This window comes from Zingiber officinale, chromosome 3A, assembly GCF_018446385.1.
Source record: "Zingiber officinale cultivar Zhangliang chromosome 3A, Zo_v1.1, whole genome shotgun sequence".
Taxonomy (NCBI): domain Eukaryota; kingdom Viridiplantae; phylum Streptophyta; class Magnoliopsida; order Zingiberales; family Zingiberaceae; genus Zingiber; species Zingiber officinale.
In genome coordinates, this window is record NC_055990.1 from 132,779,262 (window position 1) to 132,851,350 (window position 72,089).

The window sequence follows — 72,089 nt, forward strand, 5'->3', positions numbered from 1 at the left end:
TAACTTTTGGTCGAACTCTAAATTTAGAATAATATTGATTCCTCAAACAATACTATTTTAAATTAACCAACACCTCATAACACCGTGAATTTTGTATGCCACGTTAGTGTGGACGTATACAAATTCAACATTTGTAAAATGAGGGTTTTAACCCATTAATTTTATTATCTTGTCAACCTAACTTTATGACAAAATAATAGTTGGTATCATTTGGTCACACATATAATAGCAGTGACTTCGATGGGGAGGATACTATTAGATGTGTCAAGTGTATACCATTACTTGACACTAAGTCCATTAATAAGATTATGCCCCTTCCGTTGGGGAAGATCACACGCTCTTAATTAATTTCCTATAGTCATCCAAAAATGGAAGTTTGTTCTAGTGATCCACAAACAAGCTCATCCGTTATGGAGGAAGGCACTCAGAGCCAACGCGCAAGCTTGTTTGCATCACTTGCAAACCAGTAATGGAGACCATGGGATTTATTTAAAAATCCCTCTCTCACTTAGTTATTTATAAATGAGGAATTTTAACTATGCTAGCCTACTAAACTTGTAAACTAACATGCACACACAGCACAATATAAAAGCAATAAATACAAAATTTAATTTTCAACTATTATGGCTTTTATCTCTAATTGTCCTCCGTGTGTTGTCATCCCAAGTTGCTGCCATATTTGGCCACCGCCACCGGGTCTAGCTGTCGCATCCATCTTGCTCCTAGTTCCGCTGCGCCTCTGGTCATTAGAAGGTTCCACGCTTTGCAAGATTCGATCCGCAACATTAATAGAATTTTACATTTTTTATCCTATATTCCATAAAAGGAATGTACATGTATCTAGATCAAAAAATAAAATCCTAATAAAAACTAAATACAGCTCCTGCTGTATTTTAATACAATCATGCACACACATTAAATGCCCTTGACATGTCCAAGGGTCCAATCACACACATAATAACTAAAAGCCATAATAGTTGGATCCTGCATCCACAAAGTTAGCACATCCTACTATTATCCTGCCTAAATTATGTATGACATGTGCATAATTAAACTAAATACCAAATACACAGAGGCAAAACCTCGCCCGATACCAATTGTTGGTTGCTACTCGGAAGCCTATAGGTTCCACTGTACAAAAATTTTGTACAAAGGTTCGAACCTTTTCCTAGCTACCATGTGTTCTTTTAAATTAAATTTGGATCTCTTGTGGAACTTAACACGCTTGATCCAAAACTTAATCTATTTGTTCTTTAGGTTTTGACTTGGATCTCTTGCGGAACTTAACACGTTCGACCCAAGTCTCCTTAAGTTATTAATTCCATTAAATATTAATTTGATTTCCAGTATCGACGTGGCGAGGCACATGGCCTTCTTGGATGGGAGCAACCACCACCGACTAGACAAAACCTTTAATAGAAAGCTAATATTTAATTTCCTAAAATAACTTTAGGTTAACCAAAGAGAACAATCAAATCACAAGGAAAAGAAAGAAACAAAAGAACACAACTTCGAAAAAACATATTCGAAATACTAGAACGTAAGCCTCTTGTATTTGGTATTATTTCCATAAATAACTAGCATGATGCGGAAATAGAAATTACTAGTTATACCTTGTAGAAAAACCTCTTGATCTTCTACCGTATTCCTCTTCTAACCTCGGACGTTGTGTGGACAACGATCTTCCAAGATGAGAAACCACCAACCACCTTCTTCTCCTCCAAGCAAGGTTCGGCCACAAAAGAAAAGCTTCACCAAGGAGAAAAACCAAAATACTAACCAAGCTCCAAGAGATGCTAGCTTTCTCTCCTTCTTCTTCTTCTTCTCCGAGTAGTATCCGGCCACCACAAGAGCTCCAATAGAAGGGTAGGGTTCAGCCACCACAAGAGGAAGAGATGGAGAGGTTGGCCGGCCACACCAAGGAACAAAAGAGGGAGAGGAATAATAGATGTTGTGTCTTGTGAAGGCACCCTCACCCCTTCTTTTATATTCCTTGGCCCAGGTAAATTAGGAAATTTAATTACAATAAATTTTCCTTAATTTCCTTGACATGATTTAATTGAGAGAAATAAAATAAAATTTCCCCAATTAATTTCAAGTGGCCGGCCACATCATTGGAATACAAAAGAGGACAAGTTTTAATCAACAATTAAAACTTCCTAATTTGTTTCCGGAAATTTTAAAAAATAAAATTTCTCTTTAAAATCTCTTCATGGTTAATAAAAGGAAATATCTATAATTTTAATTTTATTAACATGTGAATAATTTTAAAGATAAAATAAAACATCTCTTCCAATCTACAAATAAGGAAAGAGATATAATCTCTTTCTTTAATCTTTGTAGATCTTTTACAAGAGAGATATTTTAATTTTAATTCTCTTTAAAATATATCTTCCACATAATAATAAAAATTAAAATTAAATTTCTTTTTTAATTTTATTTGGCCGGCCCTACTAGCTTGGGTTCAAGCTAGGGCCGCCACCCAAATATACCTAGGCCGGCCCTAGCTTGATTCCCAAGCTAGCTTGGCCGGCCCCCTATTGGTGGGTATAGAAGGTGGGTATAGGTGGGTATAGTACTCTATAAATAAGAGGCTACGATAGGGACCGAGAGGAGGAATTGATTTTGGTCTCCCGATAAAATTAAGCATCCCGTGTTCGCCCCGAACACACAACTTAATTTTATCAACGATAATTCATTCCACTAGAGAACTATCATTGAACTACCGCACCAATCCCAAATTACATTTTTGGGCTCCTTCTTATTATGAGTGTGTTAGTCTCCCTGTGTTTAAGATATCGAATGTCCACTAATTAAGTGAGTTACTGACAACTCATTTAATTAATGTCTAAGTCCAAGAGTAGTACCACTCAACTTTATCGTCATGTCGGACTAAGTCCACCTGCAGGGTTTAACATGACAATCCTTATGAGCTCCTCTTGGGGACATTATCAACCTAGATCACTAGGACACAGTTTCCTTCTATAATCAACAACACACACTATAAGTGATATCATTTCCCAACTTATCGGGCTTATTGATTCATCGAACTAAATCTCACCCATTGATAAATTAAAGAAATAAATATCAAATATATGTGCTTGTTATTATATTAGGATTAAGAGCACACACTTCCATAATAACTGAGGTCTTTGTTCCTTTATAAAGTCAGTATAAAAGGAACGACCTCGAATGGTCCTACTCAATACACTCTGAGTGTACTAGTGTAATTATATAGTCAAGATAAACTAATACCTAATTACACTACGACCTTCAAATGGTTTGTTCCTTTCCATTCTGGTCGTGAGCTACTGTTTATAATTTATAAGGTACTGATAACATCATCTTCTGTATGTGACACCACATACTATGTTATCTACAATATAAATTAAATGAACAACTACAAACAAATGTAGATAATTAGACCAAATGTGATTCTTTATTCATAATGAATGTTTACAAAGCTTAGGCTTTCAGTATACACTCCAACACTACGGTCCAATGGGTGGGCTCCCACAGTCGCCTATAGGTTCAGACAACCTAGCTCTAGGTTCAGATAACCTAGAAATAGCAAGATAAGAAAAATTCAATTATAACCAGTATTTTATTTTCAACAGTGGCACTGTACTGGACTAGATGTCCATTGGGTTGGGCTCCCATAGTCGTCCCTAGGTTTAGATAACCTAGTAACCCAACTAGATTTGGGATTTGCTACCTCGGGTCTAGTTAGGGATGCGCGCACAGTAAGTACAGTTGACGGACCCATCAGCAGCATGATTAGTATTTTGATCTATTATTATAAATAGTTTTTCAAAATTTCACAATTAGTTATGTGAACATGATTTAAATTCAGTATTAGCTTAGTTCAGTTCAGCTCAGTGTTATATCAGTTTAGTTTCTTTCCATTGATACATGTGATAGTTTCATGCTTAGCTCTTGATGTTCCATGACTAGTTTTGATGCCATGTTTTAGTGTACATGACTAATAACTTCAGTATTTATATTCAGCATGTCAGCATGTATTTCAAATAGCATGTTTTAAAAGCATGATTCCATCGTATGCATGTTTTATAAGGTAGATGGTTTCTTACTAAGCGGAAACTTACAGATACTTCTTTTCCTTATACTGCAGATAAGGGTAAAGGAAAGATGGACTAGCGGAGGCTGGAGGACAATGCGATGAAGATGTGTGTGGAATAAGGAACTTGGAATAAAGATGCTTGGAAACTAGCGAACTTGAAGCTTAGCATTTCTAATTTTAGTTACTTCTCTACCTTTTAGACTGTTTGAGTAGTTTGAATTGTGTAGTATACATTCAGTTTGATATTAGATAGCACTCCAAGAGTAATGTCATGCCTAGTAGTTTTATCTCATGCTTATAGAGTTGATGTATGTGATTTAGGCACGAATCAGTGCTGAAATCAAAGCTCAGCTGCGAAATCAGAAACCCCCAATCGATCAGCCGATCGATTGGAGGCTTCCCAATCGATCGGTTGATCGATTGGGTAGCTGTTATACGCAAACAGAAGGTCTCAGGATCGATTAGCCGATCGATTGTTTCAGTTCAATCGAACAGCCGATCGATCGGGTCTGATTCCAGTGAACAGAACCTTGCTGAATCGATCCACCGATCGATTGGTAAGTCTGGATCGATCAGCCGATCGATCCAGAAATTCCTTCGTGCACAGTAGCGTGCTGAATCGATCACTGGATTGATCAACAAGTCTGGATCGATCAACTGATCGATCCAAACAAAGTTTTCATATACAGTAGCCACCTGAATCGATCAGTGGATCGATCAGGCCATTCCAATCGATCCACTGATCGATTGGGAGGCCTGATATCAGCTACAAATCCCTATTTAGATTCCTTGACCATAGGGGATGTAATAGATGACATGTATATTTTAGATTACACCCCTTAGCATATGTCTGATAATAAAATTCTGAATTTAGTAGCAGTTAACAAAGATTTAAATTGGTACAGCTTTCCGCACCTAGACTTAGTGATGGTCATGGATATAGCTTAGCACAGCATAATGTGACGGTCTGACCTCGCAGCCTAGTCAGTAGGAGGCGGGTCGTTACAGAGTGGTATCAGAGCAAAAGTTCCATACTTCCTACACACACATCAGCATTGAACATGCAGCTTCCAAGTAAGGAAACGTCTCTCACTTTATTATGTTCTTTCTTTCATGTTTATAGATACTGTAGCATGTTAATTGATGATAGTACCTAACATGATAGTAGTAGTAGTTATATAAACATTATTGCCTTAGTCATGTATGTCCTCTATCTCTTTAGAAAATGCTACGAGAACGCCCAGCTAGAAAGACACCAGCTACTGAGCCCCAGCATGAGGCAGGCAGCTCAGTGCCTCCCCCAGACCTTACCGCAGTAGTGGCTCAGTTACAGAAGCAGCTAGCTGAACAATAGCAGGAGATAGCCACCTTAAGAGCTAGTCAGCAGAACACTCCCACCGTCACTCCGGAACCTAACCTGGCAACCCCAGCAGTAATAGCGGTTCCACCAGTCCCACCTACAACACCAGTAGCCCCAGCAGCAGGGGCAAGGAGGGAAGCTTATCTGATCCAGTGGCAGAAAATTAAGCCAGAGAATTTCTCAGGCACCAGTGAACCATGGGATGCTCAAGCCTGGTTCAAAACACTGGAAAGTACGATGGAGCTTCTGGACTGGCCAGAGCATGAGAAAGTGAAATGCGCCTCTTTCTGCCTGTCAGGGGACGCACGTATGTGGTGGGAGAGGATTAAAGCGAAGCGCCCAGTGAACCAGATGACATGGGCTAACTTCGAGAGAGAATTCTTTGAAGAGTTCTTTCACATGCGGGTTACAAACCGCCACTACGACGAGTTCACTGAATTTCGCCAGGGCAACCTTTCAGTGGAGGAAGCCGTGAAGAAATTCAACAGATTGGCTCGTCTATGCCCTGAGTTAGTCAGCACTGAAAAAGAACGAGTCCGATTGATGCTCAAGATGCTAAGACCGGAAATAGCAATGAACGTGACCAACGGCGTCCACAGGTCGCAAACCATTGAAGAACTAGTGAGCAGTGCTTTGACCACCGAGCACTACCAGAACAATATCAAACAGCAGAAGCAAGTCCTCTCAGAGTCCAAAGGTCAGGGAGGATCAGGTACTCAGAAACACCAGGGCCACAGCTCCCATTGCTCTATTTGGAAAGGGAACTCCAGCAACAAGCGCAAACCAGGGAGTTACCCAAAAGGGGGGCCGGCTAGTAAACAGCCCAGCTATCCCAAGTGTTCCACTTGTGGAAAATTTCACCCAGGAGTTTGTCGCAAGGGCACTCGAGGATGTTTCGAATGTGGTCAGGAAGGGCATATGGCTAAACAATGCTCAAACAAGACCAGTTTTCCGCCACCACAGTCGATTCAGTACGAAGTCAAGCCAGCACAGTTGCACCAGATGCAGGCGGCTTTGGATGGTCCACATATTAGCCAGGGCAGATTAGAAGCCCCCTCAGCCACGACGAATGCGAGGATCTACTCACTCACCAGAGAGGACGTAGCGAATGCCTCGACAGTTGTTACAGGTCAGATTAGTATTTTACAGCAAAGTGCAACTGTCTTATTCGATACTGGGGCAACCCATTCTTATATATCCAGGGCATTCACCGAAAAGTTAGCAGTACCCCTAGAGGTACTCAGTAGCCAATTTTTGACGATGCTACCTTCAGGAGAAATTATGGCATCCACGCACTGGCTCAGAGCGGTGCCAGTCATTATAGTAGACAGAGAACTCTTTTGTGATCTGATAGTGCTAGATATGGTTGACTACGATATCATCATGGGAATGGACTTCCTGATCAAGTACGGTGCTTCCATAGAGTGTCGTAAACAGAAAGTTATATTCCAACCTGAAGCAGGAGTACAATTTGAGTACAGCGGAGAATCAAAGAGAAGAGCTAAGAAATTTCTCTCATCTCTGAAAGCACAGAAATTGCTAGATTCAGGATGTACGAGATTTTTAGCGCATGTAGTCAATACCAGTCAGAACAAGGACCCACAGCTAGAAGGGGTCTGAGTTGTATGTGACTACCCAGCAGTCTTCCCTGAAGAGTTACCAGGCCTAGCACCAGACAGGGAGATTGAATTCGAGATAGAACTCATTCCCGATACAAATCCTATCTCCAAAGCGCCTTACCGCATGGCTCCAACAGAACTGAAGGAACTTCATGAGTAACTACAGGAGCTGCTTGACAAGGGCTTCATACGTCCTAGTCACTCACCATGGGGAGCGCCTGTATTGTTCGTGAAGAAGAAAGACGGGAGCATGCGCTTGTGTATAGATTACAGAGCACTAAACCAAGTCACGATTAAGAACAGGTATCCTCTTCCCAGAATAGATGACCTGTTTGATCAGCTAAAGGGGACAGCAGTGTTCTCTAAGATAAATCTCAGATCGGGATATCACCAGGTTAAAGTCAAAGAAGGTGATATACCCAAGACGGCTTTCAGGACCAGATACGGACACTATGAGTTCGTAGTCATGCCCTTTGGCGTGACAAATGCTCCAGCTACTTTCATGTACCTCATGAACAGGGTATTCAGAGAATACTTAGATAAGTTTGTTATCGTATTCATCGATGACATTCTTATCTATTCAGGAACTCAGGAAGAACACGCAGAACACCTGAGAATAGTATTGCAGACCCTTCAGCAGAACCAGCTGTACGCCAAGTTCACGAAATGTGAATTTTGGTTAGATCAGGTGTCCTTCCTGGGTCACATCATCTCAAAAGATGGTATCATGGTAGACCCCCATAAGATAGAAGCTGTGAGTAATTGGAAAAGACCCAAGAACGCCAGTGAAATTAGAAGCTTTCTGGGATTAGCAGGTTATTACAGAAAATTTGTAGAGGACTTCTCCAGAATAGCCTCCCCACTGACAGCTCTCACCAGGAAGAACATAAAATTTCAGTGGACAGAGTACTGTGAGAACAGCTTCAGTGAGCTAAAGAGGAGATTGACCAGTGCTCCCATTTTGACTCTACCAAAAAACACAGACAGCTTTGATATTTATAGTGACGCCTCTAAATTGGGACTAGGAGCAGTACTGATGCAAGATGGTAAGGTGATCGCCTATGCCTCCAGACAACTCAAGGACTATGAGAGGAACTATCCTACTCATGATCTTGAGCTTGCAGCAGTCGTGTTTGCTCTCAAAATTTGGAGACATTACTTGTATGGAGCTCAGTGTAGAGTGTATACAGATCATCAGAGTTTGAAGTACTTCTTCACTCAGAAGGATCTGAATATGCGACAGCGCATGTGGCTCGAACTGGTCAAGGACTACGATATAGATATCCTCTACCACCCAGGAAAAGCTAATAAGGTAGCAGACGCACTTAGCAGAAAGTCCAGTGCTACCTTACTATCCCTAGTAGCCATGTCACCGCCCCTACAAAAGGAGATCACAGATTTCAGTCTCGAACTTATAGTGGGGCAGCTCTCTACTATGACATTAGCATCTACCCTGCTTGGTGACATCCAGACAGCTCAGGAACAGGATCCTGAAATTCAGAAAATTAAGCAAGGGATAGCAGAACCAGAAAGTGGAGAGTTCAGAATAGCTGATAGTGGGGCAGTATATTTCGGTGACAGACTTTGTTTTCCAGATCAGGAGGAACTACGGAGAGAGATCCTAGACGAGGCACACAGGACTCCTTATGCAATGCATCCTGGTTCTACCGAAATGTATCAAGACTTAAGAAAATGTTTTTGGTGGCCTGGGATGAAAAGAGACATCGCTAGATATGTTAGCACCTGTCTGACCTGCCAGAGGATCAAGGCAGAACACCAAAGACCAGGAGGAGTTCTGCAGCCTATTCAGATCCCAGAATGGAAGTGGGAGGATATTTTCATGGACTTCATAGTGGGACTACCCAGAACCACGAATGGTTTTGACACCATCTGGGTAATAGTAGATAGATTAACTAAATCAGCCCACTTCTTAGCTATCAGGATATCCTATTCCATGGAGCAGCTAGCTCAGTTGTATCTCAAGGAGATCGTTAGACTACATGGAGTCCCACGAACCATTATTTCAGACAGAGGCAGTAGGTTCACGTCACACTTCTGGGAGTGTGTACAGTCAGCATTGGGCACTAAGTTAAAATTTAGCACAACTTTCCATCCTCAGACAGATGGTCAGACGGAGCGAGTAAATTAGGTACTCGAAGATATGCTCCGAGCTTGTGCCCTAGACTTCAAGGGAAGTTGGTGCAAATATCTGAGTTTAGCAGAATTTGCATACAACAACAGCTATCAGGTCACTATCGGTATGGCACCTTATGAGACTCTCTACAGGCGGAGGTGTAGATCTCCAATCTGTTGGTATGAGAGTGGTGAGCAGAAGGAACTAGAACTTCAGACAGATCTAGTAGCAGATACCACAGCAGCTATACAGCAGATCCGCCAGAGGATAGAGACAGCTCAGAGCCGCCAGAAAAGCTATGCTGATACACGGCGCAGACCTTTAGAGTTTTTAGTTGGGGATACAGTATTCCTCATAATAGCTCCCATGAAGGGAGTAATGCGTTTTGGGAAGAAGGGTAAATTGAGTCCCAGATATGTGGGACCATACATTATCACCAGAAGAGTTGGCAAGGTAGCATATGAGCTAGAGCTACCCCAAGAGATGTCAGCTATCCATAATGTATTTCATGTCTCTATGCTGAAGAAGCATATCCTAGATGCCACCCAGGTGATTGAGCCTCAGTCGGTACAAGTCCGCGAAGACCTCAACTATGACAGTCGGCCTATTCAGATAATAGACCGAGCAGTTAGGAAATTGTGGAACAAGGAAGTACCATTAGTAAAAGTTATTTGGCACAGTCACACAGCAGAAGAGGCAACTTGGGAGACAGAAGCCAGTATAAGACAGAAGTACCCAAAGTTGTTCTAAGTTCGAGGATGAACTTTTTATAAGGTATGGGGGATTGTAACGCCCAAAAAATTCTCAAAAGTATATTAGAAATCTTCTATGATTTTTCTGGAATTTTAGAATATTTTTACAGAATTTTTAGAGTAGCGGAAGTAGCAAAAATAAATAGAACCGTAAAATAGCTTAAGCGGGAATCGAACCCGGGACCTATCGGGTCCGGTAACCTTTAGATAGCTTTAGTAACCAAGTGAACCCAGCAAGGCCGTGCTGAAAGGAAAGGGGAACAATTATATTTATATTTGAGTTGGGCCGGATTACCCACTTAATATAAATAGGGAATTTAAGTGAGGAATTGTTATTTTTCTTAAACTAGAAAGCTTTTCCCTCAAACCTCACCCGCCGACCCTCTCTCTTTCTCCCTCATCTCTCGGCGCCAACCTCAAGGAGACCTAGGGTTCCATCTTGAGGAGCATAGGAGTACCTCCCGGCGATATCAAGGATACGAGGGCGCTCCTCTCCGCGAGAAGAACGCATAGACGCAAGGAGATCGCCGAAGGGATCTTCTCCACCAGAAAACTAGCGACTAGAATTGTAAGATATCTAGCGCAGGAGGTAAGAAACCCCTCACCTGCAGTATAAGTAGCTCTTTCGAGGTTTTTACGCATTAGTTTAGTCGTATGCAGAATTTTGACATGTAGGGTGTGAACTAGTGCACACCATATGTTTGATAAAATGTGTAACTCAGTTAAATGCTACCACGGGCATTTTAATAGCTTAGCTAAATGCAATAGAAGCATTTATTCAGTACATGCAGTTTTATTACAGCTTATATGGGACTACGGTTCAATGGGTGGGCTCCCACAGTCGCCTCTAGGTTCAGACAACCTAGCTCTAGGTTTAGATAACCTAGAAATAGCAAGATAAGAAAAATTCAGTTATAACCAGTATTTTATTTTCAGCAGTGGCACTGTACTGAACTAGATGTCCATTGGGTTGGGCTCCCATAGTCATCCCTAGGTTTAGATAACCTAGTAACCCTACTAGATTTGGGATTTGCTACCTCGGGTCTAGTTAGGGATGCGCGCACAGCAAGTACAGTTGTCGGGCCCATCAGCAACATGATTAGTATTTTGATCTATTATTATAAATAGATTTTCAAAATTTCACAATCAGTTATGTGAACATGATTTAAATTCAGTATTAGCTTAGTTCAGTTTAGCTCAATGTTATATCAGTTTAGTTTCTTTCCATTGATACATGTGATAGTTTCATGCTTAGCTCTTGATGTTCCATGACTAGTTTTGATGCCATTATTTAGTGTACATGACTAATAACTTCAGTATTTATATTCAGCATGTCAGCATGTATTTCAAATAGCATGTTTTAAAAGCATGATTCCATCGTATGCTTGTTTTGTGAGGTAGATGGTTTCTTACTAAGCGAAAGCTTACAGATACTTCTTTTCCTTATACTGCAGATAAGGGTAAAGGAAAGATGGACTAGCGGAGGCTGGAGGACAATGTGATGAAGATGTGTGTGGAATAAGGAACTTGGAATAAAGATGCTTGGAAACTAGCGAACTTGAAGCTTAGCATTTCTAATTTTAGTTACTTCTCTACCTTTTAGACTGTTTGAGTAGTATGAATTGTGTAGTATACATTCAGTTTGTTATTAGATAGCACTCCAAGAGTAATGTCATGCCTAGTAGTTTTATCTCATGCTTATAGAGTTGATGTATGTGATTTAGGCACGAATCAGTGCTGAAATCAAAGCTCAGCTGCGAAATCAGAAACCCCCAATCGATCAGCCGATCGATTGGAGGCTTCCCAATCGATCGGTTGATCGATTGGGTAGCTGTTATACGCAAACAGAAGGTCTCAGGATCGATTAGCTGATCGATTGTTTCAGTTCAATCGAACAGTCGATCGATCGGGCCTGATTCCAGTGAACAGAACATTGCTGAATCGATCCTCCGATCGATTGTTAAGTCTGGATCGATCAGCCGATCGATCCAGAAATTCCTTCGTGCACAGTAGCGTGCTGAATCGATCACTGGATCGATCAACAAGTCTGGATCGATCAACTGATCGATCCAAACAAAGTTTTCGTATACAGTAGCCACCTGAATCGATCAGTGGATCGATCAGGCCATTCCAATCGATCCACTGATCGATTGGGAGGCCTGATATCAGCTGTAAATCTCTATTTAAATTCCTTGACCATAGGGGATGTAATAGATGACATGTATATTTTAGATTACACCCCTTAGCATATGTCTGATAATAAAATTCCGAATTTAGTAGCAGTTAACAAAGATTTAAATTGGTACAGCTTTCCGCACCTAGACTTAGTGATGGTCATGGATATAGCTTAGCACAGCATAATGTGACGGTCCGGCCTCGCAGCCTAGTCAGTAGGAGGCGGGTCGTTACAAATTCAGACACAGAGGGTTTACTTGGTTTGCAATCAGAGGATTGCTAATCTAAGGCAAAGATAGCGCACTATCTGATTCTCCTCTGGGCGGAGTAGCCTCTTACAGCATTGACAGTACAAAAGAATAAAAAGCACAGAGAAAATGGATTACAAGTTGGTTAAATAATCTGTGCAGATCAGTGCTATATTTATAACACTGTTCGGGGTGCCCCGAAGGGTTCCGGGCGCCCTGGGGGGATAAAACTTTATCCCCCAACGTTTAGTCAACGTCCACATCATCATGGATGAATTTTGGGTTCCGGGCGCCCGAACCCTCAAAAGCTGCCCAGGGCGCCCGGAATGATTCCGGGCGCCCGGACCACTTAAGTCAACCTTGTTGACTTTTTAGCTCGTCTCGGTCCGGGTCTTCTGTTCTGGCTCCGCTAGCTTGGGTGATCTCAGCCATCCAGAATAGGGCTCACCTGAACCCAGGTTCCGGCCTTCTCCTCGAGCAGCCTTCCTTCCCGGTTTCTCGTCCCTCGAGCACCGCGCACGTTCTTCTCGTCCACCGGTGTACTCTTCCGTAGTCACCTCGTCCCTCGGACGCACCGAGCCCGTCAGCTCTCTCCCCGTGCCGTCCTTCTCGCTAGCCGCGTCTTCCGCTCGACTTCCTGTGTTCCTAAGCTCCTGCACACTTAGACACAAGGGTTAGATAAAATAGGACCTAACTTAACTTGTTTGATCACATCAAAACACCTTGGGGTTCCAACAGTCTATTCTTTTCTGCTGTGCACGACTCTATTTTTAAAAGATAAAGTAAAGTTCTAACGCGCGATATTCACCCTACCCCCCTCTATCGCACGTTTTCGATCTATCATAACCTTCAGCTACAAAAGCTTGACTAGAGATCCTTGCAAATTTTATCCTCTCGACATCAAGTTTAATATGGTATGAGACATCAATGAAAGTCTTGATACTTTCACTATGAGTCAGATTCTATTTCATTATTTCCTAAGAATCAGGAAGGGAAAGGATAACTGTCTAAACCTGTTGTTCATCAGTTAACTCATGGCCAGCAGTCTTAAGTTCTCATATCATATTATCAATTTCCCTTAAATGTTGGGTCATGGTAATATTCGAGCACTTTTTATAGCTGTCAAACTTAATTATCAGCTGACGAAGCTTACTCAGACTTACTCCACTATATTTCTCTCTAAGGGCTACCCAAACTGCATAAGTCAATGGTAATGGCTCATAATCAAACACCAGATCATCCACTATTGAACTAATCAATATTTTCTTAGTAGTGGAGTCCTTCCTTTTCCATGTCTTATAGGTATTAAGGTTACGTCTGTGCTGAGCTGTAGAACTATCAGTCAGCTCTTCCATGAATTGATTTACAACTTCTAGAACTTCTTGTTCCTCAAGAACATATTGTATCTTAAGGTGTCAGATTTTGTAGTTATCCCCATATAATTTCTCTCCCTTATTGAGTTCAGCTATGATATTCTTAGTTGTCATAATCTACATAAATAAACATATTATTTATTATTTCAGTGTAATTTATATGTATGTAATTAATAACTAATTTAGTGTAAATTAGAATTAGTTTACAAAATTAAATGATAATTATATTTCCAGTCATCATTTATATGTACCAATCTAATCAGCATTGATCAATTATATTATACATATTTTATCTAATGAACTAATAATTAAATAAACTAATTATTTTCATATGAACTAATCATATTCATATAAACCAATCATATATATGAACTAATCATAAAATAAGAATTAATTATAAATAAAATGAACTAATCATTAAATATGAACTAATCATAAGCAAGTTACACATAACATAACTATTTTGTTTTTCATAGAATATAGTACTGTTTATATAAAACAACAATTTCCACTACATTATTTTCAGAAAAATTAAATGAGTTAAAATTGTTCACATATAACGATAGTAAACAGACACTACAAGAAAAATCCTCATAGACATCGGTGGAACAACATCGATTTTAAGCAAAAACCGATGTCTTTGAGTATTTTACACCGGTTTTTCCAAAAACCGGTGTCTATAAGCGCAGATTTTCGCTCATAGACATCGATTTTTTAAGCCGATGTCTATGAGCGCCTTTTTTTCGTTAATAGACACCGATTTTAACAGCGGTTTTTAAAACCCGGTGTCTATGATAAAATAAAATAATTTATTTTTCCCACCCATACTTAGCCGAAATTTGCAACACTTCACTCTTCCCTCCAAACCTAAACCTATATCGCGCCGTCCTCCTTGTCGCAGGCCTTCCAACCATCTCTCTCAGCTTCATCTTCCTCTTCCCCTTCTTAGGTTGACGCCTCTTCCTCTCCCGATCAAGATTGACTCACGACGCATCTCCTCCACCTCCTCCCTTTGGGTAAGAAGAGGAACGGCCCTTCTTCGCATTTCGAGAAAGGAGAGGTGACGAGTTGGTCTTGTTTTCTAGGGTTTCAGAGTAGTAGCGGCGGAGGGAGGCAAGATGAAGATGACTAGGGGGAAAGGTGATACTAAGCTAGCACCACACCATAGTACTGTTTATATAAAACAACAGTTTCCACTACATTATTTTCAGAAAAATTAAATGAGTTAAAATTGTTCACATATAACGATAGTAAATAGAACACTAATAACATAGATAAGCTAGCACCACTCCCACTAGAAAATATACTATTGCAATGGGCAATACTATCTCATTCATGTCAGACTTGATGATGGTAAGATCAGCCTCAGAATCATCCTTTAGATCCATATTTAGATCCATTTCTAGATCTTCTACACACTCTTCCAGATCTTTTTCTAATTCTTCATGATCTTCCTCCTCAGATTCTTCGAGGTCCATTCTGGATCCTCCTGAAATTATTCGGGGTCCATCTCTAGATCCTCTGCGAGATCTATTTCTGAATCCTCCTCCAATTCTTCGGGATCCATTTCTTCAGGATCTGGATCCTCTTCTGATTCTTTATGATCCCATGCCAAATGAAGTAGATCCCTGCACATCTTTGAATATGAGATGCGCCCTTTAAAGCAATCCAGCAACTGGTATGCTATATCAAAAAGATGTTCCGATAGCAACACAAGCATAGCCCATCTTCTGTGTTCATCTAGGACTAGATACCCTTTTTGCTCGAGTTTTTAGAATATCTAATCGAGCCGACCAATAAGTCATCTGACTCCGTGATACAGGTCATATTCTAGCTCCTTGATCTCCTCCCAAAGATCATATTGTCGTTCATAGTGACCAATCATCGTGTATATTATTCATGGTATATAGAATTGAACATAATGATTTCAGTACAAAATCGATAAACCAATAACAAAACCGGTCAAATTCAATTCTCACGTATGCATAGAAAAAATATATACCGAATTCATAAGCAAATAAAAAAATAATTTTTCTTTTCTTTAGGGAGTTTTCAGTTGACTAACTCTTGTGTTTAGTCTATTTTCTGATCAAAACTAATATAATTAGACAGAAATATTTTATCTATGTTTGTTATGGTTTATATCTAACCCATTTCCTCAAATCTTACCTATTAGAATGAATCTAGTTTGATTTGATTAGCCCATGTAATCAAATCATCCCAATTAAGTCAATAATAAACTGATCTAGTTAAACAACCAATTGTTTAAACCAGATCTACATATTATCGAATTAAACTGGTCTGATTAAACCAACCAATGTTTGAATCAAATTGGGATCTTCTTATACCAACCCAATCTAATATGGTCTAGTTCAAGAACTAGACCGGTTAGGATTGGACCATTAAGTGGTCATACAAATCCAAACAAATTGAAAAATTAAAACACAAAGTTTAATTTTAAATTAAATTTTTTAAAAAAAACTTTCCATATAAAATTTGAAAATCACTATGCATCATTACTATGCATGTGAAAACCAAATCTTTTGAGATTTTTTTTTTTTTTTGCAAGAGAAAGCTTTTTAAAAAAAATTGACTTAAATCGATTACGCAAATTTGAATCAATTACATTGATTTATTGTGCTTCATCAATTTAATCGATTACATAAATTTTTGAATCGATTAAAATATGTTTTAATCGATTACACAAATTTTTGAATCGATTAAAATCTCTTAATCGATTAGTTTAATTAATTAAACTATTGGTGCAGCGGGGCCGACAAGAGGAGGTGAATTGCTTGCAAAATGAAAGTATACCCTCCTCGGATTTTCAACTCAAAATAAATAGCAACAATTAAAGTAAAGGCAGAATTAAAATAAGAGACAAGAAATTAACTTGATTACAACTAAGATGATTGTTAATCCAAGGCGGTTGAACAGCTCCACTAGAATGTCTCCTTCACTGTAGGCGAAGAAGCCTTTTTACACACTAAACGAGTTCACAAGTTGCTAGTGTTGGATCGTGATGTTTTGATAGAGGGGGGTGAATATCGATTACGAAAAATTCGTTGAAGAGAGTTAGACGCAGCGAAAAATTAAGCAATGCTAACACAGACCGATTTTACTTGGTTCGGAGCCTGTGTCGACTCCTACTCCAAGGCCCGCACTCGTTGAGTGCTTTCGGTGGGCAATCACTAGCAATTCAAAATTTATTACAATCTAAGTACAGAAATTGCTAATGAAAATAAAAGCAATACCGACAAACGAATAACTTCAAAAGAAAATGTGCGTTGTCGAGGCTTCGTTAGCATCGCGGGAGCGCAGAGCAGCAGAGCAAGCAGTAGAAGATCTTCTTGTCAGTTGTTGTTTTGAGCTCCACCCCTGACCCTCCTTTTATATGAGGCTTGGGGCGCCCCGGATCCCTTCCGAGCGCCCTGGTGAGACGTGGCAAGTCCAACCAGCAAGCTCAACATAGCGACGACGTGATAGGATAAAAGTTGCCTACCGGGCGCCCGAATCCCCTCCGGGCGCCCGGACTACCTTTCTCCAGAGATTCCTTCTCCTGCAAGACAAGGTTAGTCCGAGGCAAAATATATAATATGTTTCCTGCAAAACAAAGTGTTAGCACAGTTTATAAGTTTAATATAAAAGGTATAACTTAGATTTCGTCTTTCCGAGACCGGAATCGAGTCACGATCTCGACTTAGATATCCAAAATGGATCTAAGCCGGATCGATGCCTAATGTTCCCTTCCCGGGAACGCGTCCTCACAGTCACTCCCTTCCAGTGACTTACCTTTACTCACCTGCCAAACGTCCGGTCGGCCCTTCGACCCATCTGGACTTCTCGCCAAGCGTCCGGTCAGCCCGTTGACCTAGCTGGACTTCTCGCCAAGCGTCCGGTCAGCCTGTCGACCCGCTTGGACTTCGTGCCAGACATCCGGTCAACCCGTCGACCTGTCTGGACTTCGCCTGCACACTCGGTCAAAGTGTTAGATCACGACAAATCTAACTTAACCTGATTTGTCATTCATCAAAACCTGAGTTAAACCGTTAGTGCTACCCGCACCAACAATCTCCCCTTTTTTGATAGAATGACAACCTGGTTAAGTTAGTGAAAAATATGCGAGTAAAAACTAGCATGATTTTTAGGGTTTTAGTTTTTAATTTGACATTTTGTTTCTCTAACTTAACTATCCCTCCCCCTTTGGCATTCATCAAACATGGACATAAGTCAAACACTCAAAAATACAGAATACAGACAAAGTTGAAATGTAAGAAATGATGTCAAGTTAACTTGGGGGAGTTTAAACTTTTGAAGATTAACTTTAGCTTTTAGAAAATAGCTAAGTTTTGAAAAAGTAGCAAGATAACTTAGTGATGAGTTTATTTTGAGTAATTTTAAAGATAATTTTTGTAAAATTAATTTAATTTTCAGAAATGAATTTGCAAACTCAAAGAGATTTTTCTAATCAGAAATTTGAAAAGCTAATTTTCAAGTATAAGTGTATAAGTTTCAAATTTTAAGATCAAATTTTAAATTTTCAAAATACGTTTAAATTTTGAGATATTTTTCAAACATAAATTTTCAAAATCAAAGTTTCAAAATTAAGTTTAAAAAATCTACTAATTAAGACTTTGTTTGCAAAAGATTCAATTTTTTTAAAAAAAATAAGTTTAATTAAAATAATTTTGAAGTTAACAAATTTAAGTTTAATTTTTGAAATAATTTTTAAGTTTAAAAATTTAAGTTGAAATTTTAAAATAATTTAAAAATTAAGTTTAATTTTGAAGATAATTTTTGAAAATTTAAATTGAATTTACAAAATAATTTTTAAGTTAACAAAAATTAAGTTTTAATTTTTAAAATAAATTTTTAAGTAAAAAAATTTAAGTTTTAATTTTTAAAATAAATTTTTAAGTTAAAAAACATTTAAGTTTTAATTTTAAAATAAATTTTTAAGTTAAAAATAATTTAAGTTTTAATTTTTAAAATAAATTTTTAAGTTAAAGAAGATTTAAGTTTTAATTTAAAATAAATTTTTAAGTTAAAAATAATTTAAGTTTTAATTTTTAAAATAAATTTTTAAGTTAAAAATAATTTAAGTTTTAATTTTTAAAATAGATTTTTAAAAAATAATTTAAGTTTTAGTTTTTAAAATAAATTTTTAAGTTAAAAAAACATTTAAGTTTTAATTTTTAAAATAAATTTGTAAGTTAAAAAAAAATTTAAGTTTTAATTTTTAAAATAAATTTTTAAGTTAAAAAAAATTAAGTTTTAATTTTTAAAATAAATTTTTAAGTTAAAAAAATTTAATTTTAAATTTTTTAAATAAATTTTTAAGTTAAAAAAAAATTTAAGTTTTAATTTTTAAAATAAATTTTTAAGTTAAAAAAATTAAAGTTTTAATTTTAAAATAAATTTTTAAGTTAAAAAAAATTAAGTTTTATTTTTTAAAATAAATTTTTAACTTAAAAAAATTTAAGTTTTAATTTTTAAAATAAATTTTTAAGTTAAAATATATATATATATATATATTATTTTTAAGTTAAAAACAATTTTTAAGTTAAAATAATTTTTAAAATGATTTTTAAGTTAAAAATAATTTTTAAGTTAAAATAATTTTTAAAATGATTTTTAAGTTAAAATAATTTTTAGGTTAAAATAATTTTTAATAAAATAATTTAAGTTAATTTAAAATAATTTTAATTTTAATTTAATTTAGTTTAATTTTAATTTTAACTTAATGTTAATTTAATTTTAATTTTAATTTTAAGTTAAATTAATTTTAATTTTAATTTTAATTTAAATTAATTTAATTTAAATTTATTTTAATTTAATTTAAAGTTCTTAGTCATCTCACCCGATCTATGTTTTCAATCAGGGAATCCTATAATTTTGTGAGATGAATTAGGTTCAATTTTAGGGTTTGTTTTTAAATTGTGTTATATTCAGGTTTAGCTTTGGGTTCAACAAATAGGCGTTCTCTGGATAAACTTCTGAGCTATGGTGAGTCACTTGGACATCATTAAAGTAACCATGCTTTCGAGGTTTTCCAAATAGTCCTATCCACTGGACTTAGTACAAAACCTTGGTCTAACTGGTTAGGATCCATAAAGGGTAGTTTCGGTCAGTTCCACTTAGCCAAATGCACCAGGTCGAAGTCATATCTTCCTAGACATGCATAGACTAAGCTTCCCTAACGTACTATCATCCAAAATTTCACCAGTACCATTTTTCAAGTTAAACTTGAACCCTTTTTAACTAATCCTAATTACCCTGTCGGGTAGGTTGGTTAGGGTTACCCTGCCGGATATGTTAGTTTTGGAGGTGGCAACTATTCTGGAGCCTCCCCCTGAATTAATGTCCATTAATTTAATTTTTAGTTCTCGATTTATGTCTATTTCTTTTATAATTATATTTTACCTGGTGATAGTTTAAGTTTTGTTGAGTTTTAATTATTTTAGATTTTAAATTTTTGGGTTCAGGTTTGTATTCTAGTTTTTTATTTGGATTATTTGACTTTATGTAATATATTTTATCTTTAGGGATATAATATTGGTTAAGTCCTATTTGCGTGGTTAGACACACTTTCGGAACCCAGGATTTATTCGTTGGTTTGTATTGGGTTATTAACTATTTAAAGGTTTTATTTGGGTTCGACTTATATCCAAGTCCGGTTTTATTATAACAAGCTTTTTGATTATTTAGGATTAAGTCTAAATTTTTTGATCTGGTAGTAAATTTTTCTAACATATTTTTTAAATTATTAATTTCTAATTTTAATGATGAATTCTCCTCCTCAAGTGTTATATCTTGAGTTGGTTTATTATTTACAACTTGTTCCTTGAGGATTTGATTTTCCTCGAGGAGCAATCTATTTTCATTTTCTAATTTAACTAACTTATTATTTAAATAAGAAATAATTTTAAAGAACTTTCGGTTTAAGGTTAGGAATACCTCTTCGGAACCTTCGGAAACGAGTACGGACTCATGGTTCGATTCGGGTTCGGACCCGTCTTCCGATTCGTCATCCGACTCTGCTTCGAGGGCCATCAGCGCGAGGTGGCTCTAGTGCTTCTGATCTTCTGCTTCCGATTCTTCCGATGAGGAGTCATCCCACATCGCTTTGAGGGCCTTCTTTTTGGTCGGCTTCGGTTTGTCGATTTTCAATCTTGGGCACTCGTTCTTGTAGTGTCCCTTCTTGTTGCACCCGAAGCACGTCACACTCCTCGATTCGGTTGGAGAATTGATCTTTTGAATGTCCTTCTTGCTGAAACTTCTTTTCTTCTTGGTGAACATCTTCCTTACCAAGTTCACCAGGTGTTCTTCATCTTCAGAGTTCTGGTCAGAATCTTCTTCAGGTTCAGACTTGTTCTTCTTTTCTTTTGAGGAACCTGCAAATAAAGCTACATCTTTCTTGACCCCGGCGTTAGTTTGCTCATGCAGTTCTAATTCACAGAAAAGCTCATCTAGTTTTAATTTTGATAAATTTTTTGAAATCTTGTAGCCATCTACGATAGATGCCCATAAGCTGCTGCGTGGAAAAGCGTTTAAGGCATACCTTATTAAGTCCCGGTTCTCCATTTGGTGTCCTATTGCATGGAGTCAGTTTAGAATATCTTTGATTCTTGCGTGGAGTTGGCTGGTCATTTCTCCTTCCTATATTTTTATGTTAAATATTCTATTTAGAAGCAAGTCTCGTTTTGTTACCTTAGCGTCGTTGGTTCCTTCGTGCAGCTCGATCAATTTGTCCCATAGTTCTTTTGCATTCTGATGTGGTCCGACCCAGTTCAGCTCTTCCCTTGTTAGTCCGCAGTGCAGTGTGTTAATCGCCTTGTTCTCCGTTGATGCCTTCTTCCTCATGTCCGGAGTCCACTGTTCCGAGTCTAGTAGATTTCCGGAGTTGTCGACTGGCGCTCGGTAGGCTTTTGTAACGCTAAACCATTAATCGTAGTCTGTCTTTGGGTACACTTCCATTCTTTCTTGCAGTACGAAAAGTCATCCCCGTTGAATAGGAGAGGACGTACTGTGCTGAAGCCTTCCAATTGAGACGTAATTTCCCTGCACACAAATCAACAAATAAACACGATATCCCAAGACTTGGTCTTGGATTAGTAGTGCGGGAAGAATTAAGAATAATGAAAAAGAGCTAAATTGGTGTTGCACCAATTTAGTTTTAATTACAACGAAAAAATTCCAAAAAGGTACTAATACCAGTTTGGAGATATGCGAAAAGCTGAAAGCCGGAAAAAAATTAAAAGAAATGTTTCACCCCCTGTCTGATTGGTGGTTGCACCAAATCAGAGTGGTACCTGCTTTGATACCACTTGTTGGATCATGATGTTTCGATAGAGGGGGGGTGAATATCGATTACGAAAAATTCGTCGAAGAGAGTTAGACGCAGCGAAAAATTAAGCAATGCTAACACAGACCGATTTTACTTGGTTCAGAGCCTGTATCGACTCCTACTCCAAGGCCCGCACTCGTTGAGTGCTTTCGGTGGGTAATCACTAGCAATTCAAAATTTATTACAATCTAAGTACAGAAATTGCTAATGAAAATAAAAGCAATACCGACAAAGGAATAACTTGAAAAGAAAACGTGCGTTGTCGGGGCTTCGTTAGCGTCGCAAGAGCGCAGAGCAGCAGAGCAAGCAGTAGAAGATTTTCTTGTCAGTTGCTGTTTTGAGCTCCACCCCTCACCCTCCTTTTATATGAGGTTCGGGGCGCCCTGAATCCCTTCCGGGCGCCCTGGTGAGACGTGTCAGATCCAACCAGCGAGCTCCACGTGGCGACGACGTGATAGGATAAAAGTTGCCTCCCGGGCGCTCGGACCTCCAGGCGCCCGGACCACCTTTTTCCAGGGAACCTCTTTCCTGCAAAACAAGGTTAGTCCAAGGCAAATAGATAATGTATATCCTGCAAAATAAAGTGTTAGCACAGTTTATAAGTTTAATATAAAAGGTATAACTTAGATTTCGTCTTTCCCAGACCGGAATCTAGTCACGATCTCGACTTAAATATCCGAAATGGATCTAAGCCGGATCGACGCCTAATGTTCCCTTCCCGGGAACGCGTCCTCACAGTCACTCCCTTCTAGTGACTTACCTTTACTCACCCACCAGACGTCCGATCAGCCCTTCGACCCGTCTGGACTTCTCGCCAAGCGTCCGGTCAACCCGTCGACCCGCTTGGACTTCTCGCCAGCTATCCGGTCAGCCCGTCGACCTAGCTGGACTTCTCGCCAAGCGTCCGGTCAGCCCATCGACCCGTTTGGACTTTGTGTCAGATATCCGGTCAGCCCGTCGACCTGTCTGGACTTCGCCTACACACTCGGTCAGGGTATTAGATCACGACAAACCTAACATAACATGATTTGTCATTCATCAAAACTGAGTTAGACTGTTAGTGCTACCCGCACCAACAGTTAGGAATTGAATGCTTGATTGAATGATCATTTCCTAGCTCCAGGGGTCTTTAAATAGCTCCTGGAAATTCTATCTCGAAGGTCCAAGGCGCCTCTAACAAAGGTCCAAGGTGCCTCTAACCAAGTCAAGCGGATAAAATTCTATCCGCGCTCAAACGGTCGAGTTGATCAGCTTGGAGGCGCCTCAAGCAGTGTTGAAGGCGCCTCCATTGTTGAAGGCGCCTTCAACACTTGTTGGAGGTGCCTCCAAGGTTGAGGACAACGCAGGCGCCTCCATTGCTTCATTGAGGGCGCCTCCAGCTAGCGTTCTAGCTCCTTTACACTTCCTTTTGGCTTTCGATGCTCCGATAGCTTGGGTGATTGCGGCCAACTGAAATAGGGCTCACCCGAACCCAATTCTCAGTCTTTTCCTTGAACAGTCTTTCGTCCTGGCTTTACGTCCCTCGAACGTCGCGCACGTTCTTCTCGCCCACCGGTGTACTCTTCCACAGCTCTCTCGTCCTTCGGACGCACCGAGCCCGTCGACTCCCTTCCCGTGTCGTCCTTCTCGCTAGCTGCGTCTTCCGCTCGACTTCCTGCGCTCCTAAGCTCCTGCACACTTAGACACAGGGATCAAAAACAAACAGGACCTAACTAACTTGATTGATCACATCAAAACAACCACGGAGTCCAACAATCTCCCCCTTTTTGATGTGCATCAACCCAAGTTCAAGTTAGGGAAAAAACAACCAAATAGTAATTTTAAGAAAATTACTAAACTAATATTTTAAGTACAAAAATTGCAATAATAGAATTTGCAACATAAGTTAAAAAAAATTATAATTTTCCTAACTCCCCCTAAACTTAAACTTGTACTTAACTATCTCCCCCTTTGATCACAGCAAAAAGAGTGGGGAACAAAGTACAAAAAATTTCTAAGTTAAAAGTTTTCTAAGTAAGAGAAAAATTCAAGTTTTCTAAGTACAAGATCAGACTAAAATATTTTAAGTTAACAAAAAACAATTTTAAAGTATTTGCTAAGTAAAAACAAATCTTTTTCAGAAAAATTTAGTTAAGATAATTTAAAAAAATTCTAATTGAGAATGTTTCTGAGTCAAAATTTAATGCAAGAAACATTTTTATCGAAAAATATGTTTTTGAAAATTTTTAAAAAAATGTTTAAAAAATTTTCAACGTATTATCTATTTTTAATTTTAATAATTTTATCAGAAAGTTAATTAAACATTTTATTTTCAATATTTTGGCTTCCAAGTCGTTGCGAGGTACTAGGCCTTCTTGGTTATTGGAGCAACAACCACTTCCTTAGTCAAAGCCTCATAAAGAAATTTTAATGTTTAATTTTCTTCTGAAAGCCTTAACTTAAAGAGATTTAATCCAGTAAAGATTTTGGAACCCAGTATAGATTTTTGCAACAGGGTTAGTTAAAAACTTAGGGGGTATATAGCCTTTAGCTATTCTTCTAAGTTGACCCTGATATTTTCTTATATACCAATTTAATTTTCCATAAACCTTAACTTTTGATTTTTGAAAAACATTAGTATTTAAGCATGCATCAGATTTTAACTTTTCAATTTGGAGTTTCAATTTATCATTTTCAGATTTCAAATTATCTAACATTTTATTTAAATTAGCAATTTCTTTTTCTGATTCAGCTAAGTTTTTAGAAAGAGCTTTAATAAATTGAAAAGGTTGTTTAGGGTTTAGAGCACGTACCTTACTTACCTTACTTTGTGATGCTCCCCATTCATTATAGCTTTCCTCTTCTGATGTTCCTCCCCCTTCATCTATGCTCATTTCTGAGCTTGACTCTTCTTCTGGCAGATGGTTGGCGATCAGCGCTAGTCCCGAGAAGGCTTCGACTTCATATTCGGAGGACGTCGAATCCTCCCATGTGGCCTTCAGGATTTTGTGCTTGGAGAAATTTGACTTGTACTTTACCTTCTCCTTGTCTTTTGTCTTTTATTTTATTTTTGGGCAGACATCCTTGATATGCCCTTCTTCGTTGCAATTGTAGCACCGGACCGTTCTTCTGTTGCGCTGATGCTTCCTCGACTGCGATTTAAATTTATTAGTTTTAAGAAATTTATTGAAGTGTCTTACCAGTAGTGCCACTTCGGTTTCGTCGATCGACGCTTCGGAGTCGGGATCGTCCTTTTCTGCTTGTAGGGCAATGTTGAGGTTCAACTTTTCTACTTGTTTAGGCTCTGCAAGTCGAGACTCGTGAAGTTCGAAGGTAGAGAATAAACTTTATAAACTACTTACCTCAAAGTCCTTAGAGATGTAGTAAGCATCTACTAAGGGCGCCCACTCTGGAGTCCTTGGGAAGGCGTTGAGTGCATAACGGATGGAATCTCGGTTTGATATCGATTCGCTGAGATTTGTCAGTTGCATTATCAGCTCCTTGATTCTCGCTTGGAGTTGCGCTACCTTCTCACAGGTGTTCATCCGGAGATTCGTCAACTAAGTTTGGAGGATGTCACGCCTCGCTAGCTTTACTTCTGAGGTGCCTTCATGGAGCTCCAGGAATTTATCTCAGATGTCTTTGGCGGAGTCGTAGCTTCCGATCCGACTTATCTCCAAGGGTGGCAGAACACTGAGCAGGTGAAATTCCGTCTTTCCGTTGGCCACGAAATCGGCCTACTCCTTCTTCGTCCAGTTGCATTCTTATTTGTCTTTTGGCATTGTATATCCATATTTCATTATTAAAAGAATTTCGAATTCGGTCTTAAAAAATACTTCCATTTTGCATTTCCACGTAGCAAAGTCTCCGTCGAACTTCGGAGGATGAATGTTGGCTCCGACCATCATCTTGATCTTTGTGCTTCAGTTGGCGGTTAGTCCTTCTGAGGCGGTCAGGCTCTGATACCACTTGTTGGTGCAGCGGGGCCGGCAAGAGCGGGTGAATTGCCTGCAAAATGAAAGTATACCCTCCTCAGATTTTCAACTCAAAATAAATAACAACAATTAAAGTAAAGGCAGAATTAAAATAAGAGACAAGAAATTAACTTGGTTACAACCAAGACGGTTGTTAATCCAAGGGGGTTGAACAGCTCAACTAGAATGTCTCCTTTACTGTAGGCGGAGAAGCCTTTTTACACACTAAATGAGTTCACAAGTTGCTAGGAATTGAATGCTTGATTGAATGATCATTTCCTTGCTCCAAGGGCCTTTAAATAGCTCTTGGAAATTCTATCTCGAAGGTCCAAGGCACCTCTAACAAAGGTTCAAGGTGCCTCTAACCAACTCAAGCGGATAAAAATCTATCCGCGCTCAAACGGTCGAGTTGACCAGCTTGGAGGTGCCACAAGCAGTGTTGAAGGCGCCTTCAACACTTGTTGAAGGCACCTCCAAGGTTGAGGACAACGCAGGCGCCTCCATTGCTTCATTGAGGGCGCCTCCAGCTAGCGTTCTAGCTCCTTTACACTTCCTTTTGGCTTTCGATGCTCCGATAGCTTGGGTGATTGCGGCCAACCAAAATAGGGCTCACCCGAACCCAATTCCCGACCTTTTCCTCGAGCAGTCTTCCGTCCCGGCTTTACATCCCTTGAACGTTGCGCACGTTCTTCTCTCCCACCGGTGTACTCTTCCACAGCTCTCTTGTCCTTCGGACACACCGAGTCCGTCGGCTCCCTTCCCGTGTCATCCTTCTCGCTAGCTGCGTCTTCCGCTCGACTTCCTGCGCTCCTAAGCTCCTGCACACTTAGACACAGGGATCAAAAATAAACAGGACCTAACTAACTTGGTTGATCACATCAAAATAACCACGGAGTCCAACAATTAAACTTCTTCCACCGTGACAACCTCAGTTCCTCTGTTACGATGAACACAACATCTGGAGTGACTGTTGATCGTCGTTCCTTGAAAGTAGTCGCCGGTGTTCTCCGGTGCCAGTCACGGTGACAAAGAAATGATGATAGAGAAAATGTGACTCAGTCATTTTTTTCTCCTGCACAACTATGTGGTAAATGCTGCCATGTGATCTCCGATCACTAGAGGAATTTCTCCTGTCTTGAGCAATGGCTTTGAGACCATTGTTACTACATATGAAAAGGATTCATACAAAATGAATAACTCACAGTGCTCTGGAGAAGAAACTCGAAGAAGACGCTGGAGATGACTTTGTTCTGCGAAGCTTACTATCGCCAAGAAGATCATCGCTCTGGAACCTTCTCAAAAGTGTCACCAACCAAATCCTCCCCACTGGATGTTCTCTCTTCACCTTGTTTCACTGTCACACACCTTTTTGATTGTTCTTGGACACTAGGTTTATGTAGGAAGCTTGCGTTGATTTATAATCGATGCATTAATATTAATTCATTAAGAGATTAAATGGAGGGAGGTGAACAGATCACCCCTTCACTTCCTAAATATAATGCTTGCGACGTCTAACAAATTTCGTCTAATATTCCCTTTCCATGGAGAACTATTTTATTGATTATATTGGAACCATTTTTTTTCATTTACTTTTCCAACATGTAAAATACCTACTAAGAGAAACCAACCATTGGATGATAAACAATGGTACCAAGTAGCAAAGGAAGAAAAAAAGGATAAAAATTAAAAGGACACTCATCATTTATATGAATACTATATTTCTAATTAAAGTCAAACAAACACCTCATTTAACCAGAACGGTCAAAATACCATATAATGGATGTCATGAAGTCCTCATCATTTGTTTTACTTATTGAAATATTATTTTAACTCGATTATCACTGTTAGAGAGGTAAAATTAAAATGGCATAAAGTCATTATTGTAGAAGCTAGCACGTAACTTCTATATATTGTAAAAGCTACATATTAGCTTCTACACATTCTATCATAATCAAATAATGTTCATTTAAAATGTAATAGGTGTCATGGAGTCTCCTTTATTTATTTTGCTTATTGAAATATTATTTTAACTAGGTTATCAGTATCAGAGAAGCAAAGTCAAAATGATATAAAGTCATTGTTGTAGAAGCTAGCATGTAACTTCTACATGTTGTAGAAGTTATATGTTAATTTCTACACGACCGATCATGATCAAATAATATTCATTTGAATATAGTGGGTATCATGGAGTCCAAATTATCACTCTTAGAGAAGCTAAATCATAATGACAAAAGTTATTGTTGTAGAAGCTAACAATTAAATTCTACACATTATAGAAGTTGCATGCTAATTTTTATATGGTCGATCATGATTAAATAATGTTCATTTGAAATGTAATAGGTGTCATAGTCTTCATCGTTTGTTTTGCTAGTTAAAATATTTTTTAACCAAGTTATCACTCTCAAAAAAGATAATCAAAATAATATAAAGTCATTATTGTAGAAACTAGTTGCTAGTTTCTACCATATCAAGGATGATTAGATAATATTTATTTGAAACTTAGTGGGTGTCATAAAATTTTCATTATTTGATTTACTAGTTGAAATATTATTTTAATCAGATTATCACTATCAAAAATACAAAATCCAAATGATATAAAAGGTTATCATTGTATAAATTTACAACCAATTTTAATTTTTACACATTCTAAAAACTATATACCAACTTCTATACAAGGTTCATAACTTAAATCTGATTCCGAAACACAAATTTTTTGAATTAAATATAAACTAAATTTATTTTGAACCATTCGTGTTAAATGTGACGTCTATTTAATTAAAAAAATAATAAACTAAGTAATAATAAATCTGGAGCAAGAGACCCCCATTTAATTAAGGGGCGTTTGGTTCTCTCCTAGGAATCGGAATGGGAATGGGTATCATAGTATTATGGAATGGGAATGGGTATGAGCTTGGGTATCATTCTTAAAAATGATGTTTGGTTAGTTAAATATTTTCAATCGGAATGAACCTAAATTTCCTTTTTTATCCTTACAGGAAAATAACAGGAAAAATTAGATGGGAGAGAAAGTTGAATGTGAGAGAAACATATGCTGAGAGAAAATGATGAGAGAGAAAGTGTGATGAGAGAGAAAGTGTGTTGCGAAAAAATGAAGAGAGAGAAAGTATGATCAGAGAAAATAAGGAGAGAGTGCATGATAGGAAAGATTGAGAAGAAAAAAAGTATGATGAGAGAGAAAGTGTGAAGAGAGAGAAAGAGTGATGGGAAAAATGAAGAGAGAGAAAGTATTATGAGAGAAAATTAAAGAGTGAGGAGAGAAAAAGTATGATGAGAGAGAAAGTGGGTTGAGAGAGAAAGAGTGATGGGAAAAATGAAGAGAGAGAAAGTATGATGAGAGAGAAAGTGGGTTGAGAGAGAAAGAATGATGGAAAAAATGAAGAGAGAGAAAGTGTGATGAGAGAAAATGCGAGACTGGGAGAGAGAAAATATGATGAGAGAGAAAGTGTGCTTAGAGAAAAAGTGTGATTAGAGAAAATAAAGCGAGAGTGTGTGATGAGAGAGAATAAAGAGAGAGAAAGTGTGATGAGAGAAAATGAGAAGAGAGAGTATGCTGAGAGATTGAGGAGAGAGAAAGTATGATGAAAAAATAAGTAGAAAATGTGTAATGGGAGAGAAAGTGTGATAGAAGAGAATGAAGAGAGAGAAAATAAGGAGAGAGTATATGATGGGAGAGAATATAGAGAGAGAATGAGGAGAGAGAAAGTATCTTGAGAGATAAAATGTGATGATAAACTAAGGAGAGAGGAAATATGATGAGAGAGAGTGTGTGAAATTAAAAAAAATTGAACAAATATACTATGGGTATTTTTGTCTAAAACTTAATTCACAATCTTATTCCATCAAAACCCAAGGGAGGGGGTGGGTTTCATCCATACCCAAATTTTTGGGTTTCATTCCAAAATTTTGATTTCATTCCTATTAACCAAATACAAGGTTTAGGAATGAATTCATTCCCTTATTCCCAAACCCATAAATCAAATGCCACCTAATTATAAATGAGGTATCATCCGACAAAAATAGGAGGTCTTTTTATTTTTGTCGAAAAAAAAAAATTGCTATGAATAGAAGTTGATTTGAGTAATTAGTAAGTTGAGCAACGCCCAATTACAAATCCATGAAGTCTTAATATTCATTAATGAAGTGACAGCCATCTCATTTTTTTTTTTTTTTTTGGCTTTTTACTAATTAGCTTCACTCTAACTGAATTTATAAAAAAAACACAAATAATATTTATCAATTTAAGTATATTCAAAATTTCATTGATTAATAATTAAAATTTTAAAAAAATTACAAATAATTATACTTGTAGCTCTTATTTTTATTATATCATTAAAAATAAGAAATCATGTAAATATTTTTATTTATAATTTTTTCCGAAGAGTTGGGGATCTGATACTTCTCAGCTTAGTTATAACCCTATTAACGATGATCAACATCTACCTCTTGCCAGCGCTCAACAAGGACAAATACTTTGGTCCGTAAATTACAGATTAGAGGATGATTCATTTTTTTAGACCTTTAATTTAGATGAATTCCACTTATCTAAAAATAAAATCTATCCAAATTAAAAAGTCTCATGTAAAAATTTATTCTTTGAATCATAATTTAGGAACCAAAAAATCTCTACTCACGCTCAACTCATCTTCCACCATCGTTCGCGATGCCTGTTCGATCAGTGGAAGATAGAGTTGAACTTTTTAGGAGACGCGAACGGGGGCGCGCCCAAATCCCAATCTGTCGATCCTCCCCATGACTCATCCGATCCAACCATCCACGTGTACTTCGTCCCACCGGATCTTTAAATGAACGATCCTGATGTCATTTCTTATTGAAGAAAAAACGTGGAGACGATTACTAAAATCCACTCAGGATCAGCTACCACGCCGTGGAAAACGTTACTGAATTGGCAGAAACACAAGGCCCCACCTTTTCCTTCAATAGAAATACAGTGTAGGATCGGGTAACGTGACAATACGCAGCGCTATTAAGGAGCCAATATGTATTTATTCTTCTTTTCGGGTATCTTTTTAAATCATTAAATCGAGGAGGATAAATGCGGAGAGAAGGCGTACTTCTCCGCTGAAAGGGAGGAAGGGATCGTTTTCGAAGTTCTCGAAGCTTCGCCATTCCAATCAAGCACAAGACGGGAAGCGATCCAGGTACGGTACGAGCGAAAGGCTCGTTCAAGCCTGCAGCTGCTGTCCTTTGTAACTAGGGTTTTCTGAATTCCGCTTCTCTGATCTTCTTCGCTCCTGCGTCAATCTCTAACGCGCGTCCTTAACTTTCATCGCAATTTGTGTTTGGTTCGAGATGGCTGCCCGCGATGCCGCAACTGGAGACTGTTTTGTTCTAGAATCATTCTTAGGGCTGGCTTTTTTCCATGGAGGATACGGTTGCCGGAACTGGAATGGACGATTTTGTTTTCGAGACGGTGTGGGCGCTTTTCTTGGGCATGATAATTTCTTGTTAAGCTGGGATGTTAAGTTGGAAATTTAACATATTGATTCATCAAAAGCTCTGCTTTCGCTAGAATTGCTGTGAGTTCACGGTGAGAGCTTGATTTAGAACCGTCACAGTTTACTGCATGAGTAATTCACATGGAGTGTAAGGCGAATCGTTGGTTTAGAACCAACTCATAATAATATTCCACCGTAATTAAACACTGACTCGTAATTTTCCTTTACGCATGATCGACATCATGATTGCACAGTTTAGTCGTAACCTTGATTATTTTTTGTTGGACGTTTAGCTCTTCTTCATTCAAATGCAATACGCAATTGACATCTGTTTGCCTAATGGGATTTTCCTCAATGGTTTTGTTGGACTAATTTGAACAATTTTCTTTCGTGACACTCATCTTTTTTGTCTTTTTGACTATGTGGTTTACTACTATATCAATTTTTTTATCCATTATTTTCTCATATCATTTTATTTCTTTTTACTAGATCTATTGCTAATTTATTTTTTATATTCATGACTCTATTCATGTCAGAATCTGACTGGGATACCAGACCTTTTCTTATTTCAAATGAATAATAAAATATGTGTCCGTATAATAGTTTTTTATATAGTATATCATCTGTTTCATGTTAGGTATTTTGTATTATTTGTGTTGTAGTTAGTCACTTATGTTTGACATTTCAGGATAATATTCTTTGAGAATGTAAGGCTTAGCTTCAAGCTTTCTGTTGGGTATATTCAAGACCATCTTTGTTGGAATTTCACTTCAAACTTGCTTAGCTTCAAGTTCCATTGGGAATCTATCTGCAAGATCTGTTTCTTTTGAATGTCACAACAAGCTTCTGCACCTTTCAGTTTAAATAGGGCCAGACTTTGACCATACTTTGGTTATGTTTGTGAAGTTAGAAACTTGAATAAAGCATGAGTTCTTCGGGTCAAAGCTTGTCAGGTAATAGTCACTTACAATGATAATTTTCTGCTATTTTACCTGTGTGCTTCTTTGTTGGTGCTTTCTCAGTGAATCAACTCATAATCTCAAATGGAACATGTATTATTGATCTTCTGTCTTAATTGTTTAATAGGAGATGACTTTTATAATTGGGTTAATAGGTGTCATGCTAGTAGATTATCCTAACTCTGTGGGTACTTAAGAATTAGAAATTTAGCCATTACTGCCTTAAACATATAGGATTCACTATGCTGTGTGCGTGCACGTCTATATGAAGGGATTGTTCTATCAAAAGTAGGAAACTTAAATTATTTGATAAATTTTCTACTTGCTTTTGCTTATAAAAGGAAAATCTTTTTTTTTTTAATTTCTAGGTGATTCATTCTTCTTTTTTTTTTAGGCTTGGTTGTTGTTATATAGTTATATATATTCTCTATCTGAAAGGAGCGCTCTATCAAAAATAGGAATCTTAAAGTGTTTATTAGATTATATATTGCCTTTGTTTGTTAAACAAAACTTCTTTTTTTTTTTTGTGGGTGATTCCCTATAGTTGCAGATGTGAAATATGCTTTGTTTTGCTAGTAGATGTTAGTCTTAGATATATAGTTGATACAAGAAAAGTATTTCAGTACATGTGTACTACATTATGGTGTATCTTTGAGAAGCGAAACTCCCTACAAAGCAATAAGTTACCAGTTGTATAAATCGACAACTGTGATGTTTCACAATTGAATAGTTTTGCACAATAAATTCATTTGGTCAGCACTTTACATATGCGTGCTTTCAGTATATTTTAAGAATCTTACATACGCCTGCTTTCATGTTATTTCGAGAATCTTGCAACAATCACTTCAAGATCTATGAAGTCAGATGTTCCTATTCTTTGAATTTTATTTTTTAATGGACTTCAGCAATGTAAAATATCATAACAGTATATTCCATTCATGTTGAGCAATCTACCATGTTTGTTGACTATTGATTTTTTTTATAAGTTTTGCTGTTTTTGTATTTGCTTTTCCTCCTATTGATGTTTTGATTGACTATTTCAAACACCACAATTAAATTTTATATGTATTTTTTTTATAGTAAATTAGTAATGCACTTCAGACCTTTTTCTGTAGACTGAAACCATTTCATAAAAATTCAAGCACTCTCTGGCCTCTATTTTCAATTTTTGTGATACTAACCATTAGGGCTTTGAGAATAATACTTTTTGGGAAATTTTATAAAATAACTGGGATGGATTTTTGGTAATTTTAGGTATTCTATGTTAGATTCATCCAACATTATACAATGATATATTTTCTACGCATAGTTCCTGTTTCTGTGATTCTGTGTCCATTCGACCAGACACGAAACCTTTACAATGTCATTTGAAATGATAAAATTAATAAGAGCATCTGCAATGCTTGTTATTGCAGATGTTAATAACACCGCAGGGTGTTAATGTACATTGTGGAGGGGTGTTATAACACCCCTCCGCTTGAACGCGTTCAAGCAACATGGGGTGGGCCAGCCCCCACCCCACATTGTTTTTTTTTTTTTTTAATTTATTTATTAAAAATTAAAATTTTAAAATTAATAATTGAATAAAATGGTTAATTTTTAACGGGTATTTTTTAACGGCTAGTTCGAAATTCCATTTATAAATACCCACCAATATGTATCCATATTTTCATTCCAACTCGCTACACTCTCCAATTCTACTTTCTAAATATTCATTCCATCTATTTTTTTTTTAAGTTCTCCAATTCTGAGCTACGTGACACTCAAGTTCATCATCAACTTTGCGCTGACTTAGTTGAGCATATCTGGGGCAATACAACAACAATCCGTGAATAGTATTTCATATGTTATTTTTAACAAATTTTGTTTTTCTAATTTTGTAATTTTAGCTGCTTAGTTGTAATTTCATTTTTCCAACTTTGTAATTTCGTTTTCTCATAAACATCTATTTTATTTAATAAATGTATTAAAAAATTAAAATTTTTTGTGAAAAATAGTAAAATTATTTTTTAAAAGTAAGATTATTATTAAAAAATAATTATATTTTAAATATTTTAAAATATATTTAAATATATTTATTTAATATGATATAATTTGAAGATGATTGAGTGGACTGTGGGATCCATGAATAATGAGTATTAACGTTAAAAGGAATGTGGGTGAAAGAGATATGTTGTTATAACGAGTATGCGGCAGTCAACCCCATGCCTTTTGATAAGAAGGTGGGTGTTATAACATGGATGCATTGTGGATGCTCTAAGCACTAGTATTGAATCTGTCAATCTGATTTCTGCTCAACTGTCAGGTATGCAAACAATTGCAATGCACTCCAATTCTTCTTTTTCTCATCTTATGTCATTTGCCACCGATTGTTGATAAAAAAAACATTTTTAATTGGGGATAAAGTAGTACTGCTGTTGCTAGTAGATCTATGTTACGTCTTCTTTTAGTTTTGAACAATGGTACAAATGATGGTCTATGTAGGTACGCTTAATTGCTACTTTATTCCCATTGCTGTCATCTAGTATTAGAGATATTGTTATTTATGTGTTAGCTCGAACCATTTTTGTATTTCGGCTGCTCAATGGTTGTTTAAAAATATTTAATTGATTTTCAAATTTTTCCAGATAATAGTGAAACTGATGAGCAGCAGGTGCAGGCACAATCTGAAAACCAACATCAGCCTTATGCTACTGCATGCTTCCAATCTGGTGTGGCAACACCCTTGATTGGATACATGATGCCCAGTGGTCAACTTGAAGCAGGGCAAACTATGGTATTCTTGAAATTGCTAACTATATTAAATTTCTTTGATGCATCTTTGACATTATGTCTTCTGAACTTGTCATCTTTTGTTTATCTTTCTCACAGTTTAGTCTTGTCATTTTTGGTTGGATATTGACTACAAATTCAAGATGACAATGGAATAATATAATATTTCCTCCCATACAGTACTATATCTGCTAGTTAAGTGGTCTGCCTATTGGAATGTTCCTAGATAGACGTTGTTGTATTTGGAAGTAAATTTTTTCAGAACTTTTTTTCCATGTCATTTCATTTATGCTTGCCTTAGATGTGCAATCCTTGCTCAAGTTCTGTTAGTGGTGGATTTGATTTCAAAAAAAATAAAAAATAATGATGATGGACTGATATTGGCTAATCGTTGTTAAAATTACTTTTTTGTGGCAGTCTCCAGCAGCTTACCCGTATGTGGATCCCTTCTACGGGGGAATATTTGCAGCCTATGCTGGACAGCAAGTGGTAGAAGTTACCCCATCAAGCATGCATGAATTACCATTAAAATATCAGAGTCCTTTGAGCATTTACAAATTTGTTTTTACTATGGTTCTAACCACTCACCAGCTATTACTTATTTTCTCTCTTAAAATTGGCAATTTCATTTAGATCCAACCACAACTGATTGGGGTGCATCATCCTGGTGTGCCTTTGCAAACTGATGCTGTTGAAGAACCTGTTTATGTCAATGCAAAGCAATATCATGGTATCTTAAGGCGTCGTCATTCTCGAGCAAAAGCAGAATCAGAAAATAAATTAGCTAAAATTCGTAAGGTATGTGTATCTAGATTATAACTAGAAGTGCATTCTAGTTTGGTCTGCTATTATCCTTAGGGATATGGTGCAACGGTAGGATATTTAGGTTGTCATCCAGGTACTTGCGGCTCAATCCCCAGTTATAGTATATTTGTAAGAATTTTTCCTCCCCCTTCAACTAAAGGATGTTGGGCTTTTGAGTTGGCGTGTGCTCTTCCCAATTTACCTTGTGAAAAAATTTCTATGGAGTCGAGCCGGCCACCCTAAGGATAATCAATAAGGCGAATTGAATTTTTTTTTTAGTTTAGTATGCTATCACCCTTTTATTAATGTTGTTTACTTTCTTAAAAGCTAAATAAATAACATATGTCAGCATCAAACATTCTTTAAATTCTTATGCAGGGGAAGTTCACCTCAAGTTTTGCATTTTATAAAACCTTCATAAGTCTTGCATGACAGATTTTTACTTTCATCGCCAGTAAAAAAATTTGTGATATTAGTTTGTGAGCCTAATTGAATCACAGTTGTTAGGCTTGCCCACTGCAACATGTATTTCAACTGCCCGTCCAACAGCAATCCTTTTGCATAACATCGGAAATGAATTCCCAATTCTGCCAGTAGTTTCCCTGTCCATGGTTTATGTCAACATTGATAGAACTTTCAATACCTTGCTGCCTTGGCAAGTGACTTGACATGTAGCTTTTATCTACATTGCATTTTGTAGCAGTAGAGAGGCACACCTTAATCTCTTTCCAAAGTCTTGGCGCTCTCTGTTTTTAACCTACATAGTGGTCAGACCATAATAGGTAGTAATGCGGCGAATTGAAATTCTTGATTTATTTGTAGTATTTAACTCATCTGTCAGCCTTAATGTCTCTCATACTCATTTTGGCTGATTCTGGATATGTAGTTGTTTTTTCTGATCATTCAAGCTCGACCTTGTAATTCTTTTAGTTTGTTTGCACAAATGTATATATATATTATGGCTATGCAATGACTAACTACGTTGCTTGCTAATGTCACGTTTCCTTTAAACCCTAAACAACCAAAACATGTAGCTAATAACACAATTCATTGCTGACTCCCCACAGCCTTACCTTCATGAGTCACGCCACTTGCATGCTTTAAGAAGAACAAGAGGATGTGGAGGTAGATTCCTGAATTCCAAGTCTGAAGCAAACCATCAGAGCGAGTCAGAGGGGAATCAACCAAAGGAACTTGCTTCAGATAACAATCCCCAACAAGATGCTCCTCCAGCTTCTGACCATTTTGATCACATACAAGACCTTGCTAAAGCTGCAGAGTCTGAAAAATAGATATCTGAAAATCCACAAAAGACGTCGTAAAATTCTTGCCTTGAGAGATCTGATGAGCATTCCAAAGAACAATGTTCTTGTCCAGACAGTGCTTGCAAGATCAAACTACAATCTCTTAATCTTTAACAATTGTCACCGTGTTTCTGGGAGATTTCTCTGGGTGTTAGGAATCTCAGTAGGATCTTGTAAAGGCGGTACTTTATCAGTTGTTTTTGTAACTTTTTGTCGAGATGTGTTTCATTAAGGAGTATCAGACAGTAATTTATGGATTTTAACAATTTGTCTCTGAAATTAACAGTGACCTTCTTGTCCAAATCTTTGAAGTTCTGAACAAGTCTGCTTCTTTTGGCCGTATTATATGTAAAAGGATCATGATTATACTAACTGTAGCATTTTTTTGGTTTTGTCATCTCAGGGTCATGAAGATGCTTTTGTTTTGGTTTTCAAATCAATCTTCAGACTTAACTCAAATAATTCATATTTTATAAAGATGTGACATCATGATTATCAACTTTTCAAAAATATTATTTTTTATTGCTTTTAATATACAACTGATTGGAAATCAACTTGAGTATTTGCTCAAGAAGGAAATACTGTCAAGGTGGTTGATATCATTACACTTCCTTTCTCAATGCCTCTGCGTGAAGTTTTAGCAACAACTTTCACACGATCATAACCCTAATTGGTCAGATCCCTTGACCAGTTGAGCTCACTATTTATTATGCAATGAGTGAGATGTTTTGAGACAAGATCTCTAGCTACAGATTTTGCGCCGCCAAAAATAGCTCGTAGGTCTTCCTGATCCTCGAATCTGGTCAAAGTCAAACTGAGGCATTCAACTAAAAAACAGCGGCTATTGATGAGAATTACTATGCCAGCACCTATTTTTAATATTTTATTCATCTTTCTGACTATTTTAATATTTAAGTTATTTAAATCTTTAAAATTAATTTTCTTTAAAATAAATCCTATGATGCATGCAATATTAACATATATAATTGCGCATCTAATTTAATTTAATAATATTTATTTCTTAAATATTTTAACTATTTAATTACCTATAATTATTTCATCACTTAAAGTATTACTGCGTGAATAAGTTTATAAACTTTAAATTATAAACACAATATTAAAATGCACATGCTTTTATATTTGAATATTACCTAATTTTGATTTTTCCTTTTACCAACTAACTTATAATATTCATTAATTAATTATCAAAATAATTCAAATTTCTTAAATTTTAAAACTAATAACATAATTAAAGTCATCCTAATTATTTTTAAAAATCATAATAAATTAATTTTTTAAAAAAAGTACAATAATGTTAATAAACATCATTCATATTTATAGATACAAAATAACTAGATAATTTTAAAATTCTTATATGTTTTCTTTAGACAATCTAAGTATCTAGCCCATCGAATTAATTAATACAGGAGATGACTAATTCCATCTCACAAAAGTATTAGGATACTCTGAGAGCTAGAGGGGGCATGATTAAGGCTATAAATAAATTAAGTCGAGTCGAACTTTAGGGTGTTCAAACTTGTTTGATAGGTAACTAAGCTGAGCCAAGTTTAAAATGGACCAAGCTTTTGAAATGAGTGTTCAAGCTTAGCTTGGTTTATTTTTATGAGCTTGAGCTTGTTTGAAACTTGGTTTGAGCTTGGTTCGTTTAGATGTTATCAAGCTCTCAATTCAAGCTTGTTTGATTGTTTGAAAATTTTAGTTGTTTGATTGGTTATTGAGTTTGATAATTTAAATTTATTTATTTTATTTTATTGTTTATTTAGCATATTGAAAAGAGTTTTATTAATGAATATGATTCGTAAATATTATTCATGAATATTGTTCACGAACGTTGTTCATGAACGTTAACGAGCTGAACACATATGTGTTCAATCTTGTTTGTTTAGCTTAACGAGTTGGTCAAGCTTGTTTGTTTAAGTAATCTTATGTATATTGAACGAACATAAACAAGCTCTTACCAAGCCGAACACCAAGCTTATTCACGAACACTTGGTTCATTTACAGCCCTAGGCATGATTAGCTTCAATCGCTTCGTTGATAATTTGTTATAGCGAAAAATTCAAATTAAGCGTTAACACTAGGACTTATTTAGTATCTACCTCCTTGAGGTGACTAATCCAAGGATTCATATAGTACACACACTCTACTATGAAAAAATACTCCTTTTCAGAAACAATCTGGAGGTGGAGAAATCAGGTACAAGCTCACAATAAGAAATATAACAAGAAAATGAATACACAATACAATAAACACCTTGTTTGATCTCTTATAACTTATAGATGTCTCTTGATCATTGAAAAGTATAGCAACACTCGTCTTGCAAGGGCTCGAGAACTGGCGGAGAGTGTGTGAAAGAGTCGTTCCTTCAAACCTTCACGAAAACCCTTTTCTAGGGTTCACTCAATGCCTCTAATCAATTAGGCTTTTCCATAATTGATTGTCATGCCATCTGACCATCTAATAATCTGCATAATAGCTCTTTTTTATATCCATAATCGATTGATGAGTCATCCTAATTGATTCAGAAAGCCTTAATCGATTCGTAAACTCTCTATTCTCTCGTAAAAGGCCTTAATCGATTATCTCAATCAATTAGCATGGTCTTAATCGATTGTCTCAATCAATTCCCTCTCTCACGACAAAAACACTACCTAATTGATTGACCTAATCGATTAGCAGTGGCTGAATCGATTGGGTCAATCGATTTGACCATTGTTATCATGATTTCTCTTCACAAAGCTACCAATCAATTGAGCTTCCTTATCAATTGATTTAACACTTCTAATCGATTGCCGGAATCGATTACCTAATCGATTCAGGCACCTTCTGTGCTCTCATAAATTAAACTCTAATTGATTAGCTTAGAACCAATCGATTGCCCAATCTATTGTCCAACCCTAACTTGCTTAATCCAAGTCTAGGGTTCTCTTTCCCAACATTCGATCAACCATAACCTGTTAAAACTTCCCCACCAAGTATCCGGTCAACCTTTGAAACACATGGAATTTCCTTTGCCAATGTATGATACTCCTTTACCCACTTGGACTTTCTGTTGCCTAACCCTCGAGTTAGGACTTACCTTGCCAATGCATAGTCTTCCTTGACATACTTGGACTTTCAATTGTCGAACCCTACAGTTAAAACTTGCTTTTCCAAAATATGATCCTCCCTAACCCACTTGGACTTTTCTTTACCTAACTGCAGTTAGGTCTTTGCTTTTCAATCAAGTATCTAGTTCTCCATGACCTACTTGACTCACGTCTCACATATTGTCCCACATATTATCCAAATATCAAAACTTAAGCTCGAACTCACTCAAACTTAGTCAAACTGGTCAATCTTGACTCTAGGATGATTGCACCAACAATCTTCCCCTTTTTATATTTAACAATATGTTTAAGTTAGGCTTGTTGGGCGTTGCATCAGTTGCAACATTAGGAAGATGAAGTGGTGTCCATTCACCTTCATCTTCCTCCAATAAATGCCATCAAACCATTGGTCTGTAACTGATGCTTGCTTCTTATATAATGAAGCGTCCAAGAGCAATCCAGTTGAGAGGCGATGGTGATCAGTGTTTGATCGATCTAGGTGATCGCAAGCAAAGAGAAGAACATTTGAGAAGTAGAGGTTTTGGTTCGTGAACCTTGAGAAGAGCTTTTTGATTCAGTTTCGTCGATTCAATTTAGTGATCACTCTTCTAACAGCAAGTGGTTATCGGTAACCAAGTTCGTCTCAGGAAATCACTGTGAGTTGTTACCTCTTTTATCTTGTGTTTGTTTCATGCAATTAGGAACAACAATGGTATCAGAGCGTTAGTTCTAAGTGCATGAAACCCCGCTGAAAGTTTTCTCTATTTTGCCTGCGATTTTGTTAACAAAATCGTAATCTACCACCGTTGAACAAAATCGCGATCTGCGATTAACGTTGGCAGGATACCGACTTCCATGGCCGGCGAACGTAGATAACCGTGTTTGATAGGCCAACGATCGGTTGGCCACCGTATTTGTTATGGGAAAAGGAGCACGGGAAAAACAGGGAAGATGTACAGTACTTTTTGATGACACAATAAAATTTTCCATGTTTTAATCAATTACTCAATTGATTCATTCATTTGAATCGATTAAAAAGAAAATTTGAATCAATTAATTTCACGGCATAGTGATTCATGTGCTTAATCGATTCATCAATCGATTGAATGCATGTTAAAATTATGTTTACCATGTTTTAATCGATTAATCAATCGATTCATTTAATTGAATCGATTGAATAAAATCTCAATCAATTCAAGAAGAAAAAGGGATGAATTATTTTTGATGAAGGTGTATTTTGAGAAAAGATTTTATTTTATTAAATGAAAAAAGAAAAGACATAAACTTTCTCATAACACAATTATTAAACCAAGCATGAACACTATGTTTCATGTTTAAAATTTAATTAAATATATTTATTAATTAATTAAATACATATAGAAATGTATTATTAATTAATAAATATATATTTAATTAATTTATAGTTCAATTAATTGAAAATTGAACTACACCAACTTGTTCAATCAAACTAAGGTCTGATTTAAATCATTAGTTGATTTAAGCAAACTAGTTTAATTCAATAATACCTAGATCTGGTTCAAATTATTTGTTGGTTTAACTAGATCAGTTTATTATTAAATTAGTTGGGGTGGTTTTGATTACATAAGTTGGACTGGTCAAATATGACCAGATTAGTTCTATAGTGTCAGATTTGATCAAAAAGATTAGATTTGTTCTAATAGGTCAAACTTAATCTAATGGATATTGGATTAATCAAATGAACCTAAATTTGATCAATAAGTCTGAAATTAACTTAAATGGACTTAGATATAAACCAGAATAAACATAGATAAAACATCTCTGTCCAATTAGATTAGTTCTGATTGGAAAATAAACTGAATATAGGAGCTGGTCAAAAGATCCAATGTGTCAGTCACATAAGACTCCCCAAATAAAGAAAATTTATTTTTCTTATTTGATTATGTATTTTGTATATATTGGTTCTATATGTGGGAATTGAATATGACTAGTTTTGTTACTGGTTTGTCAGTTTTGTACTGACATTATTTTTTTTAATTCTAGATACCGCGAACAATATATACGATGATTGGTCGCTATGAACGACAACATGAGCTTTGGGAGGAGATCAAGAAACTGGAATATGACCCAGAGCACGGAGTTGGTTGGCTTATTAGTCGACTCAATTGGTTGTTCTAGAAACTCGAGTGAGAAGGGTATCCAGTTCATGACAAAGAAAGAAGATGGGCTTTGATTTATTCATTGTCGAAACATCTTAGGCAGATAGCATTCTAACTTTGGGATGATTCTGAAGGGCACATCTCTGAATATGAGATGTGATGTGCACACAATTACTTCAGTTAGAATGGGGTCCTGAAGATCTCAAAGAAATGGACCTCAGAGAATCTGAGGAGGATCCATAAATGGATCCTGAAGATTTTAAGGAGGATCCAAATCTTGCAAAATCTGAGGATGATCCAGAAATTGACCTTGAAGAATTTGAAGAAGATCCAGAAATAGATCCTGAAGATTTTGAGAAGAATCCTAAAGAGTGTGTAAAAGATCCATAAATGGATCTAATAGATACATCTGAGGTCGATCCACCCATCATTGAGTCAAGGATGAACGGGATACAAATGCCCACTGCACTAGCATTTATTCTAGTAGGAGTTGTGCTAGCTTATCTATGTTACTAGTGTTCTATTTATTGTTGTTATGTATGAACAGTAATAGCTCATTTAGTTTTTGAGTCGTATAATAATTTCTGTAGTTATGTATGAACGAAGTTATGTTATAAAAAGTTATGTTATCTGTTAACAAACTTGAAAATGATTAGTTCATTTCATGATTCGTTCATGTTCAATGATTTGTTCATATTCATGATTAGTTCATGTTTTATTATGATTAGTTCATATATCCATATGATTAGTTAATATGAAAAATGATTAATTCATTTGATGGGAAGCGTGTAATATAATTGATCAATGTTGATTAGATTGAAATATATAAATGATGAGTGGAAACATAATTATCACTTGATTTTGTAAACCAATTCTAATTTACAATGAGTCAATAATTAATTGCATGCATATGAATTACATTGAAATAATAAATAATATATTTAATTATGTAGATTATAGCAACTAAAAACATCATAGTTGAACTCAATAAAGGAGAAAAATTATATGAGGATAATTACAAAATATGGCACCTCAAAATATAATACGTTCTTAAGGAACAAGAAGTTCTAGAGGTTGTAAATCAATTCATGTAAGAACCGGCTGATGGTTCTACAACGCAGCATAGACATGACCTTGATGCCTATAAGCCATGAAAAAGGAAGGACCCCATTGATAAGGGAATATTGATTAGTTCAATGGTGGATAACCTGGTATTTGAGTACGAGTCATTACCATCGGCTCATGCGGTCTAGGCAGCCCTTAGATAAAAGTACAGTGGAATAAATCTGAGTAAGCTCCATCAGCTAACAATCAAGTTTGATAGCTGCAAAAAACACTCGAATGTTACCATGGCCCAACATCTCAGGGAGATGGGTAACATGATTCGAGAGCTTAAGACTGTTGGTCATGCGTTGACCGATGAACAATAAGTTCAGGCAGTTATTGGTTCCCTTCCTGATTCTTGGGAAACGATAAAACAGAATCTGACCCATAGTGAGAGTATCAAGACTTTCATTGATGTCTCACGCCATGTAGACCTTGAGGCAGAGAGGATTGAATCTGCTAGGATTTCTAGTCAAGCTTTTGTAGCTGAAGGTTCTAGTTCCAAGAATAAGAAAAGATGGTTTAAGAAAGGAAAGAGAAAAGGAAAGGAGGCTAGTGTTGTTACTGTTAAAAACCAAATCAAGAAGAAAGGAAAGAAATATGGACAAAAACCTAAGAGCAAGTTGACTTGCTTCAACTGTGGCAAGAAGGATCATTTTGCTCAGGATTATACTGAGACTAAAAAGGTAGATCCATCTTTAACTTTTTTCTATGAGTATTATGTTGCGAGAATAGTATTGTTAGTTAATTCTTATCATTTGTGGATGTAGATTCAGGAGTAACGAACCATGTAGCTCGTGATTAAGCTACATATGTGGAGTACCGTAGGGTACCAGCTGGCAACAAATGGATATATATGGAAAATAATGCAAGAATTGAAGTCAAAGGAATTGACACTTGCAAGCTCAACCTACGTAGTGGGCATACCTTGTTTCTACATGATGTCCTATATGCTCCAGAGATTCGACGGAATCTGGTTTTCGTCATTTGTCTTCTTGATTTAGGTTATTATATAAATTTGTATAGCCATTATGTGGAACTTCGAATTAACTCTGTGTTAATTGGGCATGGTTATGTAACAAATAGTTTTATGGTTCTTGATGTAGAACCAAATAATAATGATGGTTATTTTTCAAACATTGCTTTTTCTAGTAATGCTGATGTTAATGATGAAATTTGGCATGCTAGATTAGGACATATAGGACAAGAACGAATGAATAGATTAGCTAAGTAGGGCCTTTTAAGCACTCATGCTAAAATTAACTTGTCTATTTGTAAGCATTGTCTTATTGGAAAGGAAATTAGAAAATCATTTGGTAAGGCTATTAGGGTTGAATTACCATTGTAATTAATTCATTCGGATGTTTATAGTCCAATGAATGTGAAGGCTAGAAATAGGAGTTCTTATTTCATTACATTTATTGATGACTTTATTTGTTTTGGTCATGTGTATTTGATTTCTTATAAAAATGAAGCATTAGATTGCTTCATTCGTTACTTAAATGAAATTGAGAATCAATTGAAATGTATGGTTAAAACCTTGCGTACTAACCGTGGAGGCGAATATTTATCTGATCAATTCAAGACAATGTGTAATGAGAAAGGGGTTATTAGACAACTAATTATCCCTAGAACTCTACAGTAAAATGGGGTTGTTGAAAGAAAAATTAGGACTTTTCTTAAAATTGTTAGGTTTATGATGGCGCAAGCTAATTTACCAATCTCCTATTGGGTAGATACATTATTAGTTGCGGCCTATATACTTAACAAAGTGCCTTCAAAGTCAGTTCCATCTACCCCACATGAATATTAGACAGGTAGAAAGTCGGATTTGAGTAATCTGAGACCTTGGGGGTCAGCTTCCTACGTTTATGATAAGACTCACGAATATGGAAAATTATGACCCAAAGGTAAGAAGTGTATCTTTATAAGGTATTCTGAGACTTTTAAGGGTTATGTTTTTATTGGTGAGTGACAAAATGGAACCATCTATGAAATAGAGTCAAGAGATGCTACTTTTCTTGAAACTGAGTTCCCAACACGAGGTGAAGTTGATAAGACAATTCCTCTATATGAGATAGAGGAGGAGGATAATGTTCCTTTATCAATAAATCAGGAGATGCCTGAATCTAGTTAACCTAGTGGGAGTAATTTTCCACTGAATTAGTAAGTTTCTTAATAGTCTAACCTACAAAAAAATAGTTGTCAAATTATTCCTCGAAGACAGTTTGATATTGAGAATGAGGCATTGATGATTCTCCTAGTTGACGATGAGGAACCTCTAACAATTGAGGAAGCTTTGAGATGTTCAGTTAGAAAAGAATGGAAAGTTATAATGGATGAAGAAATGGAGTCAATGAGAAAAAATCAAGTTTGAAGGACTATTGGGAATAAGTGGATTCTCAAAATAAAGAGACAAGCAGATGGATCGATTAATCGATACAAACCTTGACTAGTTACAAAAGGATATACCCAAATGGAGGGTATTAATTTTGAAAAGATATTCTCCCTAGTTGTAAATTTTGTGTCAATATGTGTCATCCTAGCTATAGTAGCACACTTTGATATGGAATTACATCAAATGGATGTAAAAATGACTTTCTTTAATGGTAATCTTGACGAAGAAATCTATATGGTACAACCAAAAGGTTACATTGTTGAAGGCTAAGAGAATAGAGTATGTAGACTTAGAAGTCTATATATGGGCTAAAGCAAGCGTCAAGACAATGAAACATAAGATTTAATAAAGTCATTTTGTCTTATGGTTTTGAAATGATCAATGAGGATTATTATGTTTACCTTAGAAAGGAAAAAAGAAAAGTTTGTCATTTTATCATTATATATTGATGATATGCTAATAGCTGGAAGTAACATAAAGTATATGATAGAAGTCAAATATTGGCTTTCATCACAATTTGACATAATAGATATGGGAGAAGCAAAGTACATCTTAGGAGTGAAGATCATTATAGATTGATCAAAAAGGCTTTTGGGTTTGTCTCAACAAGCTTATATCACTAAGATGCTACAATACTTCAATATGTCATATTACAACATTGAACAGACGCCTATAGCTAGAGGTATTGTTTTGAGCAAAAGTATGTATCCCAAGACTTCTGAGGAAATAGTCGAAATGAAGAAAAAAATCATATGCTAGTGCTATTGGTGTTTGATGTACAATATATTGTGTACTTATCCTGATATAAGCTATAATGTTGGCTTAGTTAGTCATTTCCAGTCAAACCCAAGATCAAGATACTGGAAAGCGGTGAAGAGGATATTCAAATATCTTAAAGGAACAGTAGATTATTATCTCTGTTTCTAAGGATCAGATATGAGCCTAAGTGGCTACACAGATGCAGATTAGGCAGGGGACCTTGATGACAGAAAATCAACATATGGCTATACCTTCTTGCTGAATGGTGGTGTCATCTCATGGAATAGCAAGAAGCAGGCTTATGTAGCCTTATCGATAATGGAAGCTAAGTATGTGACTTGTGCAGCGGCTGTGCAAGAGATTGTCTGGCTAAGAAGGTTCCTGAAGTATCTAAAGATTGCTGAGGACAGTGGGAGTCATGTTATAGTGTACTGTGATAGTTAAGCTGCAATAGCTTTTTCCAAGGATCCCAAATATTACAGCAAAGACAAGCATATAGAAATTAAGTATAATTTCGTAAGGAATATTGTTGACAAGAAAAGGATAATTTTTTAGTACATCCCTACACGAAATATGCTTGCTGATTCTTTTACTAAGTCATTGACTAAAGAGTCATTTCATGGGCATGTGAAGTCTTTGGGACTTCGAAGAATGTAACTTATTGTAAAGACATTTTGATAAATGAAAAATGTTATGATTTATTCAGTATATATGTCTTTGTTACATTTGAATAAAAATCTCGATAAGTATGTTGGTAGATTGAGATTAGTCCACTCACATGGACAATTATATCTATTTGTTAAGTATAAATAGAGGTAAGACTGTGCTTATAGGACAACTTATGTAGTTGTGAATAGAGACATACCCGTAAGTTAAGGTCACCTTGATAATTGTGTCAAGATGAGATCATTTATATAATGATCAGAGTAAATTCACCCACCATTTACTGAATCTGTTTAAGGCTAGATTGGAATTCATATGTTGAATTCAGGATTAGATATTAGATATATCTAGATCAAAATCTGTATGATGCTAAATTTTGGAAAAATATGCGCTCTTTTTAGTAAAGAGAATAACATCGTAGCATGTGATTCATACCACATGTGTTATAGTGACAAGAAGGGTAATAGGAGAATGGATCTCTATTTCTCTACTATGTGAGACCCTTGAGATTATAAGTTAATCTCAATATTACCCTAAGTGACTATTTAGCTGTCTACTTGAAATTTTGATCAGTATCTGCTACTTTAGTATGTTTTCTATTGGCTATAGTTGATTCGGTCTATGGAGCATAAATAAGAAAGTGACTGATTAGAATGAATAGATTCTAGCTAAAAAGAAATATTAAGATTGATTTTCATCTATGATATTTATTTACTGGTATCGGTTATATTTTTAGTTTAGTACATAAAATGTAATTGTGAATAATTGTATTGATTGAAAATGCTGAATATGCTCTTAACATAATAGTCAATATGAGGGATTAGAGATGTTCATATTGATGTAAATAATTTAATCTGGGGTAAAGGCAAGTTTTAATGTCTCTGATTCATTCTATGGAGCAGCTAAGTAAGGTGTGACAATTTTCTTAGCAATTAAATGCTCAGTGTGTTTGCTGTCACACGAACCATTTTCTTTAATGTATGAAATAGATATTCTTATTTGGTCTTTGTGACTAATTGATTTATGTTTTGGTCTTCGTGACTTGATTATCATAAAGTCTATGTGACTTATTTGATTTTTGTGACTAATTAATTTTGCTCTGGTCTTCATGACTTGAACGTCAAATAGTTTATATGACTTAATCGGTCTTTGTGACCAATTAATGTTTGGCTTTAGAATTGTGACATGATCACCTTGTAGTTTATGTGACTGACATAGTCCATGTGACCAGATAACCTTTTTTGAATTGACTTGGATGAGTAAGAGATGTTGGGCATTGCATCAGTTGCAACGTTAGGAAGATGAAGGGGTGCCCATTCACCTTCATCTTCCTCCAATGAATGTCATCAAAGCATTGGTTTGTAACCGATGCTTACTTCTTATATAATGAAGTGTCCAAGAGCAATCCAGTTAAGAGGCGACGGTGATCAGTGTGTGATCGATCGAGGTGATCGCAAGCAAATAAAAGAACATTCGAGAAGCAGAGGTTTTGGTTCATGAACCTTGAGAAGAGCTTTTCGATTCAGTTTCGTCGATTCAGTTTTGTGATCGCTCTTCTGATGGCAAGCAGTGATCGGTAACCAAGTTCATCTCGGGAAATCACTGTGAGTTGTTATCGCTTTTATCTTGTGTTTGTTTCATGCAATTAGGAACAACAAGGCTAACTCATTAGCCCAATTTCAACCCATACTTAAGCATAAATGAGGGTTTCTAACTTAAACCCTATATTTTTTTCCCCCTTTAACATACATCAAAAACTCTTTGCTTTAAGAGTCAATTTTGTCAAAGGAACCCAATGAAAGTCTCATACCTTCCATTGTATCATATGCTCATCCTTGAGCATTCTTTCATTCCAATGAAGATTTCTAATCTTCCATTGTCTCCTTATCCTTATCATTAAGAAAAAATTATGTTTTTTAAGAGAATCTTCCTCTTAAAGCATGCTCCACACTTTTATCATTGCACCAACAACGATTTAGAGTTACTAAACTTTTAGGAAACCTAAAATTGAAGTTCTGAGGTTAAAAACTCAAGTTTGAATCCAAAATCTCCTCCTAAACTCTAAATTAGTCTCATTTAACCATTCATTTCTTATTGTCTTTAAGAAAATTATCAAAGCACTTTGGAGGATTAGTGATAGTTAACTCGACTAAACGTGGCTTAATGAACTGAAATCAGACTATTTCAGCCAAAATCAACATTCTTAACCGATTGGTTTCAACTACCAATTGATTACAACCTCTCTGAATTAATTGAAGTTGGGATTCAATCAATTATGCACATACTAATCGATTGATACAATCAATTAGGGTGCTTAATCGATTACTTGATCGATTCCGCGAGCTTCTATGCTCATGAAAATCCACCTCAATTGATTATCCTAATCGACTGAGGTGTGGTAATCGATTGACCCAATCGATTACCATAACTGAATTTCTGATTTCCATTTCTGATTTCAACTCGAAATTTAGAAATACATAAATAATTCTATAAAATTTTAAAAATCATGAAACTTTGTGTAGACACTACTTGTGGCATATATTACCAAAAAAAAAAATTTATAAGAAAATACATCTCATTTTCAAAGATTGATATAAAATTAAAAATCATTGAAAACTTCAATGTTTTCACTTTACTTTGTATCCAACTAATCAATGGTGATTCCTATCAAAGATAGACTTTACCAAGGTTTTCTAAAGTGATTTTAAAATATTTTTCAAAATGTAATTTTCAACCACGGTCTTTGGGCTAGATGCATGACTTGTACATTAGCTTTCCCAATGATTGGACTTCACATGATCTATGTTTTGATAATACTAAAACTCTAAAAAGATGCACTAAATCAACATCTTGAGTTTTGTTCATCTTCCAACATCTCATTTGTATCTAGCTAATGTAACTCAATACACATACAAGTCATCTTACAATTTTTGTGAGATGTAAATTTAGTTTTTCCTAAACTAAGAGATCATGCATTTTTAATTAGACATGTAAATTTTGATCATATAACCTAGGATGTCATTGACCTTAATTTCAAGAAATTAAAATAATATATGAAAATGATCATGGCATACATCAAAGACATATTTTTCAAAAGGAAAACTATCATGACTACATGATGCATATGTGACATATCATATGATATTTTTCATATGGATATGAGTGCAAAATATGATGTCATGTCATGTGATAGGGTATAAAATCATGATAATTTTAGCATATAGAAAATACCTAGATTGTCTATCTAAGTATTACTAGCTAATCATTAAATTTAAAAATAACCTAAGTTTGCCCTATTTCTCCCTTGAAAATACTAAAATCTCAACTTGATATTTCTTTGAATTCTATCCTATTTGTACCAATTTAATCAAGTTTAAATCTTCAAATTTTGGCATATTTTATTATTTTAAGAGTAAAAATCAACTTTCATTTTCAAAGTGTAATAATACCTTTAAAATGTCTTAAAGTGTCAACTTTATCAATGTTAGGTTAATTACCCTTCCAATTTTAGTTGACACTCTCTAAACCCATCTAGAGTATAGAAAACATACTCTTAGGAATCCAAAATTTATTAGTGCTCCTTGGGTGTTTTAGGTATTCACTAAGGATAACTTCTCTTAATACCTTTCTAATGACCTTCCTAGGCTTCTTAGAAGTTTTGGTCACATTAGTCTCCTTAAGGTCAACTCTAGGGATAACCTCCCTTGTAACCTTGACTTGACTCCTAGACCTAGAGTTAGTTTCATAACTATATAGAACTCTATGATACGAGATCACCTTATCCTTGGACTTAGGCTTGTATCTCAAACCCTTCTTGCCCTTGGATGACTCTAGCTTTCCTAAACTTACGTTTTGTTCTTTTTGACCCCTTAAGAAAATTTTTCATTTTTTAAGAGATTTTTCTAATTTTTCAAGTTTGGACCTCAAAACTTGATTTTCTATCCTTAAATTTTTAAAATTTGATTTTCTATTATTACTTGAATATTTTTATTTCTAGATATATATAAAAAATCCTTAGAATTATTACTTAAATTGTTATCTATCTTCCTATCCTTAGGTAAGGTAGTCCTAGTATGAAAAGATTTATAATTTTTCCTAAATTTTTCATGGTTTCTATTTTCATGATAAATCACATTAAAATGGTAAAAAAATTATTTCTAACATGTTTTTTATCATGATTTAAGTAAGTACCATTAACTAGTAGTACTTTAGGCTGGTTCTTAGAAGTTCCCCTTGACTTGAGCTTCCGCCTTTCTTCTTGGTCGGGTTTCTCCTCTTTGGATATTGATTCCGATAATGTCTCTTTTGTTTACACAATAAGCACATGATGTGCTCCTTACCCTTTCGTATCATGAGGCCAACTTCTTTTGATTTTTCTTTGACCTTAGGTGCCACTTGACCCTTCTTCTTGGTCAACTTTGGACACTTGCTCTTGTAGTGTCCATTTTCCCTACACTCAAAGTAAATGATATGATTTTTATTTTACAAATTCAACTTGTTATACCCTTTTTGCTTATAGGGGTGGCACAAGACTCTTCTTCATTTTACCCGGAAGTGAAAGTTTCTTCTTGCTCCAATGTCAATAATTGGCATCCCTCTTAATTCTTGAGGTGGATGCCTCTTTAACTTCATCCTCATATGTTGAGTACCTCTCAACCTCCAAATCCTCGTACACACGAAACAAAGAGTTTCCCTCTTTGCCCTTGTGATTGCGTTCGATTGAGGATGAGTCTTCATAAAGCTTTTCCAATTTGCTTCATAGCTCCTTGGCATCTGGATACTCCCTAATTTTGCACAATAGGGTGATTGACAATAAATTAACCAATAATTTGGTTACCTTATCGTTTGCCTAATACCTCTTGACTTGCTCCTTGGTCCATTTTTTCTTCAAACCTCTTAAAGCTTCAAAACCCTCCATTAGAACAAATCATTGCTCTATATTTATCATGAAGAAACTCTCCATTCTTGCTTTCCATATGTCAAAGTTTCCTATTTGGAATAATGGAGGTGCCTGGATGTCAAATCCAAGTCTATTTTGGAAATTCATTTTGAAGTTGAGCTCCTTTTAAGATAAGTCCTTTGACTTATTAAAATTTAGGGCTTCAAGCTTCAAAATTTCTTATTCTTCCTCTAGCAAGTTGCTCTCTCGACGATTAGTCCAATGAAGAGCGATCTCACTCTGATACAACTTGATAGGACACTCTAGGATCTAGAGGGGGTGATTAGCTCCAATTACTTCGTTGATGATTTGTTACAGCAAAAAACTCGAAGCAATAGCTAACATTAGGATTTATTTGGTATCTACCTCCTTGAGGTGACTAATCCAAGAATTCACACAGTGCACACACTACAGTATTAAAAAAACACTCCTTTTCGAAAACAATCCAGAGGGCAGAGGTGGAGAAACAACGTATAAACTCATAATAAGAAATCATAACAAGAAAATGAATACATGTACAATAAACACCTTACTTGATTTCTTGTAACTTGTAGATGTCTCTTGATCATTGGAAAGTACAACAACACTTATCTTCCAAGGGCTTGAGAACTAGCGGTGAAGAGTGTGCGAGAGAGATGTGCCTTCAAACCTTTATGAAAACCATTTTCTAAAGTTCACTCTGTTGGTGCAAGTTGCACCAGAATCAAACCTGAGTTTTGATGTTGTCAAAGGTTCCAAGTTAAGTCTTGTTGTGATCTAATAAGTTGATTGAGTGTGCAGGATGTCTACTCAACTGGAAAAGTCCTAGCTGGAGGCTAGGCAGAAAAGTCTTAGCAGATCGTGGAACCCAGGTGCAAGTCCAAGCAGGTCAAGGGGACCCAATGCTTGGCGGTGTGATCGAGAAGTCTGGAGGACTGAAGATCAAAAGAAAAGTCCTGGGGAGCCGATCAAGGCTGAATGAAAAGTCCAAACTGGATTTGGAGGATCAAAGTTTGGCAGGTAGGTTGAGGTAAGCAAACTGGAGGAGCGACAGTGAGGTCGGGTTCCCAGAGGGAACAACCTTAGGTCGCTGATCCAACTGAAGAAACCGGGAAGGTTTCAAAGTTGAGATCAAGACAGTTCTACTGTCTTTTATATTACTCATGCATTATAATATTATTGTGCTAGCCTTTATGTTGCAGGATGTTTTTGTTCTAACACTGTTTTACAGGTCAGGCTTGATTGGTCGACCGAACCAGAGGATCGGTCGACTGAAACAGAAGTTATCAAAGCAGTGTTTCAGATCAGACCAAAACAGACTGAGGCCGATCAAAGCTTGATCGGTCGACCGAACAATAAGATCGGTCGACCGAACCTTGGTGACTCAGCACAGCTAGTGCATCAGACACGATCAGCAAGCAAAGGAAAGAAGGGCTGATCGGTCGACCGAACAAGAGGATCGGTCGACCGATCCAATCAACATTAAACGCGCATTAATTCAAGATTCTGGCAGACTTCGACGAACAAGGTAAAAGCTTGTTCGGTCGACCGATAAAAGGGTTCGGTCGACCGAACCATTGAAGGCCAGTTAATGCAGAATTTACGAGCCAGCGTCAAACTCCAGCTGTGGGTGATCGGAGCTAGTTCTGTCGACCTAACAGAGGGATCGGTCGACCGAACCTCAGTGCACCTATAAATTAAGGCTCGAGGTCAGAGGCCAAAAACAACTTTTACTATCAAAAAATTGTTGTTCTGCAAGCTGCTCGAAGCAACAAGTCTCCATCAATCTCTGCATTTGCACCGACCACAAGCTTCGACTTTCAAATTCATTTGTCGGTAAATTTATTATTGTTGCACTTAAATTATATAAGATAGTAGAGCTGTTACTATCTTATATCTCTTGTACTTGTACGATCTGCTTCTCTCCGAGGAGTTCGGAGAGAAGAGTTTTAGTGCTTTGCCCATCGGTGCGGTCAAGGACTGCGGGCCTTCGAGTAGGAGTCGAGCTAGGCTCCGAACGAAGTAAAATACCTTGTCTCTCTTTATTTTCCGCTGCACGACTTCGGTTTCAAAAGAAAAGAATAGTTTTAAAGCGCGCGATATTCACCCCTCCCTCCCCCTCTATTGCTTCAAACGATCCATCACACTCGACACCTCTAATCGATTAGAGTTTTCCCTAATCGATTGTCATGTCATCTAACCATCTAACAATCTGCAAAACGACTCTTTTTTCTAATCCTAATCTATTGATGAGTCATCTCAATCGATTCAGAAAGCCTTAATTGATTACCCAATCGATTTCCAAACTCTTTATTCTCTCGCAAAAGGTCTTAATCGATTATCCCAATCGATTAGCATGGTCTTAATTGATTCCCTCTTTCGTGACAAAAACACTACCTAGTCGATTGAACCAATCGATTACCAGTGGCTAAATCGAATGGGTCAATCGATTTAGTTATTGTTATCATGATTTCTCTTCCCGAAACTCCCAATTGATTGATCTTTCTTCTCAATCGATTCAACACTTCTAATCAATTGTCCAATCAATTCTGACACCTTTTATGTTCTCGCGAATTAAGCTCTAATCGATTGCTTAATTGATTAACTTAGGGTCAATCGATTGAACCAATTGATTAGAGATGCCAGAATCGATTGGCCAATTGATTCCGACACCTTCTGTGCTCTCGCGAATTAAGCTCTAATAGATTGACTAATCAATTAGCATAGGGTCAATCGATTGCCCCAAACAATTTCTCAACCCTAACTTGCTTAATCCAAGTCTATGGTTCATTTTCCCAACATCCAGTCAACCGTGACCTGTTGAAACTTTTTCACCAAGTGTCCAGTCAATCTTTGACTCATTTGGAATTTCCTTTGCCAACGTGCGATACTCTTTGACCCATTTGGATTTTTCGTTGCATAACTCTCGAGTTAGGACTTAATTTGCCAATGTGCGGTTTTCCTTGACCTACTTGAACTTTTTGTTATCTAACCCTCGAGTTAGGACTTACGTTCAATCCTCCCTAATCCACTTAGACTTTCATTTGTTTAACCGCGGTTAGGTCTTTTCTTTTCAGTCAAGTATCCATTCTTCTATGACTTATTTGACTCTCGTCTCACATATTGTTCAAATATTAAAATTCAAGCTCAAATCCATTTGAGTTTAGTAGAACTAGTCAACCTTCACTCTAGGACGATTACACCAATAATCTCCCAACTGGAAGTTTCCTACCTCACAGAAATTTTCCACCAGTTATTAGGATAATCAAAAAGTACTCGTAGAGGCTCATCCAATCCGTTAGCATTCTTAGCATTATAATCTCACTTGAGAAAAATCTCTATAATATACCATAGAAAATATTCAATTATTAAATATTTGATTAATTATTGAAGAACCTAATCATCAGACCATTACCCAGGATTAAAATTCTTGTACTCTTGATTAATAATAAATGTATTCTTTATACTTCATGCATGTCATTATACTTATAATATCTTAAATAATATAAAAAAATTGGTGCTCAATTAATTCATAATATCAATAAACTATAATAAACTTTTTATTTATTCTAATTTTAAAATTTTAAAATAAATTAGCATTGTTATTAATAAACTACTTAAATTATTTAGTTCTATTAATGTAATATAATGTTATTTTATAGAATAGTGCATTATAATTTCTTTTAAATATATATTGATATATTTTTACAATTTAATACTTACACTTTATAAAAAACAATAATTTATATAATAGGGCATCTAATAGTTCCTTTCTTCATGTGATTAAATTTATTAAATAGTTTACATTATTAACTAACAATTTAAATTATCTTTAATCTTTTCAAATTCGGTACTAATTTTATGTATACCCATATGAATTAACATTAATTGTGCAAACTTATATTATTTATTCTTTTAAATTTCACACAAATATATATCAATTGGTAATGATGAGCTATTATATGCGTGCTCTCATAATAATACCTTTATATTTTTTAAGTTTAATGTTTCCACTTTTATGGAAAGTATTGGTAGCCCTTCTTATTACATACTATTCGTGTTTATTTTTCATTTTTAATTATAATATGGAGTAGTCATATTATTTTAATTTCATTTTAAGGAAAGCATTAATCCTTTAAAAAAACTTTAAATTTACCGAAAGTAGATAAGGATAATGTTCTAATCATATTGCTTTTTCATTAATGTTAATACGCATTTCATAAAAAAGCGCTGCACCTTTGAAAATGACTCCACTTTCATATAAATAAGTGTTTGACAGAATTACAGGTGTTTTTTTTATGGTATATTCGGCTGACGCCGATTAAGTCAGAAATGATCGTTTAGGTCTCATATAAATTTTTTATCTGCTATTACAGTAAATAAAGAAGTACTCGAGTAATCTATCAATTCAATATTTTTAAGTCAATTATTCATTTAAAAAAAATTCATTTCTTAATTTAAATACCTGACATACTGATGTGTTGTCACTATATTATTGTCTCGACGCTACAAATGTGGCAAAAAGATGAAATCGTTCATCTCCAGCACACCCGATCCTAGGCCATCACGAGAAAGTAAATCACGACAATCGAAAGGGCAAGTGGTGGTGGGATGAGTTACACAAGGTCCGGAAATTTATGTCCCGATAGCCCTATGATTCGACCCTACGATCTCATGTGACAAGCATGCCACCACTTACCATCTCGAGGCTGCAAATGCTTTTGATGTTAGTGGATGGAGATGGAATTAATTGTTAAATTGAGAGTCACTTAGACTACGTTTGGTGAAGGATAATCAGTCTTATAATATAATCAAAATTATATTACAATATTGATTATTTTATTTGATAAAGTTTTAAAATTGTAATGTAATATAATATGAATTACAAAAGATAATAAAATTTATAATCTGGATTAGACCAATTCAATTACATTTCAAGCTCAAAGTTTAATTAAAATTTAAATACCAAATATATCTCTAGTCTATTTCTTACATCAACCGACTGTCGACGTCGCTGTCACCGTTGACCGCCGTCTTTGGCCGCCTCCGCCGTCCGCCGTCCACCGTCACCAACTGCCACCGCCGTCCGTTGTCCGCCGTCGCCCTCCGTCGTCTGCCATCACCGGTCGCCTTCGCTGTCCAATATCGCTGGCTGTCTCCGCCTCCAGACGTCGATGTCGTCAGTCGTTGTCATCACTAGCATAGGCCATAAGATATTTTTACTATTTTATAATAATATAAATTACAGTTCTTATAAAAAATAATGCACACCAAATAAAAAAAAATATAATCACCTTTATAATATAGTATATAACTCTTTCCCCAAACATACTAATATAATATTAATTACATTGCACTACAAATTTAATTAAATGATTCCTAACCAAACTTAATTACATTACAACCTGAGTATTTTTCACAAGTGATTAAATAAATTAGAGGAAACTAATGTGATGAATATTTGTTCTAACTCGTAGTTTGATATATAGTCTCTTCCATATTTAATTTGGCTACTCATCTATGAGATACTTGATTGTATTCAAATGTTCGATCAAGTTTTGATCATCAATCCTTTCCTAAGATCGATTAAATTAATGTACCATATGAATGGAACTAATTCACAAGGCATAATTCAATGATACTAATTGTTTCACCTTATAGCCTCGCTAGCCACCATATAAACTAAGCCAATCTACAAGTTATAATTTAATGATACTAATTGTCTTTGGATTATGCTATTTTCTTATTGCTCCTTTGATACTTTAGACTACTATAAATACTTTACATCAACCAATTTGATATTTTCGATCATCAAATAAAAATTAAACTATTCATGAAAACTCTTAATGAAGAATCCTCCAATTCTTGATAAAAATAGAGGGGGAAAAAGAGAGGATATATACTCAAATTTGATTAAGGAAATGTCAACTTCATCCCTTCTCTAATTTTTGCATAAAAAAGAAAAAAAAAAACTATTTTCATTTCTTGGTCAGTCCTTCAAAATGTTCAAAACATCACCTTGTAAAAAGCATATAGAAAATTATGCAAACTTCTGAAATAAAATTTTTATTTAACATTTAAATCACCCTAAAAAATCATTGGACCCATTGTCAAACTCAACAATGTCTCTCTTTAACCAACCCAATGATTTAAAGGCTTGGCTTGTCATTCTCAACAAATGTGCCATTTATTTTTAAAATTAAACATAAATTTAAATAGAAAAAAAAAACCCAACTATATATATTCTACTGTCTCATAAAATGACAATATATACTTTTAAGGATATTCATCGAAGTTCGATAATCTGGTACTCGGATGTAAATTATATTAGAGGAGCAAGGTTTGAATTAGTTCCTTACATGTAGAAGGTCATTTGGTACTATAAATTATCTCTCTTTCTTAGGTTAAATAATAAAGGGCGTTGGTGCAAGGAGTATCTGACCATGATTCGGAATCGACGGTTCAAGGGTTCAGAATCGACGGTTCAACGGTTCCAGGCAAGTCGACCTTTAACCTTAACCGCCCAAGATGGTTACGGTTCACGGTTCAGAATCGCCGGTTCACAGTTCGGTTCACGGTTCGTCACGGTTCACCATGGTTCAAGATTAATATGTTAAAAAAAATTAAAAATTAAAAATTAGAAATTAAAATTTATTGGAAAAAGGGCTTGCACTTATTTAAGTTGCCTATGTATCCCTTTAGGGGAATCAAAGCCCACGTAGTTCTTTTACATTTTTATCCTTTTACATTTTCATTCACTTCCATTTCCTGTTCTTGTTGTATTTGTTCCTTCAGTATCAAAATCTTCAACTTCGTCATCTGAAAATTGCATTCCTTGGATTCTTTTCTCCGCTCTGGTCCAATCGTCCAGTAATGCTTGGGCTTCCAATGAGTCGGGAGACAAAGTTGATCGTCATTCATCTAATATGTTACCGCCGGCACTAAACGTCTGCTCCACAGCAACAGTTGACACTGGACAAGCTAAAATTTCTTTTGCGATCATGGAGAGAACGGGAAAGCTTTGAGCCTTCTATGACCACCACTTTAAGATATCGAAGTTTTCACTATCTGCTTCATTAAAATCAAAAGAAGTCGTAAAATAATTCTCAAGTTCCTGTGTTGAACTTGAGGATCCTCGTGGACGTTTTGTCCGTTCTTTTAATAAGAGTTGTGTTTTTGTAAGTTTTAAATTACTACTAGTAGTTTGTTGTATTTCAAAAATATTAATTTGTGTTCCATATTTTGCATAATATTGATTATAAATATCATATAAATAAATTCTAACATTATATATAATATTAAGAAGAATCTTTAATTGGAATTAAAGCATCATAATATAAAGTTAACATTTCTTGTAAAACTTTTAATTTAAATCTAGGATCTAAAGCAAATGCAATTAAATAAATTTCAAGAATTAAATAAAAATATTTTTCCCATTTAGTTTTCATAGCTAAGATGCAAGGAGATAAAGATTCATTATTAATATGTTCATTTAAAACTAATACTATATTAGAAAAATTTTCTAAAACTAATTGAGCAGTGGGATAATAAACACCGGAAAGTTGTTCGGTTGCATCATTAAATACTTTTAAAATTTCACAAATACTACTACAAATATTCCATTGTTGTGAAAATAAATATATATTAGTATTAGTGTTTTGTGCAAAAAATGAACATAATAATTCTTTATATTGAAATGAATCTTGTAATAATTGGTATGTTGAATTCCAACGTGTTGGTACATCACGTGGAAATTTTTTAGGTCTCATTCCATTAATTTTACAAAACCTACCCCATTGTTTCATTATAGATGGATGAGACCATAAATAAGAAATTACAATTCTAATTGGTTTAATATAACTTTCTAAAATTTTTAAACCATCTTGAACACATAAATTTAAAACATGGCATACACAATGAATATGAAAAAATAAACCTCCAATAATAGGTTGACAAACAAATTTTAGATCATCTATACAAGCAGTATTAGAACTAGCATTATCTAATGATATTGAAAATATTTTATGAGTTAAATCATATTCTTCTAAAATTAAACATAATAATTGTGCGATATTATGAGCATTATGTGATTCATCAAAAACTCTATAAGTTAATAATCTTTTTTGGAGGTTCCAAGAGTTATCGATCCAATGACAAGTCACACCCATATACGAATGTGTTTGCCAATGATCACTCCAAATATCGGAACATAAAGAAACTTTATTATCTAATTTACTAAATTCATCAATTAAATTCTTTTTTCCTTGTTTTACTAATTTTTTAATTGTACGAGTAAGTGTAGTCCTACGAACACGTTTAGCACATGGATTAAGAGATTCTTTACAAAAATCTTCAAATGTGCATTTAGATCCAAAACTAAAAGAAAGATGTTCTACGGAAACAAATTTAGCTAATGATTCTCTTAATTTATTATCCGAATATAAAAATAAATCGGAATCAGTACTACCGCTAGTTGAAGAAAATCTTGATAATTGTGTTTGAGAACGGTCGAGTCCATATTCCGTCAGGTGCTTCATTTCTACATATCGTTTCAACGACCCATAGCCACCGCCGGCTTGGAATTTGTAGGAAGCATCGCAGTGCTTACATTTTGCACGCATTTCTCCTGACGGAAGAGTGACCTTCTCAAAATGTTTAGTGAAAATAGAAGACTTTAGAGGAGGAAGTTCCCGAACCTTAGAAGAAATTGCATCGGTACTTCCTTGTGTTTCGAGTGTCGGATTCGGAAGATGCTCGATCTCATCATCGGTGGATTGAATGTTGGGGTCCTCCTCTCGCGGATTCATTATTTGCTTTCCCTTTCGAGCTCGAGATGATGCACCTCCGCGACCTCCTTCCATTATAATTGAAAATTGGAAACGAAAGCGTATAGAGATTAGAGAATACGAAAATGAGATTAAGAGTAGAGAAGATGTGTGTGAAAAATGATAAAATGAGCTCTCTATTTATAGAGTTTTGATAATAACGGACACTAAATCATAGCTATTGATCAAAAAACGGTCAAATGATCCTAACCGTTGAAAAAAAATACCCAAAAAACCCTTCCAACGGCTACGAACCGCTGGTTAACCGGCGATTCCAACAACTATGAATCGTCGGTTAACCGACGGTTCAAGCCGTTTAAAAAAAAAAAAAATTTTACGGCTGAACCGCCGGTTCAACCCACCGGTTAACCGGCGGTTCGCCGGTTTTTACAACCAATGAACTGAAACCGGCCCGGCAACTTGCTGGGCCGGTTCCGGCTCGACCCGGCAAACCAGGTCAACGGGCAACCGACCCGTTGACCCGGTTACAGGCCCGGGCCGGGTCCGGGCCAAAGCCGCCCCAGACTCGGCTCGAGGTCGGGTCTAGCAAGGATGATCGAATTTATATTCTGATAATGATAAAGGGGTTCAAAGTTAAGCTATCTTATGATCTAACAAGTATAACTAAGTGTGTAGAAAAATCCTAAGTGATCTTAGGCAAAGGAAAGTCCTCGTTGAGGCTAGAGAGGTGGAAAGTCCTAGTTGCAGTTAGCTAATGAAGTCCTGATCCGGGGGACTAGACAATGTTTTAGCGAATTGAGGATGTTGGGTGAAATTCTAGAGTCAAGGATGCTAGGTGAAAATCCTGGGGGTCGCGAACACCAGGTGGAAGATTGGACGGGTTAGAAATCAGACATCCAACATAAAGTCTTGATGTCTTGGATGCTAAGCAAAAGTCCAGACCGGTCCGCTAGGTGAAAATCCTGGGGGTCGCGGACACCAGGTGGAAGATTGGACGGGTTAGGAATCAGACATCCAACATAAAGTCTTGATGTCTTGGATGCTAAGCAAAAGTCCAGACCGGTCTGGTAAAAAGTAAACTCTCCTGAGAGGAGTAGGTGAGGATGCATTCCCTGAAAAGAGAGCAGTAGACATCGGTCCTACCTAGAGTTTCAGCGAAACACAAAATCAGGACCGAACAATAATCCGGAGGCTGTCAAAATTATTCTTTATATATTGTTTGCCTATAATTTTAACTATGTTTTGCAAAAAGACTAATATTTTGCAGGTTAGGATTTTACTTTGTTCGATCGACCAAATGTCCGGATTAGTCGACTGAACCCCCAAGTAAAAAGATTAAATTTTAGCTCACGATGAAGTTTTGACCGAGAGATCGATCGACCAAACAGGGAGGTTCAATCGACTGAACAGTTGATAAACAATGAGTTGATCGGACAGATAAGCTAGCGAGGATAGCAGGATTAGTCGACTGAACGACGAGATCGATCGACCGAACCAAGATCTCATCTGAAGCGGCAGCATCTGGACGGAAAGTCAGATCAATATAGAAGGATCAATCGACCTATCAGGGTGGATCGGTTGACCGATTAAAGTCAAGTCACGAACAGTGATCTCGAGATCAATGGATAGAATCAAGTTCAACTTGACTATCAAAGGAGGTCTCGACCAACACTTCAGACAACGAATTCTCACGATCTCTCTATTGTGTGCTACTCAAAAGACAAGTCAACAAAGTCGTAATGTTGCTCCGACGACCTAAAGCTTTAAACTCCAACTCTCTAAGTCGTCGATATAATTTTCATTTATAGCATTTAATCTCTAATTCAATTGTACTTGTACTTGTCTCTATAATTCTACAAATTGATAGTGAATTACTCAAAGTAAACACTCAACAAGTGTGAGTCTTGGAGGAGTCATTAAATGCTCTGAACTAAGTAAAACTAAAAGTGTCGGTATTGCTTTTATTTTCTTTATTTATTTTGCTGCATTTTACTCTGACTATTTTTCGAAATCATGAAAAGACCATGAGCACTATTCACCCCTCCTCCAGCGCTTTCGGTCCTACAAGTAACACAACTAAAAAATAGTATATTTATCAATTTTTTTAAGTGTTCTATACAATAGATTTTATTTCTTTTAGACTATATTTGACCATAAAATAGTATTATTATTTTCTTATTAATCTAAATATCAGGCTCATACCTACTTGATTAATTTTGAAGGTGAACAATCTTCTCTTAATTTATCCATCAAATAAATATGAAAATATTATGTTAATTCGCCCAACAATCAATCGTAAAAAATCTATTGAAGTATGCTCTTGCCCCATCTAGATTTCGAAACATGATACCTTGAATTCACCAAATATCTTACCCTTTCACAGTGTAAGGGGCAATATTATTATTATTATTTTTAATTGATATTAGGTATCCAGCTCTTCGAACCAATTAATTCTTGGATCAGTTCAGTCCTATAGAAAATTTTCACTAGCTACCAAGGTAAATTGGGAAATGCTATTACTGGCCCATTCAGACGACCAACATTCTTAAACTCTCTTCTCATTGGAGAGAAAATCCCCTACCACTACAGACTCAACATTAGTTCTCTTAGTTATCCCACTATAAAAAATAGGCTTTTTGGGACAATTTTTGCGATGATTTTTTAAATTCATCCCAAAATCAATTTGCAAGAATTCCGAAAATTTTTTCATTCCAAATTAGGCATTGCTAAATTTTACTACGAAAACATGTAAATTCGTCACAAAATTTGTGATAAATTTTATTTTCGTGGAAATTTTCATTGCAAATTTGCAACGAAAATAAAATTCGTCGAAAAATTACCAAATATAAATCTTCACTGAAATTTTGTTTTTATCCCAAATTTGGCGACTAATATAGTTTTCGTCGCAGATTTGACAATGAAAATAGTATTCGTTGCTAAATCTGGTTTGCTATATTTGACAACGAATACTATTTTTGTCGCATATTTACAACAAATATAGATTCGTTGCCAATATGATAATTTTCCAAATTTGTGACATATGTTAATACAATACATCAACTATTTCCAAACCTGTTTATATAACACGTCCTATTTAACATATACATTCAACACATCCTATATTCTAAACTAAATCTACAATATACAAGTAAAAAAATTATCAAAATGAAATCAAATAAACAATATCCATACAAACAAATATCTAACATATCAAATCCATACAAATAAACACCTTACATATCAAATCCATACAAATAAGTTAATAGGTTACATATCAAATTCATACGGGTCAATAGGTTAGATCATCAAATCATCTTCTTCTTCCACTTTCTTCTCCATCTATTATTCTTCTTTTTCTACATCAAAACAAACAAATAAAAAGTTTCATTTTTATATAAGAAAGATTACAAAACTTATCCATCACCAAACATTAAAGTCCTCATTGTCATTTTCATCATCATCCTTACATCATTGTCATTATTATCATCATCATTATTCTCATAAATTTCACTTCATCCAAGTTTATCATTACTCCGCTGGGATCTCATAAAGTTGGAATAATATATTCTTCGATCTGAAATATGTTGGTAAATTCGGCCTCTTGTTGATATGCAGTGTCTTTCCAACATTTCTCAATTTTTCCATGCTTTGGTTTTACAAATAACCCACCAATCAATTTTGTCACATTTTAAACTAGGATATGAAGAATACAATACTTAAATCACTTGTTGTGCCAACACAAAATAGTTCATATCTCTTATACAATCTCTTATGATTTATTTTAACTAAATTAGATGTGGATGCACCTTCATCTCTCTAATAGGGGCAAACCAGCAACACATAAATAAAATAACTCACATTTCTGGCCTAGGGTATTTTACTTATATAATTTCATCTAATAAACCATAAAAATCATTACTTGCACCTCCATTATTGGATAACTGAACACAAACCCTACTATTTATTGTAGTCTTATGCATTCCATATTATTGAGTATGAAAACCATATCCATTTATGAAATATGTTGACCAAGTGCATAGCAATACTTTTGGACCCCATGATAAATGGATTAGTAAATCATGTTTAAGGTGAGCTTGATTATCATGAACTTAAAGTCAAATACGTCAATTGTGAATAGTCTGCATATGTATAAATTAAATTTAGATTGTTTACTTACATATGAATTGAACCATGGTGTAAATTTTTCTTTACATAAGTGATCAAACTCTTGTGTCGATAATTTAGAATATAAGTTTTAAAAAATCCTACCATAAAAAAATAAATTATAACACAAATAATTTATGACATAAAAAATAAAATAAATAAAAGCTATATACTAACTCGTAATATAACAATACTTCTGGATAATTTAATAAATTATATGTTGGACCAAGACATATATGAGAGGGGATGAATCACGTGGTTTTGAAAATTAGTCTTTTTACATTTTAAAACAAGAGTACACAACAGAGAAAGAAATAGACAGAAACGAAAAAAGACACAAACGCAAGGATTTACTTGGTTCAGAGCCTTTGACGAATCCTACTTCAAGACCTAGGTCCCGCGGACCGATCGATAGGTAATTCATTAAAAGTCTCTTTCAGAACTACCGAAAGAAGTGATTGAATACAAGAGATAGGAACAGTGTAACAACCTACACTTCCCCTTTTTAAAGTAGTAATAAAAAGTGCAACACTTAATAAAAATATTATCAATAATTAAGAGCGCTTGTATGTTGTTGTCGGTCTGTTAGAGATGATTAGATGACTTGAAAGGGCAGCTTGGTGGCAGATGGACTTCTATGAAGTAGCAACAGGAAGCCGGAGTAGTCAGAAAGTTGATCGAACACGTAGAAACTCGATAGTAGTTGTTTCTAATGTGGTTTGAGCGAAACACCCTTATAAAGGGTATGGAAGGCGCCTTCCATAACTTTGAAGGCGCCTCCAATATGAGAAATCTGATCCCAAACAACCCGGCCTTTATCTGCGACGAAGTCTAAATTTTATCCTGTGGAAGGTGCCTTCCATGGCACTAAAGGTGCCTTCCATATCATGGAAGGCCCCTCGGATACTGTTCATCCTAGGTCTTTTATGCTCCTTTTGCCCTGTAAAATATGTTAGTCCAACAATACAAAGTATATCCTGCAAGACACAGTTTCACACAATCATAGTAAGAAGTAGTAATTATATTATGTCTTTTCAAGACCAGGATCTAGTTAGGATTTCAATTTAAGTTTTCATAATGGACTTAAATTAGACTGACGCCTACTATCCCTTCGAACGAGAACGCATCTTCACATAGTCACTCTCCTCCAGTGACTTACCAGGTGTAGAGTTACCTCCGAAATCATGCATTAAGACTTCAGAAATCAAACATCCCGACCTAACAGAATCGGACATATGGTCTTTTCTAATCGGGAATCACACATCCCGACCCTTGCTAGAATCCCACATTTAGACTTCAACCCATTGGGAATCGAGCATCTCTACTTTTCAAAATCACATATCCAGTATTCAACCAATTAGAAATCGAGCATCCTGACTTGGTTTAGTAAGCCTTGCACACTCGATAATAAGGTTAAACTATGACAATACCTAACTTAACTCACTTATCATTCATCAAAACCTAAGTTAGACCGTTAGTATAAATTATACCAACAATATATGTCTAGGTTGCCCTCCATTCTTGACTAGTTAAGTATCTCTGCTTACAAGGTTCACTTGATCGACCAAAGTAGTTACAAATTGGTAATGAATTTAAATTTGGATCAATATGACTCTCATCATTTCTTCCAGCTCTTCCTCTTTTGCTCTGAACGTGAGATTCAAAATAATATGATGCAAAAGTTGTTACTTCCTCCATAATGCATCCATTAACAATAGAGGCTTCAACTTGTACCTTATTTTTTTACTTTTTTTTTCAAATGATATATGAATCTGATGGTAATAAAATAAATTATATTAGATATTAATATATAATGAAATTAGTCAATTTTTAAAATAATATATTATTAAAGTATAGAAAATAAAAATTTTACCATTCAAATGGATACATCTATCGAAAATAGATAGGTCCTCCAACATAACTTTGACCTCGTATGCTAAGTGAACTAAAAAATATTCCATGGAATAAAAAAATAAGGGTGGAAATATTATTTCTAAATTACACAAAATGATTGGAATATCTCTCTCTAACATCTCTATATGTGAATGTTTCAAAACTATTAAGCAAATATCATATAGGAAAATGCTTAACTCCGTAATGACCCCCATACAAAATTTAGTAAGAGTTTCTTAAAACTAATAGGAATGAGCCTTTGTATGAATATATGATAGTCATAACTTTTCAAGACAATAAATTTGTATTCCTTCATATCGACACATCTTTCAAGATTAGAGAGATAACCATCTAAAAATTTTAATGATTTCAACCATTCGTAAATAATAAATTCCTGATCCTTATTCAATATATAAGTTGTCTTTGGCTTTGGTCCCCTATTACTTTCATTGACATTTAGAGTGGGTATTTTATAAAGGAGTCACATATCTTTTTTTGCATTCAGATTGTCTTTGATTTTTTTCCATTGATATATATCACTGTATTATCAGATTATCAAAAATATTCTTCTTAATATGCATTATATTGAGATTATGATGAATTAAACGACTAAACCAATATGATAAATCTAAAAATATACTCTATTTAGTTCATTTATGTGTACTTCTATATTCATATATTATATTATGTGACTCTTCAATAACAGATGGAAAGTTAAACATTCTTAACTAAATTTGTTGACCTGCTAATCCTAATGGCGGAGGTGTTCTTTCAATTCTATTTTTAGTGAAATTATCTTTATTCTTTTTGAAATTAAGATTTGGTAGTAAAAATTGTCTACGACAATCAAAATAACTTGACTTCTTCCTGTGCTTTAATCGGATTGACTTTGATCTCTCCATATATATTAGGCATCTTAAGATCCCAGTGGTACTCCAACACGATAGCATATCATAAGCAGCAAAGTCATTTATAGGCCAAAGAATAGTAACCTTCATTACAAACATCTAATTAGTATAAACATTGTATATAGGAAAACTTTCATCTCATAGTTGTTTCATCTCTGTAATTAGTGGTTGGATATAAACATCTATTAACTTATTCGAATTAATGAGCCTGATACAACTAATGTTAAAATTATATAGGGTGTTTTCATGTACATCCTAGGTGGAAGATAATACAAAGTCAAGATAACTGTCAACAAGAATAATTTTTTCATAATTTGCCAAATAGAGTAAATCCATCAGCACAAAGGCCTAATCTAATGTTTCAAGTCTCCTTTGTAAATTCTGGATATGTTCTATCAAAATTTTTCCACGTCTCTACATTTGATGGATGACACATTAGTCCCTCTTCTGTTTGATGATTTGCATGTTAAGTCATGTGTTCAACAGTTCCTTTGATGCATAAAGCTTTTATAACCTAGGAGTAAAAAGTAAATAAAACAACTGACTGTATGATTTACGTCGTTGTTGACTCCTTCTGGTGCTCTTGTACCTACCTTAATTATCAAATTTACAAACATCTATATCTACATCATCTCTTTAATATAGTATACAACTATCTCTTCAAACATCAATTCTTTCCACAGAAAGACCTAATTTCTTCACAAGTTTTTTCATACTGTAAAAATTATTGGCCATTATGTGATCACGTGGCAATGTCTCTCCAATAACTTGAACGAAATCATTAAAAAAATCTTCAGACACATTTTGCTCCGCCTTGATATTTAATAGTCTTGCGGTGATAGATAATTTAGTGTGACTATTATGCGATGAATCCATTGATTTCAAGCACATTTATTTTTTATTTTTTATTTTTCAATTATGCGATGAATCCATTGATTCATCACAAAATTAGTTGCATCAATTCCTATATTTTTGCAAGTTTTTGCGATGAATTCGGGATTCGTCGGAGAGTTTGCAATGAATATTATTTTCGTTGTAAAATTTACCACTAATAATATTTTTGTTGTAAAATTTTTAATAAATATGGAATTCTTTGCAAATTATGTGATAAATATCAAAATTAATCACTAATTTACAATAAATTTTGTGATAAAATATTATTGGTTACTAATTGAGAACCAAACTTTTTCATTACTAATTTTGTTACTAATTAGGGATGATTTTTTATTTTATCATAAAATTTATTACAATTTTTCATCCTTGGATTAAAATTTTTTACAATGTCCATTAGAATATCTAACCATTGAATGATTCGCAGGGCAACAACGTATTATTATCATTGAGGTTTGGATGATTGTTGGATGAAGTAAATTATTGAATATAAAAATAAATTTAGAAAAAAGGGTGAACTTTGTTAGATTTGTTGAAGTAATGAAATGAGACTACTGAAATGGAGTGTGGAGCGTGAGAGAGAGGGTGCAGAAGAAGACAAGGACAGAGAGCACCTGGGCTCAGCAGCGCTGCGCAGGTCATGTAGGCAACACCGTCTGCTTTGCCCATCACAAACATCCATTGCATCATGCAATCCATGCCACCTACTCCTGCATACCAATACAATCTCTCTTTACCACTGACACCACCACCACATCGATACGACGCTCCCCTCCCCTCCCCTCCCCTCATTTGATTTGATGTTTGAAGCAATCTCTCTCCTATCTCCTTCACTCTGTGTGCGCGCAATCGCATTGAAGCGATAAAAAGAGGCACTTTTATCTTTACTCCTCCCTCGCCAACACAGCCACAGGTGCAGTGCTACCAGAGGGTGTGAGGCAGGCCAAGCTCGAGCGGCACCAGCAGAGCGCCATTAAAAAATCCAAAACTTTTCCTCTAAAACAGTAGTTTTTTAATCACTTTGCTATTATTCTGCAAACGAAAAAGCATACGGAAGGAGAAGGGGCAGCAGCACATCGCCGCACTCCCCAGCTTTTGAACTTTAAACGCGCCGCTCCCACCGTAAAGCCACTGGCCGACGAAATCCAGCACGCATCCAGAAGAAAATCGTCTTCTTTCGCCCTTCTTCTTATTCTTGTTCGTCACTGACGCCGTAGCTATGCCCCCTGTGTAGGGAGAAGAGCGGAGATTGGGGGTTGTCTCTGCTGTGCTGTCGGCGAGGTCTGAGGCGCTACGATGCGTTCCCTTCTGCCTGGGTAAAGGAAGAGGAGTGGTCGCGGGAGTTGCGAGGCGGTGAGCGCCTCTGTTGTGGAAATATTTGATTTTTAGGGTTTTTTTTCTCCTTCTGTGAGGGCGGATGGAGATGGAGTTGGTGGAAAGTGGAAAGGAGGCGCGGAAGGGACATCAGGAAGAGGCGGTGATGGATGCTGGAAAGTACGTGAGGTACACGCCGGAGCAAGTGGAGGCGCTTGAGAGGGTCTATAGCGAGTGCCCCAAGCCGAGTTCTCTCAGGCGGCAGCAGCTCATACGGGAGTGCCCCATCCTCTCCCACATCGAACCAAAGCAGATCAAAGTCTGGTTCCAGAACAGAAGGTAAACTTTGAGTGAGGGGGAAAAAAGTAGTTTTAGGTCGATTTTTTTCCCTCGTATTGAATTTTGTCCATGTTATTAGGATAAATTTAGGTTCTTCAAGTCTAGGTTTCGTATAATAGCTCGGGAATGTTTCTCCTTCGTTGTTCTTCCTTTTAAGTTTTAGGCTGGGCTCTTGTGTTAGGACACTGTTACATCTATGTCGAATTTAGCAGAATTAGTGTTGTTTGTACGTTATGACTCCACTTTTTCTTTGTCCATTCTATCGCAATCAATAAAATCTTAGAAATATGAAAGGAGTTTTATGTGCTGGTGTATGTATAAGGTTTATTTTATTTATCCATTACCTTTCTGAGCAATTCTGGTTCTTTTCTTCTCATACTCGCCCATCAGAGTAGTCTGAGGATTGAATTTTGTTACTTAATGAGGACATTTCTAGGATGTAGTTCTGCTGCAGATAAATATCTGGAATTTCTTAAGATGAACTGGGGACAAGTTCTTGTTCTTTGTTTGATGAATTAGTGTATTTTTCTTTGATCATATTTTAAGTGTTGCAAATTTGCTGTTTCAGAAGTTCCAGGTGCTGAAATTTTGGTATCTGTTTATATTTTGGGTTAAGTTTCTAATATGTATATATGTATTTTGCCAAAAAAATTCTGAAAGACATCTAAAGATTCTTGTCAAAAGTTTAGTTTTTTCTGTAGTTGTTAATTCCTGTCAAAGTTTTGACCATTGAACTGTGGTAGAGGATTGATACTTATCAGCATATAAATAATTTGTAATGCATTAATTGTATGACTGTCAAATTTGTAGTATTCACTCTTTTCTTTTGCTAGATGTCGGGAAAAGCAGAGGAAGGAATCCTTTCGGCTCCTAACAGTTAATCGCAAGCTCAGTGCCATGAATAAACTGTTAATGGAAGAAAATGATCGGCTGCAAAAGCAGGTGTCTGAACTTGTTTATCAGAATGGCCATATGTGCCAGCAAGTGCAAAATGTATGTATGCTTAAACTAAGCTTATCATACTTTCTGAAGTGCCTATAAAAAAAAAATGCAATGTTCTTGTTTGAATTATTTTCTTATTGTACTTGTTATCGTATCTACCAATTTTTTCATCTTTTCACTCCATCTAGTACAGGAACTTAATATGTTATCTATCTGTTTCGACTTGGATAGGTAGTTCCTCACAGCTGCTGTTATTTTGGCAATCCATTATGAACAATAATGCAATTTTATGAAATATTTGTCATATTTCAATTCTGAAAACACACACTAAACTCTGTTGTATGAAGTTTTTAATCGATCTTACTATTTGTCACTGAACATTCAGGCATCTGTGACAACAAGAA

The 72,089-nt window shown here is 35.7% G+C and overlaps 2 protein-coding genes across 2 annotated transcripts in view; both read left to right on the plus strand.

Annotated features, from left to right (window-relative positions):
• The first annotated feature begins 31,097 nt into the window (after positions 1 to 31,097).
• Positions 31,098 to 37,661, plus strand: LOC122052472 (nuclear transcription factor Y subunit A-7-like). Its single transcript, XM_042614005.1, has 6 exons — positions 31,098 to 31,222; positions 32,208 to 32,472; positions 35,106 to 35,254; positions 35,668 to 35,739; positions 35,884 to 36,048; positions 37,122 to 37,661. The coding sequence occupies exons 2-6, from the start codon at positions 32,445 to 32,447 to the stop codon at positions 37,344 to 37,346; spliced, it is 639 nt and encodes a 212-aa protein (XP_042469939.1). The 5' UTR covers positions 31,098 to 31,222; positions 32,208 to 32,444; the 3' UTR covers positions 37,347 to 37,661.
• Positions 37,662 to 69,869: 32,208 nt separating this feature from the next.
• Positions 69,870 to 72,089, plus strand: part of LOC122052474 (homeobox-leucine zipper protein HOX32-like) — a 6,539-nt gene continuing 4,319 nt past the window's right edge. The window contains exons 1-3 of the mRNA XM_042614006.1: positions 69,870 to 70,743; positions 71,577 to 71,736; positions 72,071 to 72,089. The exon at positions 72,071 to 72,089 is cut by the window's right edge and continues 97 nt beyond it. Coding sequence (XP_042469940.1) covers positions 70,508 to 70,743; positions 71,577 to 71,736; positions 72,071 to 72,089 — 415 coding nt within the window. The 5' untranslated portion in view covers positions 69,870 to 70,507. The remainder of the gene's footprint in view (positions 70,744 to 71,576; positions 71,737 to 72,070) is intronic.

Excerpts from the sequence above, each read along its gene's own strand:
- LOC122052472 (XM_042614005.1), top strand. The coding sequence starts at position 32,445 with ATGAGTTCTTCGGGTCAAAGCTTGTCAG. Across the intron at positions 32,473-35,105 it reads TTCGGGTCAAAGCTTGTCAG|ATAATAGTGAAACTGATGAG; the intron begins GTAATAGTCACT and ends AAATTTTTCCAG. Across the intron at positions 36,049-37,121 it reads AATTAGCTAAAATTCGTAAG|CCTTACCTTCATGAGTCACG; the intron begins GTATGTGTATCT and ends GACTCCCCACAG.